Source organism: Rhinolophus hipposideros (assembly GCF_964194185.1).
Source record: "Rhinolophus hipposideros genome assembly, chromosome: 2".
Classification (NCBI taxonomy): Eukaryota; Metazoa; Chordata; class Mammalia; order Chiroptera; family Rhinolophidae; genus Rhinolophus; species Rhinolophus hipposideros.
Window position 1 is genome coordinate 14,994,506 of NC_138048.1, and position 72,089 is coordinate 15,066,594.

The window sequence follows — 72,089 nt, forward strand, 5'->3', positions numbered from 1 at the left end:
AGACAAAGAGGTGACTTAAGCAGATTATGGATTATGGGGACGGGGTGGGGGGGAGTGGACACCGAAAACTAGGAGAATGAAGGCTACAGATAAGAAAGTGGTGGACCTAAGAAATGGAGATATAGCCAAGGTTGGTAGCACTGGGGGAAAAACACTATCTCCATTTCCACTATCTCAAATTCATCTCAAGTTCCATGAGATGAACTTCAGGAAATGGAAAACTAGTGACCATGTTGTTCAAGGTACATCCCTGGCTACAATTATAATCAAGTGCATCCAAATCTTTTTCATGAGATTTGCCTGATGGAGAAGCAATATCTTAAGTTGTTAAATTAAAGATCAAGCCAAATCTGCAAGAAATTACCTAATGGGAATCTCACAAAAAGCAATATCATCAGAGTTAAGAGACAGAAATAGGATAGGAGCTGGTTTGGGGATTCATCCAATGGTAAGGGAACTTGTGATATAAGGTTATTACCTTAGGAAAAAAATGAATATGAATAGGAAGTAGATAGTGGACTGAGGATGTAAACCCAAAGGATAGTTATGCTTCCTTGATTTTTAGAATAAAAGAGGCTTAGCATATTTATATAGGTTAAAGGCAAGAAAACAGTAGAGAAAGAGAGATTGAGTATATAAGAAAAACTAGAGATAACAAATTGAGAAAGATTCTGGAAAAAGTGAGAGTCAAGGGAAGGAAGAGGACAGGTAAATAAATTGTCTTAGAATAGAAATAAAAAAAGAACTCATTCTATTAATGATTCTTTGAATCATTCTATGATACTGGAGAAAAAAGGCTATTAGGAAATTTGGGTGTGTGATGGGCATGAATTTAATTGAGGGCATGGCTATGTCAGTTTTCTCTGTGGGCTGAGAAGTAAGGTCATCAGCTAATGGAAGGGTAAGTGGGAGTCAAGAGAGGTGGAAATATTGGAGATAATTGCTGAGAGAAACAGGATAGGAAGACGGCAAAAAACAAGTAAAATAATGACAAGTAGTGTTAAAGTTTTAATGAATATTATTGGGTAAAATAATTCCATAATTTATATGTATATACTAATCTTGTACTATTAGACATTAGGTAATATTTTGGTAGAATAGTTGGTAAGACAATAATTTATTTAACACAAATAGACTACATTGACATGATGTAAATATCTGTTGGGCTCTATACCAAAAATGCCTCCTTACTACCTGGAATTCCTTCGTTAACAATTCACTTATTTAACTATGAAAAGCTCTTTCAATTATAAGAATGTTCTAAAATTCCCCTAAAACCTTGAGCATTATTTTCTGAGGAAAAAGATCTGAAATAATAAGAAACTATTATCTACAATAGAAAGCCACTCCCTAGGGACAGAGAGTAGCTGGCCTTTGAGATAGGACTTGGAAGGATGAACCCTGAAAATGGACAATTCATACTGTATTTTGATTGGGGTTACTTTGGTTTCATAATTTTTTATTTCTGTAAAAGCCTGACTACCTCAAGAACTTTTTGATAAAGAGTTAACACCCTGGGAAATTTTTTCCATGCAAGGTCAGAATTATTTTTCCCGGAGTTCAATCTATAATCTATCTTTGTTGAATTCATGGATATATCTGTCCTTGGATTTCTTCTATCATGTAAAGCTAAGTGTCTTCCATCCATGTGTGTGCGTGCGCGTGTTCTCAGTGAAGCTACAATGCAGGGAACATTGATTTTGTTGTGTGAAAGGGTACTATGCCCTCAACAGAAATGATAACTTGCCATTTATTATAAAATCTGACCTCTGTGGTACAGCTATGATACTGCTGCTGAATCAATGTGAAATCGTGGGGAAGAATAAACAAATAAAAAATCTCCACTATTTAAAACCAAACTTGATGAAGGTCACTCTGTCTTGTAATTCTGTCCTGTGCCATTTTCAGTAATGAATGGAGGAATGAAGAAAGAAAAGACCAACATTTTAATTTATTCTCTGAGAAACAATGACTCTGAAGCAGACTTTTTAGTTTAGCAGAGTAAGATAGTGAGTCTATGTCCATAGACAGTGGGAGAATTAAGACCTTTGCAAAATTAAAAGTGGTAAGATTCCAGGGAGGAGCCTTGAGAGATTTAAAGATATGGCCAAGTACTTGGGCTGAATCGAAGCAAAGGTAAGCCTACCACATCTGTGTTTGTACAGAGCACAGAAGTAAGAACAGCCTGGAAGATAAGATGAAGGTAAAATAGGGAGAATTAGAAGTTGAAATCAGAAATCAGAAGGGGTTTTGTGACTGTTAACCTCCAGAAATTACATATATTTGGGAATGGCCTTCCCACCATTACTCAAGTGTCATAAGACAAGATAAATTCAAGTGATGTGTAGGTCACCACTCTAAGTTACAAGCTTCATGAAGATTTACATCACTTTAGAAAATTTTCTCTCAGTTGGGATATCAGGGCCTTATTGATATATTATAAAATATTATGCTATTTTCTGGTTTGTTTGCACCCCCTTTAGTTTTTGGAGCCACTTGTGAAAAAGACAAGTGAATATGTGACTCATCTCCACTTAATGAATCTAGCTTCTCAGCTCAACTTCAACTCACATGCTCTGTATCCTGGGTCTCACTGCAATGGCTAGTGAGCAAACTGAAGAATTTTCTGGAATATTTACTATAAATAAAAATATTTAACTACTGTGTCTAAAGTAGACTTCCATAAATGTTACCTACTAATGGACAGTGTGATGCCTTATTAGAAATACATGAAATAAATGACTCCCAAAATAGTTCATACTATACCATGTCTTTTTTTCAATGATCATGACATTGTTTAGCAGGTATTCCAAAAGTAAATATTAAATTTGAATGTCAACAGATTTGCTATTGGCATTTGTACTTCCTAGCGAGTAAAATAATAAATTTTTTAGGTAACTCAAAAAAACATGTACAAAATCATAAACATTTATTAAAAGTAAATTGTTTAATGGTCAGAAGAGAAAGATTTTTATATTATCTAATCAACGTTATGAAATAAAACATGATAGATGAGCTGTCTTACTGTTTTCCTTAACAGTTTTCTACATCCTTACCCCCATATTATGATTCTTTTAAAACTAATAAAATATACCTGTATATACACCTAGTGCTAAAAAGAACCTCAGTCAAGTTGGAAAACATAAGCTTGGTGGTTGTGACATTAAAAAACTAAGTAAAATAAATTAGTAAAACCAAATAATAATTTGCTGTGTTTTCTTGATCTAGTGTATCTGAGGGTTGTAACCTCAGATTACCTCACAGATAAATTAGGGAACAACTGCCATCTCCTGTTTTACAAAGTTGTGAGTTTAAAATGAAAATGCCACTCAGGATCTCTCAATGAATAGCCCTACTCCCCATGACTTAGTTATGCATTTGAGAAAATGCATCAACTCTTTAAGGTCATAGTTGTCTTTATTTAATGTATCCAACATCAATGCAGCAAGTGGGACCCTGGGGTTTCCTCATTTCTCTGTAGCACATGCATTGATATCAGAGTATATGCAATGCAGTCAAAGTAAAACTATCACATAAATATTTATTTAGGACAATGTGATTCATTTTTGAAGGAGGTAAAAAGGGAGTCTTATGCTGATAAAGGGGGGAAAAGCATTAAAGTCAACTAAGTCAATATTTGAAGAGGGAGGGTGACTACCAACTGCCAATTTGCTAATCAGCTCTCATCAATGTCCAAGATGACTGCCTTTCATTGAGAATGCATTTCAGTCTCTGTTTATTAAATTTCAGATGGTTTACTAAAACTGCCAACAAGAGGACTAATTGATGCCAATTATAGGGTCTTTCTCAGAGGAATTGGAATGAGTCCATACGTTCATTTCACACACATGACTCATCTGTCCTCAATTTAATAATGATGATTAGCCACCTTGATGCCATTAGAAATAAAAATACAATGCCTGATTTGTCTTATTTAATGTCTGATCTGAAGTTAAATTAAGATGTCTTATTGCTGGTACCAATATAACAGATTTCCCAGAATTTGGATTTAATTTTCAGTTTTCCCAATATCACAACTTTGTAGGAATGTAAAATTCAATTTTATAGGAAACAGAAATTTTTAGAAAATACAAAAATAACACAAGCTGTGCTATTATAGAGTACATGTCTGAATTGTCAATGCAAGAAGCACAATTTCAATCAAATTCTGAAAAGCAGTTGCTATTTATGATGCTGCTTTTTAAATGTAAATAATTGATCATATCCCCAGAAGTAAATGTGCTGCTTCCCCAAGCCATATTGAAATAGTCACTCCTATTTAAAAGCTACTTTACATCTTTACATCATCATAACATTTTTATTCTTATAGGTAAAAAATGGAATTCTTAGATTGCAAAAGAATGACTCTCCTTCATATAGTCTTAATTTTAAAATATGGTAAGATTATGCCTTAAAATGTAGTAGGAGAACAGAGGATAAAATTGACCATTTATTGTATTCTGCTATATGTCAGGTGTTGCCCTAAGTATTTTATATACATTGTCTAATTTAATCCTCAGAGCAACTTTATATTGTAGATATGAGAATCCTTTCTCACGGATGAGGAAATGAAAACTATTTCTCTGGTGACACCATTATGCAAGGGAGCAAAAAAAATGAAAGGAGGCCTAGAAGGGATGATTTGTAACAACTACAGAGTTTAAATGGTGAATAGTCATTGGTTTGAACGTAGAGCACAGGTTTTTATATGAGTTCAAGTAATTATATACATGCTTAAGAAAATGTAGTAAGTAAATTGGGCTTTTTCTTTTTTACTTAAAATATTTGGTTCTATATATAACATACAATTTTGATATAAAAAATGGTGGAATTTCTCAGCTAACTAAAATCATATTTTTAAAATCCATTATTTCATCATCACCCAAATGCCTTTTTGAGAACACAATATATACAACCAAAGACTGGTAAAAAAAAGATTCAGAGACCAAATACCAAACATTTGAAAAAAGAGATGCTTTGTCTCGCTATGGACTAATAATTATATGAGGTCTGACAATGAAGTTCGCGAACTCATCCTAGAAAAAGTGATACATACCTCATTGCTGAATATCACTACAGCCACCTTTGAAGTACTCCCCTTGGGAAGCTATGCACCAACACCAGTGCCTAGTCCACCATTCAAAGTAATTTTGGAACTCTTTTTCTAGAAAGGCTGTCAAAGCTGTCATCATATTACATTTGATGTCCTGATGTCATCAATATGTCTTCCTTTCAATATTTCCTTTACCTTTGGGTAAAGAAAGAAGCCAGATCAGGTTAAAAGGGAGGGTGTTCTAATACAGTGATTTGTTTACTGGCTAAAAAACTCCCTCACAGACAGTGCCCTGTGAGTTGGTGCCTTGTCATGATGGTGCAAGAGTCATGAATTGTTGGGGAGAAGTTCAGGATGTTTTTATCTAACTTTTTCACGCAGCCTTTTCAGCACTTCCAAATAGTAAACTTGGTTAACTGTTTGTCCAATTGGTACAAATTCATAATGAATAATTCTTCTGATATCAAAAAAGGTTAGCAACATCATTTTGACACTTGATTTGGACTGATAGAAATTTTTTTGTTTGTGTAGAATTAGCTGACTTTCATTGTGCACTTTGATGCTTTGTTTGAGGATTGTATTGGTACACCTATGTTTCATCACCAGTGATAACATGGCCCAAACATTGCCTTGCCTCTCCAAAACGTCTTGGCAAACTTCAACTCTCCTTTGCTTTTTGTTCATCGGTGAGCTCCTTCGGGACCATTTTTGCACACACCTTTCTCATGCCAAGATTTGCAGTTAAGATTTTTCTAAGTGTTTCTCAATTGATGTTTATTTGGTCTGCTATGCTTCTCACAGTCAACTGATAATTTTGACACACAACTTAATGAATTTTTGCAATGTTTTCTTTAGTTCTGCTCATTACTGGCTGCCCTGACCTCTCTTCATCAGTAACATATTCTCTCCCCTCATAAAAACATTTACTCCATTTGTACACTTTCATTTTCTTAATGGCATTATCCCCATACAAGAAGAATAACATATCCCTGATTTCACTTGCCAAGTTTAACAAGAAATTTAATGTTCCTTTGTTGCTCTAATTGAAGCTCAGACATTCTCATGACTGCACAAAAATATGCAACAACAATAATGAACACCACTCAGCAAAACACCATCACCTATCAACACAAACACAGCTGTGAGACGTTGATATACCAGGGTTATGAAACCTTACTGTGCTGTTTGTACAGTGCTGCCAATGTAAGTGCCTGGTGGCAAGTTTGCAAATACAATTGTCAGACCTCATATTTTATATTACAAAATAATTTTTTTCTGATAATAATATCATATGAACTCTTTTGTCTAAAACTTCTGTATTAGTAAATTGAATCCATTATTTTAAGAGGGGCATTAAAGGATTAATGGCTAACAATTATTTTTAAAAATTCATTTCAAATGATCACTGCATACTAACACCCTAATAGATATTATCTTTCTTACATGTCTCTAAAAATAAGTTTTTCTTAAAAAAAAGTATTTACATTAAGTGTTGAGAAAATCCTTGTAGAGCACTATAGGCTTTTCTGTGAGGGTTTTAGGTAAATCTCAGTTTAAGAAGGCTGACAATTAAGTTTGCAAACTTGTTGCTAATGTTGCTAACTTTTTTGATATCAGAGGGATTATTAATTATGCATTTGTACCAACTGGACAAACAGTTAGTCAAGTTTACTAATTGGAAGTGCTGAAAAGACTGTGTGAAAAAAGTTAGATGAAAACAACCTGAACTTTTCCCCAATAATTCATGGCTCTTGCATCACGACAATGCACCAGCTCACACAGCACTGTCTGTGAGGGGGTTTTTAGCCAGTAAACAAATTACTGTATTGGAACACCCTCCCTACTCACCTGATCTGGCCCCCAATTACTTCTTTCTTTACCTGAAGAAAAAGGAAATATTGAAAGGAAGACATTTTGATGACATTCAGGACATCAAGGGTAATACAATGACATCACTGATGGCCATTCCAGAAAAAGAGTTCGAAAATTGCGTTGAAGGGTGGACTAGGCGCTGGTGTCAGTGCATAGCTTCCCAAGGGGAGTACTTCAAAGGTGACCATAGTGATATTCAGCAATGAGGTAAGTAGCATTTTTTTCTAGGATGAGTTTGTGAACCTAATTGTCAGACCTCATATACTTTTCTACATGCCTCATCTTTTAATAATAGCTCAAAAATGTCTTAATAATAAAACAGGTATGCCCATTGCATCTACTCAGTTCCTAAAAGAAAAATAATGAATAAGCAAAGTTAGCAAAAATAGCAAAAGTACCTAAGAAGAATAACTATTCACCTTTTCTAGTGCCAAAAGACTGCAAAATCAAATTGATGCTTTGATTTTTTAAGAGATGAACTATACTTTTGAAAACTTAAATCAACAATTGCTTTATTTGGGAACTCACTCACCAGCTACATCAGTTTATAAATTTAAATTTATAACAACAACAAAATCAAAAACAATACTCAGAAGTACACGTCTTCGATTTTAATTCTAATTTTACTTAATTCATTCCTGTAAACATGTCCCCGACTCTGCTCTTTGCTTGTTATTGGTAGGTTGTGGTTCCTTGTGACCATCTTTCTATTAACTTCCAACTTAATGGAAGACATTTCTTGGGTCTGCGAATCCTGACATAGTGGAGTGAATGAAAAGGGTGTAAAAATATAACTTTTACTTAACAAGAGTCTAATGAAATAACGATAAACTTTTCTTGTAATTTCAGAATAATTTTTTCATTAAGATCAAATATGAATATATTTGCAAAGAGATTTCAAGAGCTATGTTAATGAAGCCATGAAAAAATTTGATGTCTCCATAGGTAAGGAAAATAATGTGAATGGCGTAGAGGAGGAGGTTTTGTTGTTGTCATTGTTTAATGCTACCACACAACCGTGGGCAAATGAATCAAGTGAATAAATACACAAATAGTCGAATGAAGATACGGACCCTGAGAAAGAAGTACCTACCAAGAAAGACTGCTCGTGGCTAAATGGGCTCAACTTTACAAAATAGCCTAGCAGCAATGTGTACAAAGGGGCTTCTCACACAAACTGTACTTTAGGGAAACTCCTGCACTGAACTCCCCGCCTCTTCACTGAACTGCCTGCCTGCCTGCACTGTGTTCCTGCCATCTTAGCTAGCCCTTATAAAGGAGTTCCTGGAACCAACAGTACTGAGGCTTTCCCCAACCAATTAAAGCTGTGAAGCTATATGCACATCAGCATCTTCACTGACCAATCAGAGAGGGCCCATTCTGACCAATTAGAACAGTGATTTTTGGACCAATCAAACTATGAGGATTTGGATTACCATTTGCATGAGGACAGACCAATCAGGGACCAGGAGTGGGGACTTCTGTCTATGTAAATCAGCTTCCCTCTGGCTCAAGCACACTTTCCCTTTCCACCTTTCCCTTTTCACCAAAGGGTGAAGACTGTATTTCACTGGCTGGAGCTGAAACATTGAAATTGAACACTAAAGATGTTTTGTCAGACCAGAGCGGAGAAGAGATGGCAGAACAGAGCAGAGCTACGTCTGGCTAGAGAGGACCCTTACCCCAGGGCCACTTGGCCCAAGGGCCTCCTAATAGGGGTACTGCTTCATAATTGAGCTGTCACACTATTGAGCTCTTCCTCATCTGTGCTATATCACAACTGAGCTCTTTGCATTAAATAAAGTTTCTTCACCACACCCTAAATTTGGGATTCCTGTTGGTGTTGAACTGACACCGACAACCATCAGTTGACAAAGGTTTCACTTAGCATGGAAAAGCCTTTAATTACAGTAAAGGCTTTCTAAATATTAAATATCACAGCAGATCTGAATAAAATGATTTTCTCCTAAGCTTATTTTCAGAAAGACAATATGTATCAGACATTGTACATTGCATCCTGAAAGCTTTTCTTTTTTTAATGTTACAAAATGTCTGTAGAGAATGAAGCCGAACATATTGGAGGTCTCGCTTTTAGATGTGTAATTCATTCATACACTGGGAATTTGACATAAAGAAAGAGATTTCAGAGTTGTAGTAGAACATCATTTTGAATGTCAAAAAATCCTCAGAGGACTTAGTAACAAGAGCCACTCAGTACAAAATATTCCATGTACTATGATATACTGAGAGCTGTTCATTAATGAGAAGCAGAAAACAGTAAGAAATGAATATATGTAGGTGCTTAGAACATTTGCTGGAATTGCCTGCGGTATAAAGGGAAACTTTGATCCATATGTTATGGGAAAGAATAAGATGGTTGTCTAAAAGAGATTTCTATCAGAATTAACTTAAAATACCCACCGACTCTGGAATTGTTATCTTTTATCTAGGTGTTTCAACAGAATATTTTACTCTTAAACAATCTCAACATGAGACCAATATCTATGCCAATAAATATCTGAGGCCTGAAATAAACATCCCTAGCTGGCTAAATCAATAAACAACATTATTAGTTCAAATGAGGGAAGAAAATACAGTGATTTTAAGACATAATAGATAAATTTGAAAGCTATTAGTAATTTAAATATTATAAACAAGAATGAATTCAATGATTATTGAACACATTTATTACAAATTGGGCAGATTAACCCTAGGAAATACTTCTATTATTAATACTCAGCATATGTAAATCTTCTAATTTATAAATATATTTAATATATACATAAATATGTGGTATAAATGTAGTTTTCCTCAAAACATTTCTGTGAAACCTCACATTCTCTTCCCATAAAAGTATTATTAAAGTACACTTTATATACTTGGTACATTTTGTAATGCTTTATATAGAAGTAACTGTAACTCTGCTTTTCTTACAATTTAGAGAAGAAAATTCAAGACCAAAGGAGAATTTTTTGATTGAATGAAAATAAGGAACACTTATGTACGTAATGATGAAACTTTAGAACAAAAGCTCAGTTTTTAAGATACAATAAAATGTAAACTATAGGAAATTTTTACTAGCCTCTTTGCATCATTACAGTAATACACAAAATATATGTAATGCATTTGATGTTGATGCCTTATACACATGCATAATGGTTACTACAATTGTGTGTATCTATTATAAAATATAGAGGCCCTAAGCTGAGCACTGGAAATATACTTTAATCCTCACAACATAAAATATCTACATGAAGTTGAGGCCATTTTAGAGAAGTGGAAAGCAAGTTGCAAAAATGATGAAACAACTTGATGTCAGGTAATTAGAAAACACTGGAGCAGGGATTTTAACCAGTGCTCTGACACCAAACCCCCTATTTTTTCACACCATACTGGTTTTTGCAGTCTGGTGTGAATCAGGCGTTGTATTAAGCTCTAGGTATTATGCTAGGTGCTAGGAGCTAAGGAGCCAGCCTGCATGCCTGCAAAAAGTATACAATTAGCCATCAGACAAACTTGAATTTAAATTCAGGTTCTGCTACTTCATCCCCCACCCCCTATAAGACCATGGATTGGTTATATAACTTCTCAGGGTCTTGTTTCCTCCTCTATAAAATGTAAATGATAGTGTGATACCCTTCATAGCATGGCTATGAGGATTAATTGTTGGGAATTAGGTATTTGGCACAGTGCCAGGACATGGTATATGCACACAAAATGGTATATGTTTTTATTGGTACCTCATAGAATTGTTCTGAAGATTGAATGAGTTGGCTTCATCAAGTTTTTGGCATATCAAAAATACTAGCTTTAATCTTTTCTATTTTAGTAGAGAAAGACATAATACCTATTTATTGGGTCAAACAATTCTGACTTTCAACCACAGAGAAACCCACAGATGATTAAGAAGAAATTACAGACAGAGCTTTTTGAAAACATAATTATTATTGACCAAATCCAAACTGCTTATGAATCCGGACTGTGTTTTGTAGATTATAAGAAAATAAATGCAAGGAAATTATTACCTAGAAAAGGTCTTTCTACTCATGGAAGAAAAATAAAGTCTTGCTTTTCTTTTTCTTTTTTCATTTTATGTATGTCAAGACTACAAAGATGGGTTAACCTTATTTGGATGCAATAAACAATATTTATTGAATGGATGTATGTTCTCTTTTCAAGATATCTCTTTGTGTGTATGCATGCATGCACATGTGGTTCCAAATTAGGCTAATTAAAGACTACATATAAGAGAAATAAAAGATAAGGAAGAGAGAATAGAATAGGCAAAAGGAATATTTTGGCCTTGAGAATTTTTTCCTATCTTGACTTTAAAATCAATAAAGTAGTTTGGTTCTAGATGTTTATGGCCCCTGGAATAATGGGATGTCTCTGATAAAAATGTTAGAAGAACTAGGTCTGAATCACTGGAGACAAAACTCCTCGCTTCTGTGGGACCTTTTGTGTAAATAATAATAATGTCCAACATGTATTGAGCACTTACTATTAACCTTCTCACTGCGCTAATTGATTTCAAGTTTGTTCTCTAAAATGTGTCGAAATCCACAGAAAATAATTACAGTATTTATATTTTTAGTAAATACAGTTAAAGTGCTACATTTCATTATAATAAATGATCACTTTAAAGTACAAATATTTCTTATCGTTATTCATTTTTGAAAAACACAAAAATATTGAAAAATGTCCATCTGCTTTCCTTAGCTTCCTTTCTGGAACACTGAGCTGGTGGGGTAAAGTTGCATGCCGCAGTCAGCAGCATGGAAATACTTAGCATTCGACTACGTTAAGTCAGCCTCTTTATATCCATTACAACGTGTAATCCTCTGAAGAGAAGCACAGTTTGGATATGGATATCAATTAGATATGGATATAAATTGGATATCAATTGATATCCTTTTAGGATATCAATTTTAAACTGTTGTTTAAGAAACAAAAGACTCAGAAAAAAAAAACATTTGATCCTCTGCCTAACTGCCTATAGGAATTTAGGTAGAGGACCTGCTCCAGGAAGAAAGATAGTATTACAGATAACTATAGTTCAATATAAACAAGTACATCATATACAGAGGGGAACCTAGAAAGGCCCATTTGCTCAAAGTCTTAAATGTATATAAAAAAGGTGGCCCAGGAAACATTTATTTACCAAGCATTTGCTTTTTCAATCTCCATGTTAATTGCTTTCCTGCCCTTTGAAGTCCCAAACCACAATCTCTCTCCCCTTCTATTTGCTCCAGAATGGCATATAAACCTCAAATGCTCAATGCCTGTTTGGGTCTCAATTCTTCTGGCATCCCCAATGTGCATGCATAAAATAAACTTTGGACATTTTCTCCTATTTGTCTCATGTTAATTTGATTATTTACCCAGCTAGAAGAACTTAGAAGGTGGGAGGAAAGTTACATTTTCTGCACCGTCATACCTCCAAATAATGAAACGGGGACTGTTGTTATCCCATATTACAGATTAGGGACTATTGGCACTGGGAATTTTTTTTTTTTATTTGTCCTGAGTCCAATGCTAGTTTGTACTGGAGTCTGGATTAAAACCCAGATAATCTAGTACCAGGGTTGCACTCCAACCAATACGATGTGTAAAAATGAAAGAATGTAGTGGACTCAAGGACTGCCTTCCAGCACTAACGTTCTTTGAATTTATGTGGGTATGGAAAATCACTTAACATAAAGTTGACTATCTAAAAATATGGGAATTATTTTAATTTACAATGAAGATCTTCACAAGTAAAAATTCTGGTTCTCAGATGTTATAAGTGGGGATAGAGTCTAATTCTTAAGAACAATTCTCATAGGACTTTTGTTTGTTTTCCTTTCATGGAGTCACTTTCAGACTCTTCTCCTAGGGAATCATTTTCACTCTTCTAATAGAATTTCATAGGAAAAAGATTTCTCTTCCTGTAGAGCTTTCCTTATAGCTTTAATGTCCATATGACTTTATGTTTTAAATTTAAAGCATTTTATTACACATATTTTTTATTTGTTCATTGTTTCTTAGCATCTAGTAATATGTACAAGATTGTGGAAGAAACACAGTCCATAGTATTATGGTTTAATGTCATCTGAAAGACATTACACAAGGGGTATACCACACACACACACACACATACACACACACACACACTACTGGTAATAAATAATCCAGAATTTCAGATACCAAGTCTGTTGGCTGTGCATTGATAGATTCAGCCATATTCCTAGGGGATGGGGAGGGTGAGACTCTAATTTTCACTTTTATGTTTGGTTAATTCCTGTGAGTGAAACCTGTACTTAAAAAAAAAAAAAAAAGGAAAAGGGTAGCTTTTTCACTCTCTCTAGGTGTATGAAAACCTCTTGAAACCAATTAGGTGTCAGCAGAATGGTTAATTATCCTGGAGTCAGCACCTTTTGTGAAGCCTTTCAGGGTAAAAGGGAGGTGTGGCTTAGCGCACAGCAGGTTCAAACAGCTCTCTAATTGACAAATTTTATACTCAGCAGTTGGGTTGGCTAAAGAGGTTAAATCACATTTACTCTCCTTCCATAGAAGAAAATGGATGGACTATTATGTTTATCATTCATTCACTTATGAAGCAAACACCTATCGATTCTCTGGTTTGAGCTCCAGGGCCTGGAAATCCAGTAGTAAATAAGAGGGGCATTCTCTGCCTTGAAGCTTACACTCTCTTTTTATGAGAGAATACCATCATTTACCAATTTACAAATGATTCATTAAAAGGAACTAAGTGTAGACTAAGTCAGAAAACTCTAAATCTAAAGACTTTGAAAGCTGAAGCTGCTTTGTTTCCTAACTGTGAACACCAGGAAGGCAAAGTTGCTATACCTTCACTCAGACTAAAGAATTAACAAATTCCTTGTGAGGGAGTGTCACCTCACACCACAAATAAGACACCAGCTTTCCCCATGCGCACCCCGCACCCCGGACTCCAAGTTTCCCAATCCCCTTTGAGGGGGCCATCATCCCCACCTTCCTATCACCGTGATCCTGACATCTAATGTGGATTACACTGGATCGTACACTTTCCCATAGAATCGGTTAAGAAATATTCTTGGTTATACTTGAAGTACCATTCGTAGTTTTAATGTGTTGCATAGAAAAATCCTGAATCAGGAGCCAAAAGCTGAGTTCTAATTCCTGTTCTTGTACTTAACAACTAACATGGGCACGTCTTAAAAGTTTATAATTTCCATTTCCCTCAATGGTAACATGGGGATAACACTGTCTCTCATCCACTTAACAGTGTTAGTATAAGACACCCCCCACCAAAAAAAAAAGTATGTGAACTTACTTTAAAAATTAAACAATGATATATAAATATAGGGCATTTAAAATTCACTATGCTTTCATACTACAAACTGGGCATAATGATGCTTATAATCCTCTTAGTATCATTGTTCAGCTAAAGCAGCAGCTTTCAAAGTGTGGTCCAGGAAAACTTGGTGGTTTCCCATATGCTGTAGGGGGTTTGTGAGGGCAAAACTATTTTGATAATAATACTCTAAAACATTATTTGCCTTTTTTACTCTCATTCTCTCATGAGTGTACAGTGGAGTGTTTCCAGAAGCTAAGTGACACATGATATCACAACAGATTAAATGCAGACGTGGATATGACAATCCAGAATAGCTTCTTTTATTAAGCCAGATATTAAAGCTTTTCCAAAATATATATTTTTTAAATACCACTCTTCTCAGAAATTATCTTTTGATTTGGAAAATTACTGAAAAATGTCCTAAAATGTATTATTTATATTAATAAGTAATGAGTTTACCACTGTTTCTTTTGAATAAAGCAATAAGTATTTTTTCTTAATTTCTCAATTTAAATTTCTAATAGTGTTACTAGTGATAAATATATCCTATATATACTGGGGGTGCCCCAAAAATGTATGCACATGACTTGTAATCATCTTTTGTTATCGGTACATATTGACTATTACAATTTTAATACAGTTTTTTTTCCTTTTTTAAAATGTGTATACATTTTTTTACACCCTCTGTATACAAGATCTTAGGGTCCTCAATATTTTTTAAGAGTGTGAAGGGGTCATGAAGCAAAGAAGTTTGAAAACTGCCTCACTAAAATAATATATGGCAAGGAACTTGGTACCCGTGAAGCTTCACATACATAAAAACTGCTGAAATAAACACTGTGTTAGAATTTAAGACACTTGTGAAATGACCTATATAATTTACTAGCTCTTCCTGACTTTGTATTCCAAACAACCTACTTCAGTACAAAAGACTGTAATATAATCTGATTTTACATAAGGGTCAGCTGGCATATTTACACGTATTTAAAAACAAACAGGACACTGGTAAATAATGGCAGAACAGTACAAGTGAAATGCATGTGCCCACAACTAACCAATTACTACTGCATTATTTAGGATGTGAGGGTACCAGCTGTCTAGCACTTTCTCTCTAGGGGAAATGCTATATTGGGGGCAAGTAAATCCTTGTCAGACACTTAAAGAAATTAATGATTGAATAACGGGAGTATTCATTCCCTTCATCTCTTGCTCCAGGAGCTTGGGGACATTGGATCAGCAAATTGGGTACACATACCTTGAGTTCTGAATTCTAAATAAAGCAAAGTCCCAAAGAGAGAAAATTCACAGCAGTGGGTGGTGGCAGAGTTGCAAATCCAGCTGTGAGTTGGTAAATGTCTCCCCTGCAGCAGTGGTGCCAGCTGTGGTAGTAGCTTCAGTGCCAAAGACATGATCTTGGCTTTGATCTTACGATCCTAGTTGCCCTTGGTTTAAGTCCAAGTTCTGAGTCTGATGCTGTAGGTTTCCTGTGGATGATGCAAGTTACCTTATCTCATTCAACTTAACTTCTTTCCTCTTTATTTGGCCAGGACTCTGTGTGTGTGTGTGTGTGTGTGTGTGTGTGTGTGTGTGTGTGTGTGTATGTTGTATATGTGTTGATTCCCAAAACCAGAACCACACAAAGTCTGGCTGCTGAATTAGATAGATTTGGGCATTTGGGCATTTAATTCTAGTTCTGCTATATATAGGCTGTGTGAATAATTGTCTCTTTAGTCTTGATTTACTCATCTGTATATTGGGAATATTGTAATGAGGAGCAAAGGAGGTAATAGATGGGAAAACTTGACATAGTGTCTGTGGGCTTGCAATGGATTTGTGATACAGCCAGAGAGAAACCCACTTCAGAAATAACATGACTCTAAGATTCATACGAGTGAATGTGACAGCAGGACAGAGCTCTTACATTGTTTTAATATTTCTTTTGTTGAGACACATGTAGAGTTAAACAAAAAATAACCACTGGCTTTTCTGCTAGACTCCTGATTCCTTTAAACCACTTCTGTTGGCATATCAAATTATCATTTCTCCTTTCTAATTAAAACTCAGTCTAATATTTTTTTTTCCTCAAAATAGTACTGTTGGTATTTCGGTTAAGACAAACCTTTATGGTACAGGACTGTCCCAAGCATAGCAGGGATTTATCCTCACTAACCCTTGCCCACTAAATGAGAGTAACTCTCTAAACTCATGACAACCCTAAATGTCCCCAGGGGACAGTTCTGTCCCCAGTAGAGAACAATTGCAAGTCTTTATTGCTCCATAGTACACTAGCACAGTAATCTATTTAAAAATATTTTTAAATGATTAGGTAGGGTAAAGAGAACATACTTATTAAAATTGGTAATGTTCCCAGACTGAAAATTAGCATTTTGAGGAACCAAATACTGAAATTCAGAATGGTCTTACCAAATTAAAGAGGTTGAAAAATAATAAGAGACTTATTATGCTATGTACAAGTTTAAAGTCATTGAAGAAAAACACATTCATAGTATTGTAAGAGACTTTTAGATCACACAGCCCAGGTTTTCTCCGAATGTAATGTGCATCACAATTGCCTACGGGCTTAGTATAGATATGTAATTCTACATCAGAATGACTACATTGGAATCCCAGAGAGTGGATCAGGCATGAATATTTTTATACCACAACATATTGTTTGCAAATATAGAGTGCTTTAAGGTCAATATATTTTGTAGGTTTCACTCATTCAACACAATAAAAGAGTTCTATAACACAATTCATCAGCACCTACTATTGACTAGAACTCTACTATGCACTAAGGTTATGGAGATAAACAAGATACAGGTCTGAGCTCCAAAGGTTCACTAGTTGTGGAAGGAAGACTTTAAATAATTGATGTATAATAATGTGGTAAGATTTTCAAAAGCTAAAACAAAAAAGGGGGTGGGGAGTGGTAAATACAAAGCAAAGATAGGACTATTTCCTAGAGGATTGGATGAAGTTTGATAATATGAATTAACATGGCAAAGCATGGAGGGGTTTTGATCTTCATAAGAAAACAATTTTGTGGTACACACAAAGAACAATTGACTGAGCAATTATAAAAGAATGGCATCTGTATTGGTCAGGAGATTAGAGGTTAATATGAGGTCTGACAATTAGGGTCACCAACTTGCCACCGTGCGCTTACATTGTCAGCACTGTACAAACAGCTCAGTAAGGTTTCATAACCTTGGTATATCAGTGTCTCACAGCTGTGTTCATGTTGACGTGTGTCGGTGCCTTGCTGAATGGCGTTCATTATTGTTGTCGCATGTTTTTGTGTGTCGTTGCGAGAATGTCTGAGCTTGATTTAGAGCCGCAAACAAACACCAAATTTCTTGTTAAACTTGGCAAGAGTATCAGGATCATGTTAGTCCAAGTTTATAGGAATAATGCCATGAAGAAAATGGCAGTGTACAAATGGATTAAACATTTTTCTGGGGAGAGAATGCACCACTGATGAAGAGGTCAGGGCTGCCAGTAAAGAGCAGAACCAACTAAAACATTGCAAGAATTCATCAAATTGTGCATCAAAATCGTTGGATGACTGTGTGAAGCGTAGCAGACTGAGTGAACATTGATAGAGAAACACTTAGGAAAATCTTAACTGAAAATCTTAGCATGAGAAAGGTGTGTGCAAAAATAGTCCCAAAGGAGCTCACCGATGAACAAAAGCAAACGAGAGTCAAAATTTGCCAAGACCTTTTGCAGAGACAAAATGATGTTTTGGGCCATGTTATCATTGGTGATGAAGCGTGGGTGTACCAATACAACCCTGAAACAAAGCATCAAAGTACACAGGGAAGTCAGCCAATTCTCCACAAACAAAAAATTTCTGTCAGTCCAAATCAAGAGTCAAAATGATGTTAATAACCTTTTTTGATATCAGAGGGATTATTCATTATGAATTTGTACCAACTGGACAAACAGTGAACCAAGTTTACTATTTGGAAGAGCTGAAAAGGCTGCATGAAAAAGTTAGACAAAAACAACCTGAACTTTTCTCCATCAATTCATGGCTCTTGCATCACGACAATGCACCAGCTCACATGGGAGGGAGTTTTTAGCCAGTAAACAAATCACTGTATTGGAACACCCTCTCTACTCACCTGATCTGGCCCCCAATGGCTTCTTTCTTTACCTGAAGTTAAGGAAATATTGAAAAGAAGACATTTTGATGACATTCAGGACCTCAAGGGTAATAGGACAACAGCTCTGATGGTCATTCCAGAGAAAGAGTTTCACAATTGCTTTGAAAGGTGGACTAGGCACTGGCATTGGTGCATAGCTTCCCAAGGGGAGTACTTCGAAGGTGACCCTAGTGATATTCAGCAATGAGGTAGCACTTTTCTAGGATGTAGCATTGTTCTACGATGAGTTTGTGAACTTAATTGACAGGACTTGTACGTGTGTGCACGCGTGTGTCTGTGTTTGTGTGCATGTGTGTGAAAGCCAATGGTGTAGTTCAGTTTGAATCTGAAGGCCTTCTCAGGGAAACTGAGGTCCATGTCTCATTCTGAGGACAGGAGAGAACTGATGTTTCAGGTTAAGCAGTCAGGCACAAAGACCAAGTTCTTTCTTCCTCTGCCTTTTTGTTTTATTCAGGCTCTCAACAGATTGGATGTTATCTACCCACATTGGGAAAAGCTATATGCTTTCCTTAGGCTACTAATTCAAATGCTAATCTCCTCTGGAAACACACTTACAGACATGCCCAGAAATAATATATTGTTTATATATTAACAAAATATATTTTATATTTTGTTAAAGTATATAAATATATAAATATATATGTATATATTTTTGTTAATATATATAAAATATATTTATATATATTAACAAAATAAATAATTGTTTAACCAAATATCTGGGAACCTCATGATCTAGTCAAATTGACACGTAAAATCATCCATCACAGTGTATGTTACACCTTTTGTAGTTGCCCCACAATTCTTGGATGTTCTGTTATTTTTCAGTTTTTCTTTGTCTTTGCTTTTCTTTTTAGAATCTTCTCTTGACATGTCCTAAAGCTCAGAGATCTTTTCCTCAGTTACATCTAGTCTACTTACGAGTCCATCAAAGGCATTCTTTATTTCTGTCACAGTGCTTTCCTCTTTTTTATCTCTAGTATTTTTTTTTATTCCTTCTTGGAATTTCCATCTTATTACTTATTTTGCCCATCTATTCTTGTATGTTGCATACTTTATCCACTAGAACCCTTAATATATTAATTATAGTTGCTGTAAATTTCTGGTCTGATAATTCCAGCTTCCCTGCCATATCTGAGTCTGATTTTGATTCTTTCTCTCTGTATTCAAACTGTGATTTTTGCCTTTTATATGTCCTATAATTGTATTTCTTAATAGTCAGACATGATACCCTGGGTAAAAGGAACTGCTATAAGTAGGCTATTAGTAATGTGGGGAGAGCATATGTTTTGTAGTCCCATGATTATGCCTTAGTCCTTTAATCAGCCTGTTTATGTGCTTCTCAGGGTTTTCTATCCTTAGGTACAACAGGATGGCTTCAGTGTGCTGGGGCTGGGTATTTCCCATTGCTCAAGTAAATTAAGACCTGGTAAAACCTCAACAGTTTAGGCTCTGGTAAAATAGTCTCTCTTGAGTGCAGGCCTTGTTGAGAAGAACAGAATGCTCTGACATATTTCAAATCAGTTTTCCCTACCCCTCTCCCTGCCAAAACATGGGAACTTTTTGTCCAGTATTCACTCTGAGAACCTAGATTTAAAATTCATAAAATTGTGTAGACACCTGATGATTAAGTCTCCTTGGAGTTTTGATCGTTAGACTTGTCCACACTGCCCCTCTGTCGTTTCTCAAATATAGTTCAGATTTTCCTAACCTGGCACTGGTTCTCACAGAGGTTTCTGCTTTGGTAAGTTGAGCGAGATTCTCTGCATCTACCTGTCTACAGACTGGGAGATGATGGTTTACCCTGATATCCCCTCTCTGATGGACCCAAGAAGAGTTGATTTTTCAGTTCATTCAGCTTTTTACTTGTTAGAACAGAGCTTCTTACATGCAGGATTGGAAATTCCCCTGTGGTTTTTACTGTGGTTTTACTGTCAAACATTTCCACTTGTCTATAGTCCACACATTTCCTCCAAATTGACCCAGAATTGTCATTGCCATTTCTAGAACTGGCAAAACATTTTTGTTTTAAATCTATATATGTTATCTCCCTGGTTATATTAAATGTCATAGGAATACTCTTACTAATGGAAAATTGTTATATACATGGCATCATTTTTTCAGAGTTATAAATGTGAGGAAAAAAATCTGTGTACTTACAAATTATTTTTTCTTGTTCATAGGCACTAAATATTTTCCATCTTTTTAACTGCTATACCCATCTATACATAGACACCATGATAAAATTAATTCTACTCTCAAATATTTTTGAAAGCAACTTGTTAAGCAGATGAAAATTAAACTGTAAAATTAAAACTTCTAATACGAAGCTGGAGGTATATAGAATTTTATCCAAGTAATATAGAATATTTAACTTTTGTTAAGCACGTCAATGAGGGCAATTTCATAGTGACATAATATCTAATTTCAACAACTTTAACAAAGCAGCTTTGTTTCTTTCTTATTTTTGTCAATTATGTGTGTGTGTTTGTAGCTTAATTGTCCTATACAGAGAGAGATAACCTTAATATTTCCATTTTAAAATATTCAGACAATGCAATAACATATAAAGCTCTTTTATATCAACTTATTTATCCACCAGCTTGTTTTTATTATAGGTCTACTAGAAGATTTCCACCTTCAATCCTATTCTTTTTGCAGTTAATTAAAATATTCTTGCTATTGAAATGTACTGTATAGTCTCTATGAATTAGAGGATGTCAGATATTGTAGTTTGCTTAGAGTAGCTAGGATTAAAGTATATTTTTTTTTAATTCCCAATATTTCATACTTGCTGTGATTTAGAAAAATTGCTGATGCATCAATTAAGGCAAATTGTATAAAGGTTTCTATAATTTTGACTTAAAAGGACTTAAAGATAGAGCTTTGTATTTGATTGAACTGCAACTTAAAATATGGGGTTCAACTTTCATTTGCCTAATGTTCCCCAGTAATAAAGACGTGTCTATTGAAGACATCTGTTACAATTGGTAACCTCTAATTTCAATGGGAAATAATAGAGTTCATGTCTGTAAGATTAGAGGTTATGGACTAGGTCTTTACACTGGTTTGGCATCCTTGATACAATGTTCTGCCAGCCGACCTAATATATTCACAAAGGGCCCACCATCTTGGTTCTGCAGGCAAAAAAAAAAAAAAAAAAAGAAGAAGAAGAAGGAGAAAGAAAGAAGGAAGGAAAGAAGGAAGGAAGAAAAGAAGGAAGGAAGGAAGGAAGGAAGGAAGGAAGGAAGGAAGGAAGGAAGGAAGGAAGGAAGGAAGGAAGGAAGGAAAAAAAGAAGGAAAGAAGGAAGGGGGAAATAGAAAAAAAACTTTCTACCTTGTCACTTTGCTCATTGCCTTGTTAAAAACCTGTCATCACCTACTAGAGAATAACATTTTGTTTCTCCTTTTTTTTAAAGCACACAAAGAAACAAGAAACCAGTGAATAATTACACAGTAAAATGTACTCTCCCAACTGACTATGGAGGGGGTGTGGATGGGAGAGGAGTGGAGAGAAGGGTAGAGATGAAAATCACCACAGCTCTGCATATTTTCCTAGGCCCCCAGCAGAGCCCATGGCTTCTCACTGATGTTCAGGTTTTAGACATTTTTCTTTTGGTAGGGGGTGGGTGATGGGGATGAAGAAGGGACAAAACCTTTTTTCCTCTTTACTCTTGAACTGACAGCCTACAGACAGTAAAGAGAATGCATCTGAGAAAACAATTGTATCTGCCAACTTCAGCAATTGTAACAATGAAATCCCCCCATTTATTTATTTATTTAAGTCAAACTTCAGCTTTCCTTTTGAGTCCATGTCCTTAACAGCATTTATGACTCTCATGGGTATTTATTTTAGCTGAATATCTTACATCTGCTATGCCAAGAGCAATCCCTAGTAAAAATGATTCCTGTCACTTTATTCAGGCTTCCACAAAAAGCAACCAAGCCAGTAAATCACTAACTGGAACTACCAACTTCCTATGACATGCATGAATAATGCCTTAGCAGACTGCTCACTATAAAGTTTAGACTGGAGGTAAATACAACCTTGAAAGAGTATGTCTACACTAGCGGAGCCCAGAACTCTATCAAAATCAATTTCTCCCATTTGACATCTGAGTATTTTGAAATGTTCTAACAGGAAAAAAGTGGAATCAAATTTCTTTTCAGTTTGCTTTCAGCATAAAAGAAGACGTATGATAACCAAATTTACCAGGTTTTAAATATCATTGAAAGTCCAAAGTTTACATGAGGCCAACTTACTGGGGAGAAAAAAATATGAAGGCAAACACTTGGTGTTGAACACGCAAACCAATGAAAATTGAGCAAGTCATGTTTCACACAAATATGTTTTTTTCTTTAGTTGGGTAAAGTTGGAAACATTCCGGATCCAGTTCCATATCCGGATATAAAAAGGGAAGTAAGTTACATTGTCCATGCAGGTTACCTAGAGTAAGAGAGTAATAAGATTATGAAATTTTCAGTATGCATGGAAAGTTGCCTAGCTAACCAAGCACACTTTTATTGGATTTTCAAGTAAATTAAACTGTCTTCAAGTATTCCTAAACCCTCAAACTGCCTTACGTGTTTTGCTGAGTGTATTTCAAAATGGTTTATCAATAACAATAACTAGAGTTTTCATATTTTACTAATTAATATTTTTATCTTGGATGTATGGAAGATTTGACCTATTCTTATTGGCAATAACACAGAATTTTAAAATAAATAATAATAAAAAGCGAGGGCATTTTTTTTTCAGGCTCCTGTGGCTCTTTTGGTGATTTATAGATTAATCAATCATCAATGGGATTAAAGGCCATTTACACTAAACAAATTGCTTATGGCTGCAGCAAATTGTGTTTTGAGATTTAGTGATAGGGACTATAAATTGCCAGTCATGTTATTAGACATATAAATCAGAGAGTTACTCAAAATTGATTAGCTGACTCCAATTTTTCTGAACACATTGTTACTCTAGTTTATTATTTTTCTTTCCCAGGTCAGAACAGTTCAACTCTACAAATGAGTGAAAGGATGTGCAGTTCTATACTCAAAGCTAATACTCAAGGTTTTTTGTTTTTGTTTTTTTCATTTGTATAGATATTCTTTGAGATCGAGAAAAGTAGGTGTTTTTGTTTTCCTTCATGTGAATATTGTGGTGTTGTTGTTGCTTTTCTTTTTCAGTATCTGAGGATAATTATCCCAGATATGGAAACTATTATATATTAATAAAATAATTACAAAATATTTCTTGTTTTTAATGATGAAACCATGTTACAATAAACTCATAATTAATAGAACATTTTCTTCCTTCTTTGGAATTTTCTATGATCCTAAATGTATGCCTAATTTTAAAAATGGAGAAATGACAAAACATGGAAGGCATGTACTATGTGTATTTGTGTTGTTTTATGACCTTTATGATAATTAGCCAACATTAAAATGATAAGATAGCATTAATTTTAAAAAGTGTACCCAAATTATTTGCTTTCTAGATGAGTAATTGATTTAAGAGAATATTGTAGATGCCGATTTTGAGTTCGGAATTAACATGCTTATTTCTTTGACACTTACTTCTCTCTTCATATAGCAATCCAGACCATACAAAGTTACCAGAATATTCTTACACATGGCTTTCATTTTATTATTGCCCTGCTAGAAAGTTTCAGTGGCTCCTCAATTGTCTACAGTATGATTTTCAAGAATTTAATTTCCTTCAACTAGTCTCCACAAACTTTATTATCCAGTCAATTCCAAAAGTGTTTTATTATCTAAACACCCTCCTGCCTTACTATTGTTGTCACTACTCCTTGTAATGATGTTTCTGCACTTCATTTTACTATCGTATCCACCTTTCAGGGTCCAACTCAAAGACGATCTTCTCCAGAAATCATTCCCTATCTCCTTTGCAAATTAAATCAGCTCATGCCATTTATTTATTATTCTCTTAATGCATTTTACTATTGCACTTTACTTTTTAAAATGTAAATTGTACCTGGTGATAGCTTTTAATCCCTGCATAACAGAGATATGTACTTTATGGTATAGATAAGTGTCATGACCAGGTAACTTGTTAGTCATCTATAATATACAATTATTGAATGAATTAATTAACCTAAAAATAAACATACCTGTTAATTACAAATGAACTCAGAAGTTATCGCAAAATCTTTCATCCTCATCAGGTCGATAAATTTAAGACCTTGAAACTAAAATGGAGAGCTGATAAAAGGAAAGGAGTGTTTTTCTTTCCTCTTATCATCCCCTCATGAGTGACACTGGTAGGCAAGGTAGGTACATAAGTTAAGATGAGAACCTTTGGAGTTAGAGGAACCTGGGTTCAAATTTTAGATATTATCTACGAGCTGCTATAATGGAAAACACAAGTTGTTATTTGATGCACATAATAATTTGTAGCTTGAATTTTGCAAAAGATTATATAGAATCATTACTTGGTCTCTCAGTTCTCCAAATATATCAAGATCTCATACTCTCAAAGGAATGTACAATTTCTGAGCAAAGATATAGAACAGAATGTTAGCACCGTATTCACTCTGTATTTAATCATCATAAATGTCATGACTTGTGCTTAAATATGCAATCTAACGTTTAGAACAGAAATGCATATCCAAATAATTCTATCACAAATACAAATGTTAGAGAATGATTTCAACATCCAGGAAAACAGAGTGATTTTAGTTTGTTGTTTGTTTTGCTTTGTTTTTTGACACTAGTGTTAGCTATTACAAATAATTTAATTTACCTGACTTCTCCTCTTTGAATACACAGAAATATGGAAATAGAATATCCAACTTTACATATCCTTAAATATTTAAAAATAAATTCATATTTTACCTTTCTATCACTTGATTGCAGAGTAACATTTGATTTATCTTCAAGAGCTAGGATGTTGAAGGCAATAGGCCTTTGTTTTTCTTTTCTTTCTTTTCATCTTTTTAAAAAAACATGTTATGAGTAATTTCCTCTGAACAAAGTGTTTCTCAAAGTTCTGTTATAGCTAAGATGTCAGAAATGTTGGTAAATGGTCTGAGGGTTTCACTAAGCCACAAACCTTTCTGCAGGTTTTCTTTCATTACTTTAATATTTTTAATCTATATTAAGTTCCCCATGGGTGCACTATTTCATATAAACTATTTTTCCAATGACTAGAATAGCTTTTTGGTTCAAGGAAATAAAAAGTTGTTGTTATTCTTAGCTATCACACCAATATTTGCTTTGGTTATAACAGAATTGAGACCAATCCTTGCTGCACTATAACAAAGAAAATACCTCCAAAACTATATATTTTTAAAGATATCTATACATTTAAAGAGAGATGCACTCAGAGTAATCTCAGTAATTCCAACTATGATAAATTAGACTATTTCCTTCTGTCAAATATTTTCTTTTTTCTCCTTTTATTTTGAACCATTGCCTAAATAAGGGGTTGGAACTTTTTGTCCCTGTAAATATATCAAAGCTAGACATAGTCATTAGCACTGGGAGACCAAGGGTATGATATAAATATTGAAACTGTCCTTAGAGTTGAACAACCAAAGTTGATTGTGGACTCTGCCAGTTGCACAAGAGTAGGGCTAATCAAGATTCAGAATCTAAGTCATCTGCAACTATTACATGAAGGTAGTCACGTCGTAGATAACAAAGACAACCTTCCTTGGAAGACTCATCAAATTTGCCTTAGTGAACGTACAAGGTAAGAACATTTGCAGTTCCTACAACACAGTAAGCCATCATTAATTTTAGTCTATACCCAAAAATGTATGTCTCTCTTGATTGGGTGTGGCTTGGTTTAATGCTCGCTTTATCACTCTTTATTTTCTTCCTGAACCAACTGCCCACATCATTTACGACTTGATGTTAACATAGAATATAGAGAGTGTATAATTTATATTATCAACTCTGTAAAACAAGACAGGCAACAGATATTTAGTTCTTGGATTATCACATCAAACTGAGGTCAGCTCATTAATCTTCTATTTTCACCGCAAGATTCCAAGTCAACATATTTACACAATTTAGCAGTTACTCAAATGATTAATAGGTTTCTCTGGTGCTAACCTAATTGCTATGACACTAAAGACAAGAACATTACAAAAGATAAAGCATTGAGACCAGAATTACCTCCCTTCAAGGTAGCAATCAGCTCTTAATGGCAATTCTTGAACTCCTTTTACCAACAAACAAATTATTGCCTCCAAGTATGGCTTTTGCCTTGCTGTATTCAGCTGGAAGACAGCCTCATTACCAAATCCTATGCACACCTCACTGTTTTCTATTTGATCCACAATTTCTATTATCAAATTTATCAAGGAATAAAATTCTTTTTAAAAAATTCTAGTTGATATGTATATATTTTACTTCCATATAATAGTATATTTCCGAATTTATCATAATCTTGAACTCTTGTTTGATGTACAGCAAATGAATGTGGAGATGTCTTTAATGAATGAGTAGAGTGAATAAATGGCAATAATTTGAAAAATTAATTCATTAGTCCAATTTGTGCTGTAGAGTGGCAAAATCTGCCATCATCATCCCCAACCAAGATGCCATTTTGGCATAAAGCAGGACATTTTTTTTTTGTAAAAATGTTCCACCTCTCCTCTCTACCAGGAAAAACAAAAGTTAATCATTGAAGATAACTCTAGACTTTCACCAGCCTAATTATGGCAACAGAGGATCTATATAATAAACTTTACTAACCAGCCCTTATTTTCAATCCTATTTCTCCACATATTTGACTTCCCACAATTTGCTCCCTAGAAACTCAAAGTACTCTGCTTTGTCTTGTTACTTCTCTAAAAATATATTATTCTTTTGTTAAGATGCTATATAAGCTCAAATTCTGACTTCCGGTCAAGGTGGCAGAATAGGAAAACACTGTGTTCACTTCCTTTCACAACCACATCAGAATTACAACAAAACTACAGAAGAGCCATCATTGAGAACAGTCTCAAGTCTAGCTGAACAGAAGTTCCACATCCTAGAATATACAGAAGAAGCCATGTTGAGACTGGTAGGAGAGGAGGACATGTGTAACAGGCTGCATCCACACCCACATGTAACAGTTAAACATTGGGAGAGATATCTTGGCTGCAGAGTTCCTCTCTGAGGAGTCAGGAGACCCAGCCCCACACCAGGATCACCAGCCCAGAGTTCCAGTGCCAAGAAGAGAAGTCCTCATAAGTTCTGGCTGTGAAAATGAGCAGAGATTGCAGCTAAATGAGATGGAGTGTGTCTGGAGTCCCAGATATTGCTCTTAAAGGGCCTGCACACTGACTTACTCCCTGAAGGACTCACTCACTCTGAGCTCCAGCTCTGGGGCAAGAGCTCAAAAGGCCCCAGGGACATATGGGGAAGAACTGAATTGTCTGCCTTCAGGGCGAAGGCTAGAGAGCCAGCATTCTCCCAGACTACAGTGTTGGCAGAATCCAGCATTTCTTTATTGAGCCCCTTCACGCCTGGTGTGCAGGTATGGGTAGTGGCCATATGTGAGTCTCCATCAACCACACTCTGGTGATTCTCTGAGAACGCCCATTACCCAACTTGCAGGCCCAACCAAGCTACTTCCACTGGTTTTTCCATACAAATGGCCTGTCTTGTCTCACGCTGCAAACTTTTCTAAAGTCTCTTAAACGTTCACAAACCAAAAACAAGCAGCATTTGTCCTCAGCTTGCCCTGTACCTCTTGCTGAAGCCCCAACCCCAACACTAATAGCAGCAGGCTCAGTTTGCAGCTTAGCCTCTCCTGGCACCTCTAATTCCAGAACAAGAGTCCAGCACATATGCAGATCACTTTATAGCTTTTACTAAGTGTCCCCGGGCAGGTCACAGGCAACAGCGGAGCTTGGCCTGCTAAGAGTACCTCCCAAAAGATCCCAGAAGCAACACACCTGGTGGCCAGCTTCAGACCTCACCAGAGCACCACCCAACCACATAAACAAAAGATACACCAAAAGAGCAGACTCAGCAGGCACCACAGACCTGCTAAAGTGAATCCTGCCTCATGGGTTAGCTACTGCATAACAGCTCCTCCACTATAGTCACAGTCAGTCCTCACAATCAATCAACCTGAGGATCAGTTCAATCCCTCTCATTGACATGCTAACAGCAATTGAGGCTCAACTACAACAGGAGGGTACACCTGGAGCGTATGGCTCCTTGTGTAGAGCCATATCCACACAAGGGACACACCTGGAGCACCTAGCTCAGGTGATCAGAGACACTGTACTACTGGGTCCCATAAGACACCTACTGCATAAAGCCACCCTACCAAGACTGGGACACATAACAGCTCTATCTAATACATAAAAATAAAACACAAGGAGAAAGCCAAAATGAGGAGACAAAGAAAAATGTCTCCAGTGAATGAACAGAATAATACTCCAGAAAAAGAACAAAACATGCTGGAGAAATTTACCAGATGCAGAGTTCAAAACCCTAAGAATGCTCAATGATCTTAGTGAGAACTTCAACAAAGAGATAGAAAACATAAAAAAAGAACCAACCAAAAAAGAATACAACAACTGAAATGAAGAATACATTAGAGGCAATCAACAGTAAAATCAGTGATTTAGAAGATAAGGTAGCAGGATTTGTGGTCAAGACAGCAGAGTAGGTAAATGCTGTACTCACCTCTTCTCAGGACGTCAATCACAGCCAAACTACAAAATGATTATTATTGCCATCATTGAGAATCACCTGAAATCTAAGCTGAACCAAAACCCTACAATGACAGACATACAGAAGAAGGCACCAAGAGACTGGTAAGAAGGGCAGAAACATGGATGAGCTTGTCTCACACCCACTTGTGACCATTAAAAATTGGGAGGGATATCTCAGCTGTGGAGGTACCCGGTAGAGGAGCTAAGGGTCTCAGCCCCATACCAGGCTCCCCAACCCAGGGTTCCAGTGCCAGGGAGAGAAGTCCACATAACTTCTGGTTGTAAGAACCAGTGAAGATTGTGGCTGAGTGAGACAGAGGGCAGCTGGATTTCCAGGCACACCTCTTAAAAGGACTACTCATGGACTTATTCACTAATGGACTCACTCACTTTGAGCTCCATCTCTGGGGCGGAGGCTGTAGTTACCAGGGATATACAGGGAGGAATGGAATTGTCTGGCTCAGGGTGAGGGCTGGAGGGGCAGCTTTCTTCTGGGGGAGCTGGTAGAAGCCATTATTTCTTTGTTGAGTCATCCCCCCTCCTTGCAGATGCAGGCAGACACCATATCTGAGTCTCCATCGAACTGGTTATCACCTTAGTCTGCCTGCCCCAGTGATTCCCTGAGACCCCATCCCACTCAACATCCGGTCACACCCAAACCACTTCCAGTGGCTTTTCCTTGCAAACAACCTCTCAGAGCTCATGGTGCGGAGTTTCATAAAATCTCTCAAAGGTTCATAAAACCCAAACAAGCAGTGTCTGGCTTTGGTATGTCCTGCACACCTCTGGCTGAGCAGCCCTAAGCCCAGCACTAGCATCAGCCAGCCTTATTTCACACATTGGCCTCTCATAGAACCTCTAGGCCAAGTTCAGGTTGTGGCCATCTGCAGATTCCTTTGTGGCTCATACCAGGTGGCCCAAGACAGATCACCGGCTGTGGCTAAACCTGCTCTGTAGCATGTCCCTTCCCAGGAGGCCTCAGAGCGGACACACCTGGTGGTCAGTTTTGGACCAAGCAGGAGCATCAGCCAGTCACCTCCAAGGACCACACACCCAAAGGGAAGATTGGGATAGCACACCAGAGCTCTGTTAAAGAGAACCCTGCTCTGTAGTGTCAGCCCTTGCACCGCAGCTCCTCCACTGTAGTCATGGTCAGTCTCCACTACTAATCAGCCTGAGAGTCAATCCCTCTAATTGACCTGCAAACAGCAACTAAAGCTCAATTACTACAGGAGGGCACACACACCCCACTCAAGAGATACACCTCAAGCACCCAGCTCTGGTAACAATGGAGGCGGTGCAACTGGGAACCACAAGACACTTACTACATAAGGCTACCCTACGAAGACCAGAAGGCATAACAGCCCTACCTAATACATAGAAACAAACACAGGTGGGCACCAAAACGGGGAGACAAAGAAACATGTCCCAAATTAAAGAACAAAACAAAGCTCCAGAAAAAGAACTAAATAAAATGGAGACAAGAAATCTACCAGGTGCAGAATTCCAAACGCTTATTATTAAGTGATCTCAGGGAGAACTTCAACAAAAAGATAGGAAACATTAAAAATGGAGGTAGAAAACATAAAAAAGAACCATTCAGAAATAAAGAATACAAAAACAGAAATGAAGAATACATTAGAGGGAATCAACAGTAGATTAGATGGAGCAGAGGATCAAATCAGTGATTTAGATGATTATGTAGCAGAAAACACCCAATCAGAACAAAAAGAAAAAGGAATTAAAAAATAAATAAATAAGGAGATCTTAAAGGGCCTCTGAGACAATATCAAGCACACCAACATTCACATTGTAGGATCCAGAGGGAGAAAAAAGAAAGCGAGGAATTGAAAACCTATTTGAAGAAATAATGACTGAAAACTTTCCTAACCTGGTGAAGGAAATAGACAAACAAGTCTAATAATCACAGAGAGTCCCAAACTAGATGAACCCAAACAGACCCACACCAAGACACATAATTATGAAAATGCCAAAAGTTAAATAAAGATAAGGAGAATCTTAAAAGCTGTAGTTATTTACAAAGGAGCTCCCATAAGACTGTCAGCTTATTTCTCAACAGAAACTTTGCAAGCCAAAAGGGATAGGCATGCAATATTCAAAGTGATGAAAAGAAAGGACCTACAACCAAGATGACTCTACCCAGCAAAGATATCATTTAGAAGGTCAGATAATGAGCTTTCCAGACAAGAACAAATGAAAGGAGTTCATCACCACCAAACCAGTATTATAAGGAATGTTAGAGGTACTTGCTTAAAATGAAAAAATATATATGAATAATGAAATGTCAAGAACAACACATCTGTCAACAATTGCTTTAAATACAAATGGATTAAAGACATAGGGTGGATGAATGGATAACAGTACTTATACATATGCTGTCTACAACAGACTCAGTTCATATTGAAAGACAGAGACTGAAAGTAAAGTGATGGAAAAAGATATTTCATAAGAATGGAAAACAAAAAATTGGGGTAGCAATACTTACACCAAACAAAATAGACTTCAAAACAAAAGTTATAACAAGAGACAAAAAAGAACCCAGTAATTCTACTTCTGGGTATTTATACAAAAAAACCCAAACCACTAATGTGGAAAGACACATGCGTCCTATGTTCATTGCAGGATTATTTACAACAATGAATCTATAGAAGCAACCTAAGTGTCTATTGATAGATGAATGAATAAAGAACAAGTGATATATACACAGAGGGTGCCAAAAAAATGTATACGCATTTTAAGAAAGGAAAACTATTAAAACTGTAATACTCAATATACACTGATAACAAAAGATGAATACAAGTCACGTTTGACTTCTGCAATTACAAGAGGGGTTCAAAGTGGTTATCATCAGCGTCTAGACCCTTTTCAGTACGGCGAACAACTGCTTGAGCAATGTTGACCAAAGTGTCCACTTGTATACATTTTTGGTACGCCCAGTATACAATGAAATATCACTGGACCATAAAAAAAAAAAAAAAAGAAATCTTGCCATTTGCAACAACATGCATGGACCTAGAGGATATTATGCTAAGTGAAATAAGTCAGGCAGAGAATAACAAATACCTTATGATTTCACTTACATGTGGAATCTTAAAAACAAAATTAATGAACAATGAAAACAGAAACAAACTCGTAGATACAGAGAACATCTTGAAGACTGTCAGATGGGAAGGGAGTTATGGGGATTGGTGAAGAGCAAAGGGATTGAAATATGCAAATTATTAGTTACACAATAGTCATGGGGATGTTAACTATAATATAGGGAATAAAAGCAATACTGTAATAACGATGCATGGTATTATATGGGTACTAGATTTATTGGTGTGATCACTTTATAAGTTATATAAATGTCTAACCACTATGTTATATACCTGGAACTAGTATAATATGGCATGTCAACTGCAATTGAAAAGAAAATCAAGTTCTAACCACCCCTTTCAGTTATTATTAGTCATTAAGTACTGCCATGCGCATTTGAGATGCACATATTAATAAACTTTTGTTTAGTTTTTCTCTTGTTAATCTGTCTCTTATTAATCAAATTTATAGGGCCTCAGGCTATGAACCTAAGATGGATGGAGAAAAACCAGTGGTCTTTTTTCTCACCTAAAATGCCATCTACGTATTTCCAAAAAGAGTTATTTTCTATGAAAGTATCCAGAATATTGTTTCAGTTTTTATATTTGGCTTTCTCTGTTTAAATTACCTAATCATAAAATGTGTCTTGGATTACAAAATACCAAAAATACATGCTACAAACTGAATTGTCAAATATCTTAATTTTCTTAGTGTTTTCTTATTTCTCACATCAAATCAAAATATACTTTTGATCACTTAAATGAGCACGAGCTGATTATTTCCATAACAAGCTGCAGTCTCCTCCTTGCCTAGCTTTTCTTTATCAAAACCAAGTTCATGACTAGATGCCTGCATTTTATAGTTAAGTGCTTATACAACAGTGATTAGTGATAGAAAAATTCACTTCTAAACTGATAATATATGTACATTTTTGACACTGTTGGCTACATGTTCATTCCTATCACCTTAGTATAATCTGTAGTACCTGTAATTCACCCTAAAATAGATTTTGTCAGCTAAAAGAAAATATTTTCTCTCCTTTTGTACTTTGTGAGTCTAATACTTTATTAAGCTGTTTAAAAAAGACATTCTGGCCTTCTTTAGTTCTCTACTTGGTGGCATTGCTACCACTGAGTTTTTATTATGTAAATTATTGCAATCTGGTTAGTTCTTTCAGTCTTTTTTCTTAACAAAACGGGTCTGCAAGTGGTAATCAAAATGCTACAATTTACATATTAATGAAGTTTTTATAATGGCATTTCCTTTACACACAGGGTGAGCAAAAAGGAAACTTTTTATCTTTTCTTGAGAAACCAACCACTAAATCTTGATCTTATGAGGTATCTTTGAAACTTTCCAAAGATGATTGGAATGGCATTTATGTGTTTTCTTCAGCTACAGAATAAAAGCACAGGTATGAGCTTCCCACACGTGATGTTTACAAGCAGTCATTTTGTGTGTACATCCATGCACTTGTAATTACAGAAAATGCTACGATGTTTGGCACTGAGGATGCTGTGCACAATCAAGTCTTAATCATTTCCAGGAAAAAAAATAACGCATTTAACTGAAAATGAAGAGAGACAAGGAGTGTTCAAACGCTATGTCAAAAGTGTCCAGCTGTTTTTGTAGAATATAGGTGATTTCCCGGTGCTAGCAAAATCCAGAAGAAACATTATAACAACAAGAAATGTCTATAATTGATATGAATCCTAAGTATGAAGGTTCCCCAAAATAGAATAAGTGGATGAAATTAGTTACACCAATCTTCTTAAGAGTGAGGTACTCTGATTACAAGTCACTTAAAACTCTTTAGAATGTGTCACTAAAAACCATGCTGAAAATACAAATTAACTATATGTCACTAGAATGTGATCTCCCACAGATAATACGCTCAGAAGTAAAAAGACAGAGATTTCACTATTAAACATTATCTAGTCAATAACATTGTTTGGAAATCCAGGCAAGGAATCAATTTGGGTTATATATCCTTTAATTATCAAATGAGCATATTGGCACAATGTTTGTGTAGGAATTATTTTTTCAATCAATAGCACTCTGAAAGGCTGTCTATATACACTAAGGGAAAAAAAAAGAGAGACAGAAAAGTCACCCAAACATTTTGTGTGAATTCATGATTGTATTATAAAAAGTACTTTATATAAAAAAATTATTGTCACTAACCAATCTGAAAACGTCAGTGATTTTTAAAATCTTACTATTTTTTTTTCAGAAATTGATGTGAAAATTAGTAAATGTTTTGCTATTTCTACAGTAGCAATGTAATAGTTGGCTCGTTTACTCTTAAATGATTTCATGTCATAAAAAACAATATCCAGGATCAGTAAAATTTCTAGAATGTTAATGAATACTAAATTACTAATATTGGTAATTATCTAATACATCATGAAAATAGTTTCTAGAGCTGAAAAAATAAAAATATAATGATTAGGTATATAGGTCAATGTAACTTGACTTCAATATAATAAGTTAGATATTTACGTAGGATATGGCAGTTGATGAGAACAGACAACTCCTATTGTGGATTCACGAGAAGACACCCTGACAAGTGAAATAATAAGGCAGGTCTTAACTTCTTTTCACAGCAGGAATAGAGCACCCATTCAATTGGGTTAAATGATATCATGCCAAGAGCCATTAGTCCAATCATTGACTTGTGCCTGCAAGTGCTACCATTTAGACACATGGAACCACTTCCAGTCACATCTGGCCACTTGGGCATATGAGTTGGCACAAGCCTGCTGTGGAAACAATGAATTCTCCTGCCCTAACTATTTACCCCAAATTCTTTAATATCATGGGATATTTCTTGAGATAAAAGAGAACCCTTAAACTATGAAACTCAGCTATGTATTTACGGCCCACATAAAGTGTTTTTTTGTTTGTTTTTTTTTTTTTTTCCCTTTTCTTTTCTTCTTCACTTGAGTGGTTTGGTTTCTGAGCAGGTTCAATCTTGCTTCAGGGCTTTGAACGGTTGATTGCTCATGTTCAGGCATTGATTTCCAGTTGCACCAATTCATTGAAATTGTACTTAATTTCATAGAACCTCCATCACTTCCTGGAAGACCAGTTTTCGTGGAAGTGGACAAATGACTTCCTTACGGGGGATCTGACCTCTTCTAATCACAGGTATACGTAGGCCTTCCAATTGACAGAGAGTAATTATTCTAATCTTTTGCTGGTTGTCCCATAGCTCTCACAATTGTTTCAGTCTCCAAAGGGGAAAAATATTTAGCTTAATTTTGTTTGCTATTGTTTTTTCACATCCCAATGAGACAGGTTAGTTATTATGTTTCTAGGTAGACAAGGAGGTCCCTGGTGGAATAAACAAAAAAGCAACCATATCCTGAAACTCCAGGTTCTGGAATGTCTCCTTCACTCCAGGACTAAGTTATGAGACTGCGCCTTGAGGTTAATAAATCATTTCAAATCCCTTTTGGCCAGACAAAGGAGCAGATCTGATACATAGGAATGGGTTATTTCTTTAATCCCTTCAGGATGGGCAAACAGGACAAACCTGATAGATGAATTCTATTAGAAGGCTCCAGCCCCCTTTCCCAAACAGGCAAGGGAAGGTATAAAAATAAGAATTTTTGCCTCAGTCGCTGGGCTTCCCAGTTTCGGGTACCCCCTCTCACTCCGGAGCTGCAACCTCTTCCCCTGTCTCTAATAAACTATCTTCCTTTACAACTCTTTGCCTCTCCCTAATCCGTGTGTCCATTCTTCTGCTTCACGAGACACAATCCCGGCCCACACCCAGACACTGCCGGCAAATCCAACATCATCTACATCACCAATGCTAAACATAACAAAATTAATATACTTGTACTATTTAAGACATATTAAACTGTGAACAACAAAGAAGTGAATTATATAAAATTGTTAGTCATCTTATTATTATAGTGTATCATGATGCAGAATTCAAACCACACAAACTTACACACACACACACACACACACACACAGAAACACACACATACACACACCAATAAGTCAGCAATAACCAACACTATACAGACAAAATTGTTTCCTAATTCTTTCTTTGCAGTCATCAAATTCTGAACCACTCCATTTGCTGACTTGGTTCTTTTATGAAATCTCACTGTGCCTAGTCAGTTTATCTAAACGGTATGTGCTGTGATTTTCTCCAGTACTATTTGATTAGGATGTATGACAGCTGTAACTTGTCACCTTAATATATTTTCCCTCAAGGGGTTTGTTTTGAATTATTTGTCGTTAACTTAATTTGAAACAGCATAAACAAGCTTTACCTTCATCTCCCCAGCCCAGGAAGAAAGTGTGGGAGATCAGAAGAATGTTTTACAAATGGACTTTTTTCGCTTCCCAAACTAATGATGGATAGCAGACTGTGCCACCCCAAAATATACCTCTTTGGTATAGGATTAATTTGAGCTTGTTACCGTGTTTTCCCAAAAAGAAGACCTAGCCAGACCATCAGCTCTAATGCATCTTTTGGAGCAAAAGTTAATATAAAACCCGGTCTTACATAAGACCGGGTCTTATGTTATAGTAAAATAAGACCGGGTCTCCAAAATATGCATTAGAACCATTTGTCGGTCTACATCTTATTTTTGGGGAACCAGGGTAGAACAAAAATTCAACCAAGTAAATCCAAAGATCTGATTGGATTTATTGAATCATTCATGAATCAGGTATCATTGCATCTGGAAAATAGCGAGGTGTTTTGAGAACATGTACAAAATGGAAGGTTTTTACAGGCAATAATTGGGCTGGACAAGAAAGTTATTAGCAAAAGATAGGTTCAGATAGGGTTACCTTTCTTCGGGGAAAGGGGTGGCAGAGGTCTTATCAAACAGACTATCTCATTAGTGTTGATCAAGACATTTCAGATTTATTGGGTTAGAATTCTACTCCCAGAAGAGGCTGAAATTGCAATTAGGATAGGTATTAAGTCTTGTTGAGGTATAACAAAAGTGACTCCATTTTAGGCTTTTATTTCTTTTTAACAAGCTGAATTTTTTTTGGGGGGGGGCGTGGAGGAGGAAGGCTGCAGATATAGGAGGATCTCTGAAAACAGAATAGAAATTTCCCTTCCGTTTTTAAGGGAAATTTACACTTATAAAGATCTCTTCCTGTAAGCTCATCTCCCCCTCTGTCCCAAGAAAAGAAGGATGACTCTAAATCATTAGAAACTCTAATCAATGGAGAAGGTACCCATTTAAATCTTCATAACAAATCTTACTCTTATTTACTGTGTTTTTTTTCTGCAACCTCTCAGAACTGCACCCACCACCAAATTTATCTTTAGCTGAAGATGGTATTGAAGGGTAGGGGTGAAATTGTTGTTCCTCTTCTACACACACCTGGCACTTAACAGACTTCTGCCAGACTGATGCTTTTACAGTTACATTTCAGGTATAAGAAGAAAAAAAGAAAAAGAAAGAAAGAAACATTTGGTTCAACTAGGCTTTTGCTGGAAAGAAACAACTTTGAAAACATGTTAAGAATGTATCAGGCCAAACCAATTGGATAAAAGAGCTAAAAAATGCCAGCAAGCAATATTTTTAGGTCACATTTCCTACACTTAATATAAAATGTTTTTAAAACATTTGACACAGAGGTTTGATAAAATTCCTAATAGTATTGGAAAAATAAATCTTTCACTTTTAAAGGGCTCCCAAGAACATAATAAACATATTTTAATCAGAAAACAATATAGATACTTCTCCACAACTGAGAATGAATAAGAACAGTATAATACAATAATAATACTACCAGAAAATAGTGGTGAATCGGACTCATTCTAACAACTTCTATTGGGGAGGAAATTTTTTTTTTTTCTCTATTCTCCTAATTTTAGTGGCTGGGAGAACTGTGAATTAAACTGACAAAAACAGATTGACAGTAAGGGGGGGAAGAGGTTTTTAATTATGTATATATCCACTGGAGTACACAAAGACATGAGACTCAAGGAGGCAGCCAAAATGTGGGAGTTTACATGTCATTTCAAAGGCGGAAAAAGTGTAAAGAAGAGGCTACACAAAGGAAAAGGGATTTGGGGTTTAGTATTCAGATTCAAAGTGATATCTCCTCCATTGATAAGAGCTAATAACCCTCCTCTTCTTGCTGGGGAAAAAGAAATAGCTCTATAAGTGGGAAGTTCCGGTAAGTGTAAATTTCACATACAAGAGGGAAAATTACGTTGTTTTTAGAGCTTTCCCTGTGTCTGCTATTTCTCTCTTGCCTTCACCTCAAAATAATCCTTATGTCAAAGTAGCATATTTTGGGGTGGCATATTCTGGTTCCCTTCATTTCTAAGCTCTTTCATTTTTTCTTTTTTTAATTCCTGTTTTCTTCCTGTAGAAGAGGGAAATTATATATATATATATATATATATATATATATATATATATATATATATACACATATATATACATATATACATATATATACGTGTATATACGTATATATATGTATATACGTATATATATTTCCTCCGCCTTTCTACTTTATCTGATTTCGGCCCTCTAAGTTAAACTGACAAAAGGCAGATTAACAGGAGAAAAGTATACAAATTCATTTAATACAATTTTTAAATGACACAGCATACTTTATAAGAAAATGAAGACCTGAATAAATGATTAAACCTGAATGCTTTCATACTTGGTTTGATAAAGAGTGGAAAGTTGTGGGAAAATGTGATAGGACAAAGCACATGAGTTAAGGGTAATCAACTAGGGGAAATTACGAGGTGTGATCAAACAATACGGTGAATGCTGCTGAGTGCCATCCAACAGAAAGGCAGGGATTTTCAATACGGGAAGTGGCACGTCGAACCTTTATAACAGTGTGTGACAACTTGTTTGGTGCAATCAGTCAGGTGTGAGATACGGTTTAAAGAAGGTATGTGTTAAAGTGTGCCATAAATCATCCTCCATCATGACAGGGCTCTATATCACACATCACTTCTAGTACACGGCGATTTCTGTCAAATAAAAATATTACCATGTGTCCTCATCCATCATTCAATGGATGTGGCACTATGCGACGTCTGATTCTTCCACAAAGTCAAAATGACCGTGAAAGGTAAACGTTTTGAATCAATTCAGGACATCGAGGCAGCCACGACAGCACAACTAAAGACACTCACGAAAGAGGACTTCCAGAACTGCTTCAGAAAGTGGTACGAATGATGGGATAAGTGTGTTTGAAGCAAGGGGGAGCATTTTGAGGGGGATTAATGGCAATACGTCTTTTACTGCAATATATATTTTTTTATTATTATTTAAACATTCACCGTATTGTTTTATCATGCCTCATTACAAGACTCCTTCATTTGGTTTTCTCTCAGTGTCCTTCTGGCTTTGAAGATAAGGATGTTCCATTCTTCTGTGTCTGGGGAGAACATCTCTCATATGAGAATCTTATGACCTACTTCAAGGGAGACAGGGGAGGTTATAGACACTCTTTCACCTCCTACCTCTCAAATTCCTTCAGCTTAAAATATTCAATATGCCAAGGTACTGTATTTTAGGATAGCATGTCCTGAACCACATAATTTCACTTTTATCTTTTTTTCTTTCTTTTTGTTGTTTACTTTCTCTTAAAAGTTCTTTCTATAATATTAAGGTTCTGAAATTTTCTATTCCCTCTCACTTTTCTCTACAGGTTCCCTGTGCCCTATGTAATGAAGCTATAGACTGTTGTTAAAGAGGCCTTGGATTATTCCAGCGTTTTGCTGTTACTTTTCCTATAGCCTTTCTTCATAGGTGGGGAGTTCCCAAGCCCCTGTGTTTCATAATAAAAGCAAAGCTTTATTTCAATTGTCTTGAAAGTATCAATTGTAAAAACTTCTCACATTTAGACACTTTGGCACAGAATATTGCAAGTGGGTCATACGTAGACATTACTTCTTAAAGAAAAACATTTAACATTTTTAGTAGTAAACTAAAATGTAAGAATATTAACACTTTTAACCAATATAAGTAATGTTTATTTCTTCTAAATTTAAAAATATCAATCATTTATATTTATTGTATAAACTATTTAATAACATATTATTTTCCACACTTCTCTTGTCAGTGGAAAGGGATTTTCACACATATATATAGCTTGTTGCCCTACCTGTCCATCTGTTCTCAACTTATAGTTGTTAAATTTTTCTTGACTAAGGCTCACAGTGGTTGATTTTCGCAGGCATAGCACAAGTCCGTGCAGAATCTCTATTGCATGGGCTCTTTCTGTTATTCACAAGAGCATTCTGGAATGGAAGAGAATGAAAAAGATATCACAGAGACAAATTTAAAATGTTTGTTTTAATAAACAAAAGAGGAATAAGTCACTTATAGATTTTAGAGCTTATTCTAAAAGCTTAGATGATTCATGCCACTACTCTTAACAACACACCAGTATGGATGACATGATGAGATACACTGAGTCCCACTGCTCTACCAGACTGATTACATAACAATCTCCAGGCTGAGAACCTGACCGAGTATTTTGAGAAATGAAGGTCAACATCTTTGTCACTGCTCTCTCATTTTTACTTCCTCACCCATTATTCATCAGCAGTCTGCCTTCTACTTCCATCATTCTACCAAATCTCTTGTTTAAGGTCGTACTTGAAATTGCCAAACACAACAGGCATTCTACATATTAAATACAAAGTATATATCACTTTTTGTATTCTCACCTACCTGTCCTCATGCCTTTAGCTACCATCTGAGTGTCCATAATTCCAAAATATGTAGCTCTAACTCAATTCCCTCGCTGGGCAGTAAACCAAATATTCATACATTCACATGAATGTTTATTGACTAGTTACTATTTGCCAGACCTTAATTTCCCATAAGCTTCTCAGACTCCAACTTAATTCATCAATTGGGTTTCCCTTTCCTCTTTTCCCCACTCACCATCCAAAAGCTCAAAACAAAACATCACCGTAAACAAACAAACAGAAAAAATTGACTGCACAGCATAGTCCATCTTCCAAAACAGAAATCTAAGGGTAATTTTTTCTTAAATGTTTTATTTTTCTTACTACCAGATCCAATTGGTTATTAAATCAGATCTATTGTAATTTGTTAGTGTCCCTCTAATCTATTTCCTTGCCTTATTTCCACTGCCACAAAAAATAAAAAAATAAAAAAAACAGAAATAAAATGAAAAATCCAGGTGTTTATCCTGTTTTTCTTGGATTTTCCCAAATATTTTCTAACTAATTTTCTAAGGCTAAAGTCTCTTATCCTTTCTAAGACAGTCACTGCATTGAACTCTTTATAATAATAGTTTGATAATATTACTCTCCCATTGCCTGAGGTAGCACTTCCTAGAGCCCTTGGTAGGATAATTTACTTTGTGAAACAGTAATATGTTTTCTATCAAAAAAAAGTCTTTAATAATATTTTCCTTCTGACATGTAAAGTATATGTGTTAGGAAACTACTATTATCATGCTACGATTGATTTTTGGAAATGGCTTTTCAGAGTAGAAAAAATTAGGTAATCAGAGTAGAAAAAAATAGGAAACTAAATTAGGTAATTTAATTTCAGTCTAATTCCAAAGGTCAGATCATTTTATATAGGAAGTCTGTACTAATGGCAGAGGCAGCAATGTCTTATTAATTGTCATATATCATATTGCTTTTTTGGATATAGCTGCTTATATTATGCATTTTAATATTTTAAAAATATTTTTGATATTTAGATTTTATTGTATATAGAAACATATTCCTCAAAAATTGATTATTGCTCAGAATAATTAGTTCCAAAGACCATTTTTCTTTCCATCTTCTGTAATACAAACATGCATATTATCCCATATGTTGGTTTTTCCTCAATATGTTATGATTTTTAAAATATTTCCATTAAAAATTAGTTTTGCCATATTGGCTAACCATATGGCATACAAAGTCATTTTCTTCTTTCTTTGATTGCCTTCCTGAACAGTCAGACTTCTCACACTTTCCAGTTGCAATATCCCGTTCTCTATACTTTTCTTTTTTTGTATGACGTTCTCTCCAGTTGGTACCATTGTGTAGCCGGATCCTTAGAGTCTAGTTTGGTGCACATTTGGAGAGGCAAAGATATAAATTTCAGTCTGAAAGCCAAAAGGCTCAAGAACTAAGAAGAGCTGGTAATTTAGTTTCAGTCTAATTCCAAAGGTCAGAAAAGACCAATCTTCTATCTCCTGCAGTGAGGCTGAAATTCCCTCGTACTCAGTCTTTTTGTTTTATTTAGATCTTAGTTGATTAGATGAGGGTCACCCAAATTAGGGAGTGCGATCTGCTGTACTCAGTCTACTGATTAAAATGTTAATCCCATCCAAAAACACCCTAGCAGACACACTTAGAATAACCTCTGTCCAAATAACATTTCTGCCAAATCCCATGACCTAGTCAAGTTGGCACATAGAATTAACCATCACACTCATCTTCAGAGAAGGAGTGGAGATGAGATAAAGGAAAAATAACAAAAAAAAAATTAATAAATTGCACTTTTAAATTTTATGAATTGACTTGTAATTCAGCTACTTGAAATTTTACCCAAGGTGAATTGGTTTAATTTTTGAGAAATATCTATCAGCACTTTTGCTTCTTTTAAAATATTAACTTTATTATCTCGTTGGTTTTACTTTAAATATCTAAATTTGGACTAGATTTGGGGAAAACAGCTCTACTCTATTATGTGTTTGGTTATTGCTTGAGTTGCTATGAATATTTCCAAATATGTATTTTTCTCACATGCTACAAAACAAGAGAAACTCAAAAATGGCCACAAGTATCGAGGGTTATGTTTGTAGCACACAGTGGATGGAATGTGCCTGGTAAAATTCCAGATGTCATTCCTAAACCAAACGCTTAAACACAAACTGTGTTATGTTAATGCATCTCACAGAAGTCCAGCTCTCTGCAAGGCACAAGTTGTGGGTGTGCGTGTCCTTCTTTATTGGCTGAATATCCCTCTGAGCTTCATGGGGGCAGAGGCCATGTCTCTTTTGCTCATTATCATATATCAAGACCCTGGCATAGTCCCTGGCATGTAATAGGAACTCGATAAATATTTGTTGAATGACCGAATGGATAAAGATAAAGTATGCATTGTCTAGGTGTCCTGAATCCTATTTCTCCCCAAGAGCAAAACTTGTAAGCCAGTTACAGTACATCTAACCCTAATTCATTTTAGTAATTTGATTCAGAAGTTAGGCTGGCTTGCCCTTTGCTGTCTAGGTCCCAAAGCAACTTAAAATCTATTAAGTTTTGTGCATAAAGTACTTTAATACAAAAGAACAAGAGTAGAGCTGTCAAACAAAAGAGATATGCAAAAGGAGGGAGGTAACAGATTCTGACAACGTCTGCAAAATTTTGCTATGACTATTTAACACTGTCCTAGGACTGTCTTGTTTTATAATCTGATTGAAGTGTAATGCTAACATCACATATATTCACTTTCCTGTTTCTGGGAGCAAACAAATTTGCAACAGCATAAAGTGACTGGCAATGAAATTCTTCTTATTTCCTAATGATTTTTTTTATTTTTAATTGTACATGTAAACCGACATATACTGAACATTTCAAAATCAGCTTACTTTATAGATTCTTATCAGATGAATTAACTGACATAAAAATTATAAAATTAGAATTATCTGGATTTTATAAAAAGAGAAAAGGCAGCATGGACCAAACATAGAACTAGAATTTAGGCAATCTGTATTAAAAACCCTTTTCAGTTGGATGATCTTGATCAGTTTCTTATAGTTTCTGAAGTTTTCTATTTTAAAATGGGATTATGAAAGCACACTGTAAATTTAAAAGTGTATGTGAATGTAATAATTATTGGTCACGTGAACTGATTATCATACATAGTTTTTAATTTAAACTAATTGCTACATATAGTTTTAATTTTAAAATATCAATTTTCCAAGTAAAGAGGTAGATTTGGATAAAAGCTCAGAGACCAATATATTAAAAACATATCTTACATGTTTCATGTTAATAAAAAGTCTAGTTTGAATAAGGTAATGAACACCACCACCCCTGGAAAGGTGTAGTATTTTGTGGAGTTCTTCTCATCTTTACCACGAATGCAGATAATGATAGCACTACCAGTGTAATAAACTAGAGTACAAAGTGAGCTCAACAGCATATACACGTAGAACAGTGCAGAGATGATGTAATGTACTGTTGTTGTAATATGTCACTCCTTCCTCTGCATTTGCATAGAGCATTGCAGAGCTCTATGAATAAATGCTCTTAGAATATACCATATTTTTTCCCATTTTTATGACAATTATAAGATTATTATTATAATATTTTACTATGTATCAGTAGCTGAAGTTAGATGTCTTGGCCTATGCAGAAAAAAAAAAAGTTATATCTTTGGAGATAATCAGAAAATAAAGTGATTATCACTATCCAAATTTCAATCAAGGAGCATTATGGCCCTAGTGCATTATATCTCCAGTGTACAAAATAACAACAGTTGTTCTATAATGCCCACACATAATTAGTTACTTCTCTTCTGATATGCTGAGCAAGGTGACTTAGCTTCCAGGGTCACCTTCCATTCAAAAACCATCTTGGCTACATGTTTGCTAAAGCTATTAACTCACAGCAAACAAAGGCTGTGCTTTTGTGTAAATGTATAAAGCCTTGAAAAAGCTTTCAGTTTGGGACAGACACAATTGAGTTATTTGTATAGGTATAAACATCCATCAAAGACCACCCATCTCTCTCCATAGCACAATGCCAACCAGTTTAATGGTTGTTAAATCTGAGTAACAAGAATGTTATTAGCAGCTCTTGTGATTGTACTTCCTTTATTGTTTGCCAAAATGTGCTCAGAATTAAATGGGATGATAATTCAGATATGAGGTTCTGATACACAGAATGTAAGTGAGGCACTTTTAATAGAAGAAAGTGTATAAACCTTTGGCAAAGGATAAAGAGGATTTTTTTTTCCCCTCTTATTTTGCACACTGCTCTACACAGTCATTGACCTTTAATTCTGATTTGGAAATGGCAGCCATTAATATGGAATCTTTTCCTTTTCTGCAATCAAAGCAACAAATCCACCTATATCCTTTTTCTGCTTTTCTTTCCTCACTATAGTTACAGCAGAGGAAGTGTCCTTTTCTCTGTAAAAGGCAAGAATTCCCACCAAAGCTCTGGATCTCATCTCCCTTATCTGTCACAAAATTAGCCATTCTTAAGTATCCTATCTAACGTATAGCTCATTATAAGCATCAAAGCACTTATCAAAGTTGGCATTATTTTGCCAACATGTCTATCTGTTTTCCCCATGTAGAATTAAGCTTTATGAGTGCAGGGACTCTGTTTAGTAAATATTATATCCTCTGGCACATAAAGCCTGACTGACACATTATAACTGCTCTGCTTTATTGGAAAATAAATGATTAAATGAAATGGTTACTGTATTTGAAGATACTACAGATTGACTTACCAACAAATTCTAGGGTTGTTACCATGATTAAATAAGTTGATAGGCACAACATTTTTAAAAAGTGTTTTATCAACATTAGCTGTCGTTGGCTGGTGTTAATACTATTTGCAAGAAATAATGAGCTACACTGTAAGAAACTGGATGTGAGGCATCAATTGGAGAATTAGTTTGGAAACAATAAAAGTTAAGATCTATTCTTGTCTCACTATATGACTTTGAAATGTCCTTGCACATAAATGGCTTGGACTAAAGGATATCTTAGTTTCTTTCAAGCCATAAAATTCAGCAGTTTTGATGTCTGAGTCATTACAAAAGAGATAATATCATTGTGGCTCATTTAATGGCAAAGCTTCCAAGAGGATCTGTGATGTGAAATAGTCTTTTTTAAACAACAAAAATTAGTTAGAACTTTCCATATCTAAGACCTAACATATAATGCACAGATGGATGGGACCCTCTTCCCACTTTCTTAGATGAGCCTCCCATTTCAATAAATAATCAGAACACAATGTGATCAGTGCTAGCCTAGAAGAGATATAGGTAGGAGTTGCTAAGAAATCTAGCAAAGAAAGAAATTAAATTGCCCTGAAAGGTCTGGGAAGTCTTTATTTATAAACCCGAAAAAGGGAGTAGGTTTTCTACACAAGTGGAGTGATTTTTATTCAGAGGACATAGAATAGATACACAAAACTATGTAAGTCCTTGAAATGTTTGAGAAGTGACAGTAGACTAGAGCAAATACTGTTTGAGAAAAGTAAAGAAAGACACGATGATTAGAAAATTAGAAAAGAAGGTGAGCCTGGGAAGGGTCAGAGTTATTTGAATTAGTCAAGGATCTGCTATGGGAAGGAAAATACAAACCAAACAGAACAACAAAGACAAAATATTTTAGCAATTATAAACACAATAAGAGTTTAGAAAATTGAATGGAATGGGCTCTAGGTTGTTTCCAGGAATGACCCCCCCAAACCATATTAATACAGGTTGAATTTAGGGATCAGAAAGCCATTGTTGGGGTCACCGTAATGGCCTCTCAACACTCATGAAACTGTGATCTCTCTCTAAAAAACCTAATTGTCTTCACTTCCATGTGTGACAGCAGAAAACACACCAAGGCAACAGAAAAATGAGTAATTAATAACTGTTTTATTCATTTGCTCACCTGCCACTTACTCTTCAGTCCAATGTACCTTCCGAGCATTACCATATCACCTTTCCAAATCCCATGCAAGTATTTTTAACTGGTTGAATCTACTTTGCATACAGAACCATAGTCCCAAGAAACCCTGAGCACCAGTTTTTAATTCTCCAATCTGTATAGTGCAGGAGTTACAGTAGAAGATTGGCATAAATGGGGGTTCAATCCAGCCTATCAAGTGCAAAAATAAATATGAAGTTTGAACTTTATCTTGTAGGATGTGGGAGGCAACAAAGAGTTTAAACCAAAGGAGTTTCCAGGACACATTTGAGAAAAGAGATTCCAGAAGAGATTTGAGAAAAGAATAGAGGTAAATTGGTGGTCTGTTTGCACAGGTCAGGAAGTGAGAATACTGGACTCTAGTTAAGGAAGTAAAAGATCATGAAATATATAGAGTAATCCACAAATTTGGGAAGGTGTTAAAAAATAGGTAAAATATATGGGATTTTTTGCAGATGATAAGAAAGGTATTATCTGTTCTTGAGTGAAAAAGAAGCAAGATGTTAAGAGTGCGTTAGGAAAACTTCTACTAAGTTAGTACATGCTTTAAAGAAGGAGAGACTTGGAATTGGTCAGACTAAACCATATCTGCCAGGTCTGGGAATGTCAGGGAAAGGTCGGATTGTATGGGTTTGTATATGTGTGTGGCGGGGGAGAATGTGATGGCTTGAAGAAATATCAAATACCATCTTTTGTCCCATTCAATACAAATGTAGAATGTTAACTATGCTCTGTATTTAATAAATAGATACTCAATATCACTTTCTACAGATCAGGAAAATTAGGCACAATATCACTTTCTACAGATCAGGAAAATTAGGCACGGAGAATTTAAGTAACTTGCCCAAGGCCACACAGCTGATAAGTGGTAGAACTAACTCAATAAAGATGAATAAGGTGTTTTCCATAGTAGTATATTTCCTGTTTCAAATACATTTCACACGTAGAAATACAGAAACATGATATTTGTTGTGATAAATTCTAATAGGATATATTTATCCTTGCATTTGACATGCAAAAAATTGTTTTTCTTGTATTCAGGCCAAAACAACAGTGATGGATGCTCTAACATAAGATTTAAAAGCTCTCTAGATTTGCTACTCCTTTTAAATCTTAGTCTGAGGTTCCCTATAGATTCTTTCTACATCTGTAAAAGTTAAGTTTTTCAGGAGCCAACGTCTGAATCTCCTTGCTGCCTGAAGTCCGCCCCACTTCCACCCCATCAGTTGATTTCCTTCCATTACAACTTCTGACTGACTAATGAATACGAGGTGAAGGCCATTCTGAGTGTAGATTTTGCTCTAAAAATATAAAGTAGGCCCAAACATATGAAGCTTCTATAAAGACTATAAAACTGAACCAAACAAACAAAAGATGAGAATTGCAAGGATCAAGGACTATAGATTTGAATACAGTACCAATCGGAATGTCATTTCATTATCGAACCATCAGTTTTGAAGTTCTACTTGGACCATTCCAAGGTCCAGGAGCTGTGTGCTTGTCAATTAAAAGGCAATGAAATAAAAAAGTGGGTGTCAAAGAGACCTAATAGTCTATCCAAAGTAGCAAAATTAAGTCAGAGTTTGGATTCCAAACTAATAAACTGGTTGGATTTGAATTTCATCTCTGCCACTTATTAGGACTTGATGTTGGACAAATTATTTGACTGCTCAGTGCCTTGGTTCCCTTGTCAGGAAGATGGTAACAATAGCATATCCGTAACAGGGTTAAAGTAAGGATGAAATGAGTCAATATATATAAATAGAATTTGAAAACTAGCACATGATTCTGCTGCACAGTTTTAGTTATTCACTGATCTCAATCCACCTTAAGAACCTCCCACATCTTTAGCCTCTATTCACAGAAAAATCTGATGGAAAGAGTGATCACTAATGATTGTCTCTATTGTCTTTCCTCCCTTTTGTTTGGCTTGTTTTCCATGACCACCACTAGAACCTCCTTTTTCAAGATCACTAATGACCTCCATGTTGGCAAATCCAAAAGCTTTCTATGGTCCTTGTACAACTTCACATCTCTGTTAACGTTTAACACTTTTCCTCATTACCATCTCATTAAAACATTTTGTTTTCTTGGCTTCGAAGGGGTCACATTTCCCTGGGTTTCATCTTGCTCAGTGACACTTCCATCTCAGTCACTTCTCACTCTTTCTTCCTAACAAATAAATACACGAGTGCTATAAACTCAGTCTTAGGTTTCTCTCTGTACAATCTCATCCAAGGTAATCTCATCCAACTTTATGACTAAATAGCATCTGTATGTGTTTACTCTGTATAGTCACGTGCTACATCATCTCATTGCAGTCAGAGACCTCATATATGATAGTGGCCCGATAAGATTATAATGGAACTGAAACATTCCTGTCACCTAGTGACAGTGTAACCATTGTAACATCATAACACAATGTATTACTCATATGTTTCTGGTGATACTGGAATAAACAAACCCATTGCACAGCAAGTTGTATAAAAGTATATAACCCATACAGTTATATACAGTACCTAATACTTGATAATGATAATAAATGACACATTACTGGTTTATGTATATACTATACTATATTTTTTATTGGTATTTTAGAGTGTACGCTTTCTACTTATAAAAAAAAAGTTTGTCATAAAACGGTATGTTGTGTTATGCCCGAAGCAGCTTCATACATCTCAAGTTTACCATGTCTCCTGATTGTATCATTTTCTCTTGTGCTTAATTTAATCTCATGTTGTTTTGTACAGTAACATGCTGTGTAGGTTTGTAACCCAGGAACAATAGGTTATACTGCATAGCCTAGGTGTGTAGTGGGCTACACTTGTACAATCTAGATTTATGGAAGTATACTCTAAGATGTTCCCACAAGAACAAAAGCACCAACGACAAATTTCTCAGAACGTATTCCCATCAAGTGGCACATGACTATATTTATAATTCCAGTTCTGACTGTATCTCAGTTTTCTCCACTGGCTTCCATACACATGCTAGAATCATCTATATGCCTAGTTGATATATACACTTACAAATGTAATAGAAATCACAAACAAAATCTCCAAAACAAAATACACCCAAAATGCCATTTCTGACCTGCGCCCAAAGAGGAGAGTGACTTTATCTTCCTATGAAGACATCAGTATAGGCTTTGTTTGCAATTCCTTTAGGGTAAAATATCATAAGAAAATGTGACATGTATTTACATAGTTATTGTGTTTCAAGTCTCTAAGAGTAAGAACCCATATCTTACTAACTTCACATGCATTCTGCATCCATTATAGTCCATGACACTCGATGGATATTCTGTAAGTGATAAAGTGAATGAAAGAATACTATGTTACAGAAGATATATACTGATGTCTCTTATCCTTAGCCTCCACAAGTGACAGAAGAAACCATGAAAAGCATTGCTGACCCGTTCTTTCATTTGTTATATTTTAAAACCTCATTTCCACAGGGAGCTAGGTTTTTCCCACTAATGTACTAGAAATATTGGTCATGTTTCTGTAACAGCTCTTACTCTATTCACTAAGAGACAGAAAGTTCCTTGCGTACAACAGCAGTGTCCACCATTGAGAAAGTGTAATAATCAGTGTCGCGTCCTGCGCAACAAGAGTTTTGGGAAGCAAGGAGGGCGGCACAAGGTTAAGAAAGACAGTAGCCACGAATAGAGTGCAAGCAGGGCCAAGGGACTGCAGCCTCAAGGACTGAGCCTCCTGTCGGGGAAAGGCACGGCTTTTATTAGTTAGTTGTGGAAGTAAAAGAAGTAAAGCTAGTCAATCTCAAGATCTGTGAATCCCATACATTACAATAGGAAACTGATTTAAACCAATCACCCTTCCCTGAGGCAGCTGAACACTGTAAGTCTCAGGATGTACATACTTCCCCAAGGGACAAAACCTTTATGCATATGAATAGATGGAGAGCACATCATTGAATCATTTCCCCTGCAGGTTGTGGGAAGGAATACAGCCACAGAGGCAGAGGCTCTCCTTAGCCCAGGGAAGGTGAGGGGCTGTGCCCATCTCTATCGACCCAGTGAGTTCCCCAAATGGTCCCCACATGGCTTTGTTTGGCTTAAGTTGCTCCCCCCACCCCTCCATGGGGAGTCGTACCTGTCTTTGATTAGCCAGCCATCTTTCTGGGGCCAAACAGGGAGACATAAGGTATAAGCACAAAGGTGAAACAAAGTCCCTGAAAGGATCCGTCCCACAGACTCTTCTTTCTTTAGAGGTAGGTACAAGGGGACAGAGGGGCAGGCTTCTGCGTGACAACAGATCTGGGTACAGGTTAAGCCTGAGATCTGAAAATAAAACTCAACATTGTGGAACACAATTGGCAGTTCCTAAAAAACTAAGCATAGAATACATAGAATACAACTCAGCAATTCCACTCCTAAGTATATACCCCAAAATAACACAAAAGAATTCAAAATAGGTATTCAAACAAATACTTGGGCAGGAATACTCATAGCAGTAATATTAATAGCAAAACCATGCAGACAACTCAAATGCCCGTCAATAGATAAATGAATAAACAAAATGTGGCACACACACACACACACACACACACACACACACAAATATTTAGTCACAAAAACAAATGAATTAGTGATACATGCCACAATGTGCATGAATCTCAAAAACATGATTCTTGGTGAAAAAGTCAGACACGAAGGTCGTGTAGTGTATGATTCAGCTTATATGAAATATGTAGAATAGGCAAGCAAATTGCTGATAAGCAGAAAGCAGATTGGTTGTTGGCAGGTGATTGTGGAAGAGAGGGCTAGGGAGTATATGTAATGCATATATATATATATATATTTATAGTTACATATATGTAGCATATATAGTGTACATAAATACATATATATATGCTTAATGGATATGGAATTTTCTTTTGGGGTGATGGAAACGTTTTGGAACTAGTGGCTGTACAACAGTGTGAGTATACTAAATGCCACTGAATTGACACTTTAAATAGTTGATTTTATTTTATGTAACTTTCATCTCAAAAAAAATATGTATATGGCTCAAGAATCTCTGTCACTTAATACTCCTGAGATAGACAGGGGGTTCAGGGCAGGTGAGTAACTCAGATCCATGAGGTGTTCTGGGGCTATTCCCGATATGCCACGTCTCCCTGGCATTCGTGATATTCTCTAGTTTGCCTAGTTCAAGTTGGCTGATCAGCATCACTTCTCTGTCCTAGCCTTCTGAAATGGGAAAATGAGCGCAGTGAAGGCAAACCCTTCACGTCCTGTTGAAAGGACATAATAAGGCAGTTTTATGCAAACATCACTGTTGCTTACTTCTCAGTGACTGAAACTTGGTCATATGGCCATAACTAACTTCAAGGGAGACCAGCTAGTTATATAATGCACATACATATATAATGCATATATATACTTATAGTTACATATATATATAGTATATATAGTGTACATAAATACATATATATGCATATGTATATAGTTATATAATGTATATATAATAATTCATGTTAGGAATCCATGTACCCTTTTAAAATTCAGGAGATTTTTAATTACCAAAGGAAGTAGAGAATAAATAGCATGGATAACAGAAAACAATCAACAATTTCTGCTGCAGATGGTGATTGATACTTTGCTGAAAAGTAAAACCTGATGTTCTCTGTTCAAAAAATATTAATTAGGTAATCAAAAGTCACATTCGCCTCAAATTTTATTTAGAAAGACATATTTATAGTTTACGATTTTTTGTCAAGGCCATGACACATACTAAAACTGCTTCACACCAGTCTCTTATTATAACAGTGGAAAAGTCCCTATTTCTTTCACAAAGAGAAAGGTCAAAGTTCCATCTGTTGGTTGAAATAATAGATATAATGTGTTTTATAGATACTTTATGAGTGTAGAATACATCAGAATATCATGGCCAGAAATAATATTTTAATATTAAAATGTGACTACATGAAGAATATTTGCTGTTTCTGATCAGTGACTCTAGAAAACCATCCAGAACCACCTCATCTCCAGATTCAGCTCGACAAGAGCAAAACAAAACAGAGAGGAGTCACTAGAGCCTTTAATGCCCAGACTTGATTTACAAGGTACAAATGCTCTGGATTTAGAACCAACTCCTTTTTCTTACTTCAACTTAAATTACTGATATTTGTTCACTCCAGGCTTATGGTTTTTCATTCTTACACTTGAAGTTGAAAAATGTATAAATATAATAGAAGCAATAATAACCTAGACATCCAGTGTTAGGAGTCAAACACAAGCTTGGATTTAGCCTTGAATTGGGGCCTTTGATTGACATTTCCATTGCTAGAGTTAACCCAAGTCATTTCAAGATCCAACTAAATTTCATTTTATCTTATCTGCAGGTTATCATTCTTGCAAGAATCATCTCATCCTAGCAGGATCTTGATTTAAGGCTTTAAAACTCAGCATAGCTCAAAGAGATTTTGCAAGGCCACAAGACCATAGGTTTGTTTGGTAATACAAAACTCAAAGATGGAATGCCAGTCAGTACAATATCTCAGCAGTGGTTAGACATGTCACATACTGCATTCTCATTCAAAAAAGGGTGAATTTGAAAGCTGTCTGGTTCAGTTTTATCTTATGGCTTGATTTCAATATTGCCTCTAGGTATACGCTTTTGACAAAATTCTGTTTCTCCTCAATTGACTCGCCTCAGGATTGGCTTGTCAGGAAAGTCATTAGTTTTGGTGAACACTCTAAAGTTCCATTTTCTTTATCACACTTTTCCCCAGTCCGATAAGGTTTTCTCCTGTGGAAAGTAGTTTTTAGTCTGATAAATCATGTATTACATATGAGCATCTAAAGGTACACAACTTAGTCATCACTCATTCAGAAAGCTCAGTGGAATGTAGAATTGAGAATATTCATGTAGAAGTGATAACCTGTGCTAAAGTTACAGACAATCTAATTTCTTGCGTGTATGTGGCTCTGTCACTTACCAAGTTTTGCAATAATTTTATATGATGCACTTGTGCAAAATGATGTTCTGTTTTAATTTCAGGATGAATGATATTGTCTTTTAAGCTACCTATAATTTACATTCATAGTAAAGATTTTAAAATGTTTCATGAAAATTATGTCAATATTTCATATAACACAAAGGAAAACGAATTATATACACATACATATATTGATTAAAAAGTTAATAATTCATCAGACTTTTCTTGCTGTTTATCATAGGCAACATAATATGGTGAATAGAGCATCCATTTGGAGTCAGCTGGAGCTTGACTCCAATTCAGATTTAGCATTTACAAGCAGCGTGATTTTCAAGTTGGTTCCATAAGCTCTCTGGGCTATAGTTTTTTCATCTAATAATTGGAGATAATACTTACTTCATAAGATTATTGTGAAGATTAAATAAATTACCACATTTGTAAATCACTGGACACTGAATGGGTATTCATAAATGGGGATATTTTATATTTTTGATAAAGTTTGGTAATTGTGAAGAGTGTAGAATAGTGCCATCCAATAATGGTATGTTTTAATCAGTGGAGGGATGGGCAATAAGTTACAGGCTACTAATATTTTAAAAAGCTCTAAAGTTGATAAATATTGTTCTTTTTTATTTGTACAAATTTAAAATTATAATCTACAATTATAATAATTTTATTTACTCTCATTTCAAAATGCTTGTATGAGTAACAAGAGAAAGTTGGTGGGCAGAGAATGGTACCTGGGCATGTGTTGTGCCCGAGAAAAGCAACTGTAAATTGACTCCTGGCTAATGAGAACTGGGTGGAGGAATAAGCCCATGAAGAAAGAAGGCAAGTACAGGAGGGAAATTCTTTTCCACTGAGATGAGAAAGAAAGAGGTAAGAATGGACATGTATGCTGATAAGCAAATATCACAAGATTATCAAATTCAGTACGCTCTTACACGTATCTAAAAACGTCACAATTTTTGGCATGTGTACCCTCAAGGTAAAGACCAGGTCTAGTTTATTGTTTCATACCTTGGACTCAACATATTGATAAAGCTTCTGGAGTCATGAGATGAATTGAGCCTCAAGGACTTTTGTCTAGATCTAACAGCTAAGCAGGTACCTATACCTACACATCTATATTTTAGGTGCAGAGAGTCTTCAATATTTGTGGGGGTAAAATTGTGTTTATTATTTGCAAAGGAGACTTTATGCATTGACTTACAATGTTGGACAATTACATTCGTGAACATGTGACAACGATGTTGCTAACCGTTTTTGATATCAGAGGGATTATTCACCATGAATTTGTACCAACTGGACAAACAGTTAACCAAGTTTACTAATTGGAAGTGATGAAAAGGCTGGATGAAAAAGTTATACAAAAACAACCTGAACTTTTCCCCAACAACTCATGGCTCTTGCATCGTAACAATGCGGCAGCTCACACGGCACTGTGTGTGAGAGAGTTTTTAGCCAGTAAACAAATCACTGTATTGGAACACCCTCCCTACTCAACTCATCTGGCCCCCAAGACTTATTTATTTACCCAAAGATAAAGGAAATATTGAAAGGAAGACATTTTGATGACATTCAGGACATGAAGGGTAATACGATGACAGCTCTGATGGCCATTTCAGATAAAGAGTTCCAAAATTGCTTTGAAGGGTGGACTAGGCAACTGACATCAGGGGGAGTACTTCGAAGGTGACCATAGTGATATTCAGCAATGAGGTATGTATCACTATTTCTAGGATGAGTTCACAGACTTAATTGTCAGACCTCGTAAATTACTCATTTTATCCTCAAAACATTAGTTGGTGGAAGGAACAAAGAGACACAAAGAAAGAAGTAATCCAATGGAAGCACTTTTATCTCTTCCTATAACCTACTATTAGCCCTAGGCCTTTTGAGCAAAATTATAGTATATACAGGTAGAAGTGCTCTTCTCAAACAGGACGTAGTCTGGGATATTTACCAATAGTCAGACATTCAAAAAGACAAAGAACATAGAGGAAAGAGATCCCCAAAGAGAATACAAGCGAATATTCCAAACAAGTTGAATCTAAATAGAGCAGTTGTTCTCATCCAGCGAAATTTTTTTCCTTCCCTACCCTCCAACTTCCCACCCTGCCCCAGGACCTATGACAACGCCTGGAAACACGTTTGTCACAAATAGGGTTGGGGTTGCTACTGGTACCTAGTAGGTGGATGTCAGGGCTGTTGATAAATCCTACAATACTTAGGGTTACCCCCACCACAAACAGCTATCCAGCTCAAAAGGTCAACAGTTCTGCGCTTGAGAGAACATGAAATAGAATATAACACTTGGATATAATGTTTTTTTTTTTATTTTTAGCCTCAGGTACAGAAAACTCCCACCCCAGGCACCAATATGTAGACCCAAATCCATGATTTGCTTCTCTATGTGTGTGAGAGCATGTATGCACATGTGTGCATTTGTGTGTGTGTATGTCTGTGTTGTAATAAACAGGCACGTGGAGATGGCATAAAGAGGAGAAAGAGGGTTATGGGCCCCACTACACCCACTCTAAGAGCTGGAAGCTGAAGTGTGCCATTAGACAACAAGATGTCACAATTATTAATGCACAGAGCATGTGTCTGAGATCATTTGTTCTATCCCATGCTATATTTTTGCTCTTATTATTGTTCCATGACTACAAACTACCTATTTTGTAATGTGTCTAGAGAGCTCACAAGTGTATATTTGACTATAAGGGCAATTATCTATTATCGATTATCTATTGCTTCTCTCACCTTTGTGAAATTCTCTTCTCTTGCCATTCATAGTGCTTTCTTTCCTCACTTTCCTGCTATCTCTCTGAACATTTCTTCTCAGTCTTCTTTATTTGCACTCCTTTTATCTGTTTTACTCCATCTGATTATATTATCTTCATGAGAATGTTTTTGTTAGTTGGCACGGTGTTTTTTATGACTCCTTTGGCCTAAATATCTCTCTCCCCATCCTCACCCTAAGCACACACAGGTACATGCACACTTTTCTAAAAACTACATTTTCACATTGCTATACATGGAATAGACATTTTCCAGAACACAATTCTACCCTGTTGCCTAAAAATGTTTCAGACAAGGGATAACTGAGACTAGGCCAATCAGAATCTTTTCTGGAATTTTTAGAAATAGAACTGAGCATAGAAGTTATCCAGAATCATGATACTCACATTGATCAACAAAATGGAGGACTTTGGGGGGACAGTAGAGACAAATGAGAGAGAGAGAGAGAGAGAGAGAGAGAGAGAGAGAGAGAGAGAGAGAGAGAGAGAGAGAGAGAGAGAATAGATAAGCATAAAGGAATAGCAGAGGAATACCTAGTAGAGATAGATAGCCCTTGATGGTGTGTGAGTCACTGTCTCCACTTATCAATTATTCCTCTGGTCCAGGCTTATTCCCATCCCTGAATCTCTTAAGGAAATCCCCCCAAAATCCCCTTTTGCATAATTTAATCTGACTCTGATTTATGTGTTGTTTAACAGTCACTTTAAAGTGGTTTGCATTCCTTCTTTATACTTACCTTTCTCCTAAATTATCTATTCCACTCTGTTACTTTAAGTTATCTTGAGGAAGCATATTTCAAGCCAACTGCCTATCTAAACAGCTTCATGTCATATTCATATCATCATATTCCACCTGCTTCCTCAAAGTTCATCTCCCTGCTATATTTCTATCTTTGGACAATCCAATTTGCCCATTCTCCTAAGCCAGAAACAGGGGCATGTTCAATAAGTCTTTTCCTTTTCTTCTTCTTTTTTTCTAAATATAAAAAATACTTAATAAAATACTTTTTAAATCAAAAATATTGTTTTAAAAATTCATGTTGAAGTCTAAATGAAGACAAGGTCAGTAGTGTACCATGTGGAGCCAACCTTTTCCTGTGAGCCCTGCATTATCTCCTCTCCATCATTATGTTCACTTACATCTTTAGACCATTATCAGGGTTTAACTGGGCTATTAAGATAGCCTCCTAACTCATCTCCCTACCTAGCCTAAAGTCTTTTTTTTTAAATTAAATTTATTGAGGCAGCAATGGTCAGCAAAATTATATAGGTTTCAAGTGTACATTTCTGTAATACATCATCTATATTTCACATTGTGTGTTCACCACCTGGAGTCAGTTCTCCCTCGGTCACCATATGTTTGACCCCTTTTATCCTCTTCTACAATCCCCCTCCCTCCCTTACCTTTAGCCTAAAACTTTTTAATTTTTCCTTAACCAAGGCAACAAAGTCATCTTTTTAATGCAAATCTGATTATGTTCTTTCCCTGCTTAAATCCTTTATGCCATTCTCCATTTCCATATGTTCCTGAGCATGCTGTAGAAAACTTTTTGTGATCAGGCAAAGCTTTTTTGCCTAAGTCTCCTGCCTGGTCTCCTACTACTTCAGCCATCTCCTGCGATCAGCAACACTGAACTTGACTCTTCTATAATACTGAGCTGGCTTTGGTTCTTTAAGTGCATCCACACAGTTCACTCATTGCTGTTTTTGACATGCTATGTCTTTTGCTTGGATTGGTCTTTGTGTTTTACCATCAATCTACTTATTAAGTACTTTTATCCTTCAAATCCAGCCCAGATTTACTTAATCCAGGAAAATATCTTAATCCAGGAAAATAGATATTATTGCTCTTCAACCCTCTGTTTCAAATCATTTTTCTCTTCTTTCAGCATTATACACTTTCTGTCTGTATTATCTCAACCACTTCTTATATCTTCAGTTATTGATGATTCCCAAAGTGGGGATATGATCCCTCAGTCTGAACATCATATATATATGTGTATATATATATATATATATATATATATATATATATATACATATATATATATGTATATATATATATACGTATATATATATATATGTATATATATATATTCTATTACAACTTACATATAAAACAAACAGCTCAAGTTAAAAAATGAAATTCTATCCTCCCTTGCATTGCTTCTTATCTAAGATCTTCTCTGAGAAAATGTGAGAAAATGGCCCCACCATTTATAAAAGAAAGAAACCTGGAAAACATGCTGGGCCTTTCTTTCTCCCTCCTGTTCCATATCACCCTCCAACGTGCAGGACTATGAAGGCACCCAGCCATCACATTGGTATTGCCAGTGTTTACATTTTTCCCAATGCCATGGTCACCGATGCTGCTGCCAACGTCATTCCTGGCATTTACATATCTGTGATCACAGCCAATGTCATGCCCCAACAGTGCTTCTAACACCATCAGAACCAATGCTGCCAATGCTTTACGTCCCACAGTAATTACAGAGCAATAGCTCTTCTAAGCGCCACTTTTTAGTTTATGTGTCAGTCCTCTAGCCCAAGGATTTGTGTGTAAGACAATGAGGTCTAGGCTATATAAGAATCTCAGGGACACAAACCATGCTCAGAATCACTCCTCTCTTCGGTGTTCAATATTTGTCAACAGTCCTTCATCCACTCTTACCCTTCTTGACCCTCTTTTCCCCTAGGATGCATTTTTATTTTTCTAGGAGGGGTTTTGATTTTCTATGTAAACATACCCCTGGTTGTTCTTCCACAGTCCTCCGAATTATGCCCTAACACGTGTGAATCAGACAGTAAATCCACCCTGAGCTCATGCAGGCACCACAGCACACAGCTGAAGGGCTCAGTCCCACAAGACTGCCCCACTTCATATAGTAATTGCAAGTCCCAGGTTTCAACCTGTACTTCTGACCAAGTGGCTATAAATTGGGGGTTCCCACAAACCCCTCCTCAGATTTGATTATTTACTATAACGACTGACAGAACTCAAGGAAACATTTTACTTATGTTTACTGATTTATTATGAAAGGATATAACTCAGAAATGGTCATGTGAATGAGAAACATGGGACAAGGTATGAGGTAGGCATGTGTGGAACTCCTATGTCCTCTCTGGTAACGTCACCCTCCCAACCCCTCCCCACCTTCCTAACCTGGAAGTTTACCAAGTCTTATTGTTCAAAAGTATTTATAGCGTGTAATCTCCATCCCCACCTTCCCCTTCTTAGGGGTCAGTGGCTGGAGCTGGAAGTTCCAGTCCTCTAATTGCTTGTTGTTTCTTGTGACCAGCCCCATCCTGAGGCAATGTAGGACATCCATCCTATGTCACCTTACTTGCATAAACTCAGGTATGATCAAAAGGGTTCCTTATGAATAATAGAAGATACTCCTTTTACTCAGGAAATTCCAAGGGTTTTAGGAGCTCTGTGCCAGGAACTGGGGACAAAGTCCAAATATATTTCTTGTTAGACCATAACCGTCATGTTCCTTTAATGGGCGTTTTAGAAAATAACTTGAAATTATATCAAATTATATGATAATTAAAGCTATGTGATGTGACAAATAAAGATAAACTATAAAAGAACCCTAGAACCAGATAAAATCTAATTAAAGTGAGAAGATACAGTCATTTGAGGCAAAAATGCCATAGATATTAAAAAAACAATCTCTCTTCTGTTTTCTTCTTTTTTAAAAGGATGTGTATTACAGATATTATATCATCCAGATCTCCCCGTGAAGCACAGATACATTAAATTCACTGACAACACGTGGGTATAACACCATTTCATTAGTGCTATTTACTTGAGGTAATGTGGTCCTAACTCCATCGTGATTACCTGGAGTGCTTGTTAAACGTGGAGATTCCCAGGGGCACTGGGCCCAGGAATCTTGGTTTCACTAGTATCCCAGGTAATCTGATGCACACAGAGTTCAAAAGCTACTGATTGAGGGGGATTAATAATAATAAACTGTATACTGGATGCACTGGTATGAATCTAATTAAATTACACTGCAAAACATATTTAAATTTGCACTGAATAAAACACAAAAACGAAACCGAGAGTCAAGAAGAATTGTGCCTGGTGATATTGTTGCCCTGGTATCTGCTTCTCTCCAATACATGCCTATTCCTTTCCTTTAATCAAGATTTTATGTTATGTACCAGTTATGACTTTTAATAACTTTAATAACTTTCTAGAGATGTTAGTCAAATGTTGAAATCAACTCTGGGTTATAATTGTGGGGCGGGGGGGTCAGAATGAGCCACCCTGAGATGTGCCTCAATGGTAAGCAGATTGCGTAGAGCTAGAGGCATTTTAACTTCAGGATCTCCCTTTAACTACCGGGAAGAATTTGAATTAGGGGACTTGCCCATAAGAGAGTATCAGAGATAACTTCTTTTGACCTATCTATAGCGTAGGGCAAACTTCTATTTACTAATTATCTGTTCTTCTTACCATGCTGCAATGACACTTTGAAGGCCCCAAGGTGCATTACCTCATCCCTAGCTCAGGGTGTCTCATACACCTACCTCAGTCCCCCTTTTCTATCTCTGAACCTCTCGTGCATGTGAGGTCTCTGACCTGCTTATGTATGTGGGGTTTCCATACATATGTATGTATTAAATTTGGTTATTTTCTCATGCTAATCTGTCTCATGTCCATTCAATTATTAGACGAGCCAGAAAAACCTGGAGGGTGAAGGAAAGTTTGTTCCTCCCTCACAACTGCATTATGCAATCCAGATGAGATAAATGCAATTTATATTTAAGTGCATAATAGGCACAAGATAGTAAAAAGAAGTATTTTGTTAATAACTACCATCTTTTTTCTCTTAGAACATTATTTTGTGTAAAATGTAGACTAGTGCTTTTCTTTTTCTATGTAAGAAAACTATTTCACACAACCTTAACCACCCTTCATTTTGTGCAGTATTTCTCCCTTTTCATTGAAGCGTCCTTTGTCCTAGTTTCAGCTTTTATACTTTAAAAAGCTTTTCAAAATTATTTTTATCTCCTTCCTCATTGGGATAGAGAATACATACCTGACTCATACTTAGAAAGTATGTAGATTACACATCCAAAAAAAGAACCAGATCAGCAAAACAACTTTTTTCCTCCTTTGTTGGATACCAGTGTAGGTTCTAATGAGCTCAGTCTCCTGGGGAGCATTTTAATGGTTTTTCCAGACTTCCCCTGATGACCATGTTTATGCTAAGTTTTGATAAAGTATACAGGACCTGTGTAGTAATTAGCATTCAAATAAACCACTGATTTCCCTTTTATTGTGTGGGTTGTCTATTTCCAGGCTCAGAAATGGAATCCAATGAGTTAGAGCTTGTAATAATCAAGACATATTAACAATTCAAATCCTAAATTAAACGTACAAAATAGAGTGTTCAAAAGAGAATCATCATCCATGTCACAAGCTTGTTAAACCAACAAAAGGGAACAAAATAATGAAGAGGGCAAACTTTCATGGTTAATAACTTATCAACAAATTAAGCACCAAAATAATAAAATGCTACATATAATGTCAAAATGATATTAGATGATGGAGTGGGTTGATTTTTAGGCTTAAAACTTTTCAGTGTCTTTAACCACCGTTTGCATTGTTTTCAATATTGTCATTGATAAATTCAAGTGAGAAAAATGAGATAGAAATTCAGCATACTTGATAGACACTTTGGGGTATTTTAGAAAATCACCTAATAAGCTTAATGAGGAGCTGGCAACAATTCCAGACCAATCTTGAGAATCACAATTATTTTACAATCTCCTTAGAGCCTGCTTTAGCATCTGAAAACATTTAAAATTTGGTATGACAACACTTTAAGACATAGATCCCTGCAAAATCTCATGAAATCCATGTATCTTCTTGGTGGAATCCTTAGTGAGATGCATATTTATTCATACCAAAAAAAAATACTGTTTTTCATCATTAAGTTTAAAAGGCGGAAGAAATAAAAGTGGAATGACTTTGCATTTCAAGTCTTCAATAAATAACAGTCATGTCATTCACATACATATTGTTGGTCTACTTATGATTTTCCTTTATTTCTGAGTCTATGTCTACGTTGGTTAAAAATTAATAAAGCAATAGCAACAAAGAACTTGAATAAAAACACAAATAAAGAAAATTGGTTTTACTAAAAATATCTCTCTCAACATTTACAAAATAATAAAAGGATAATACCATGCTGAGCAATAACCTACCATATTTGTCAAAGATCAAAATAGTCATTATTATTCATATCCACAAATGAATGGGCAAGACGAAGAAATTAAATTCACAATATTTTATTTAAAAGACATATTTTTACTACATTTATGCTCTACTTGAACAGCATGAATATATTTTTAGCACAATTAACCAAATACCCTGGAGCCTACTTTCCTATGGCTTTAGGCTGGTTAATGTGAAACTTAATTTATGCTAATCTTCTCAAGGTTAGTAAAGTGTAAAATACACTGTACATTGGATTTACCGAACTTACAGTAGTATTGAATGGGTGTAAAAATTTAGAAAACAATGTCTTAGAATTTTCTAATGAAAAATGAAGAAGGGACATAAAGCCTCTGTTACCAGGATTGAAACTAGGCTAAAATTATAAAGGAGATGGAGTGTCCAGGGTAGGTCAATAGAGATTGCAAATAAGATGGAGCTCTTAAAATGACAGTAAGAATTGCAGGATGGCACTATTTAAAGTCACAGTTGCAAATTGTTTCTTTTTAAACTGGAAATCAGGAGATTTGGAGAAGTCACCTGAGTGTTGTCCTTAACAAAAAGTTACGTTCTATTCTCAGAACACTCTCATCTCTAATAGTGTTTAATAATGTAGTTGTCTAGGATCAGAAAAGCCAAAATTTGTATTTCTCCTCTTTATAGGAACTAACTGTCCTGAGTGTCTCCAAGCTAGAAAAATATGAACCTTACATTTAGGAAACTCTGAAACCATTTACGTGGCCAGTCAAGTTACATACCTGATCCATTCATCTAAAAAGCACTAGTGGCACATACAAACAGTTTTAAATGCACAGTAGGTGGTAAGGAAAATGGGTGTGGTATACAATTTGTATTCTAAATGTGCAAGGCTATTACACTGAAAGAAAATTCTACAAAACACTTAATGGATTAAACTTGAAAAGGAGTAATGATGTGAAAAAATATATAGGGGAAGAAGCAAATTGCATGCAATAAGGCAGAAAATAAAATTCAGTGAGATTTAGGTTTATACAAACAGAGACATCTCAAATAAGCTGCTCAGTTTATATTCTTTTCTGGTAATCATAACAGAGCTATAGAATACACTAAGGGTGGGCTAACTTTAACCTTAAATTAAAATGCATTAAATTAAAAGGCATGTGTGTGCATATATGTCTATCTATACCATTCAGCTACATGATACTGAAAGCCATATTTTAACCATTTAAAAGAAATGCAAAGCAAATAAAATTTAAAAATTAATTCCAAAAAGGCACGGTAGCCCTATTACTCTATAATGAGCTCAATATAGTTGGGTAAAATATTCAAAATTGTCTGAAATTTAGTGTTTTTCAAATAGAAGGTGCTATGAAATACAATATTTCACATAGAAAAAGTTGAAAAAAAATCAATGTATTGTGAAAGCAAATTTAGTCTTTTATGTGACTATGAATACACATTTGTGGAAAAAAATAAATATGTCATTCTTCCTGTCTGAAGACAATGGCTTGAAACCACTCTTAATATGGTGGGTACTTTGAATTGTTCATTATGGAAGCTAGTCAAGCTGGAAATAGGAAGATAGAAGGGAATTGCCTTAGATAGTCATAGTTAGAATGGCTTTACTTATAAGGGAAGAACGTAGAGAGGGGAGAAAGGGAAATTCTCATGTTAATATTTTTTTAAAAAACAAATTTTATTTCCTGATTTTAAAAAAGCTTCATATTTCAGATAGATGCAAAAAAATTCTCCATAATTTGTAGCACTACAGTCTAACTTGTCAGACAAGATGTTGAGTAACATACCACTGGTATCTTTTAAACTAGCCTAGAAAACACACCCAAAAATGTAAGTTAGAGAACTTTCTAGATCAATCAAATGGATGGAATAATTCTGCTTATCAGAATTAGAGAAATAATGTGTTGTCACGCAGCAGTCTAGCCGACTGTCCCCTCATACCTTTCCCTAAGGAGAGTCTGTGAGACTGTGCCTTCTTGGGACTTTGCTTCATCTTTATGTTTACACTTCATGTCCCTCTGTCCAGTCCCCAAAAGATGGTTTGCCAGCCAAAGGACGGATAAGATTTCTCACGTGAGGAACAACCTGAGACAGGCAGAACCATGTGGGGACCCCCAATGAACTACTATGGAAAATATGGGAAGAAGCATTGCCTCCTCCTTCCCCCTGCTTAAAGGAAGCCACTGCTGACACTGGCTTTCCCTCTCACCTGATTGTGAGAGAAGTTAGGAGAGAGATAATATCAGCTCCGCCTGTTTAGCTCAACAACAAAGTTCTATCATGAGAGACTTATCCCCAGGAGGGTACACAACTTAAATAAGTCATCATAGGACTTTCTGCTCCGGCTGTTTGCAGGCAGGGATAATTGGATTAAATCTCCTTTGTGATATCATGGATGAGTTTCACAGACCTTAGGTAAGATAATTTTCACTCCCTTATATAATCAATAAAAGCCACCAGTCGGCCTGATTTTGCGCTCCAGTCTTTCATGACTGTGAGACCCTTGGTCCTCTGAGTTTCAACTGTATTAAGTCTCTGTTTCTTTCTTTCTTAAAACTTAACCTAAAGCCGCCCCTTCTCGTTCCCTCACTGCCCGTGTTTCGCTGGACGCGACAATAATGTACTGTCTCAAGATGATCAACAGTTAGCTATGGCTGTACTTTTATTGTCATCCTAATTATTCACATGTGTTACGAAATGGTTGACATTTATATGTAACTGTAGAAATCATGTAATTGTCTAGCTTAATAAGTGAATTAAATTTTTATATCACTAACTACATAGGATTTTTGTGATCCATCTCTGCAAAACTAAGTAATATATATTTATTACATCTTCTCAGGGATGACTCCAAGTTAAAAAAATAGTTATAACTACTTTTTATCAACTCAAATTCTATTTATTCTTCAAAGATTAGCATTGGGTTTGATTTTCTTCATGAGACATTTCCATATATTTTAGCCAACATTGATTTTCCTATTTCTGATAATCTAGACTACCTTGATTTAAAATTTTTAATTCTTAAGAGTATACTAAGTCAGTGTTTAATGCAGCACTATTGTACTGACTGATAAGTATTAAATGCAGAAAGAAAGAAAAAAGATAAATACTCATCAATAGGAAAACATTGGAATAGATTTTGTACATTGATGTTATGGAATTTAATGGAGACACAAACAAACAAAAAGAAGAGTCAAAGCTCTGCTAGTTGAATTGGAAGGATCTCTACTAGAGTTGAATGGGGTTGGGGAGGGGGAGGGGGAGGCAGAAAATCATTACTGTATCATTACTTTTTAAAATAATAATAAAACCCAAATTGGGTGTTTATGATTATATGAGCATGGGAGAAATGCAATATCAATAACAGTTAACATGATATATGTTAATGTGGGTTATGTGTGAGAATCATGAGGTGGGAAAAGAAGGGAGGAAGAGGAATGAGAAAGGGAGTGACAAAGTAAGAAAATAGTTTTCAAAGAATATGCTAACAAAAGCAGAATTGACACATTATTAAGTTGATATATTTATATCAAATTATATATGTAAATACACAGATGTATAAAATGTCTGAATGAGAAAAAAGTCTCATGGAAGGCAAATGATCAATATATGGGATTTAAAAGAAAAGAAAAAAAGAATACTATCAGAGGCAAAGAAGATCAGGGAAGCAAAGACATTCAGACTTTGCTATTGTTTATTACCTTTCAACAACAATCCAGTTTCACATTTGAGTTGTAGTCCTAGCTTTAATTTTCTTTACTATCAGTATTTTCCAAGTTGTATTCTAAACATGGTGTGTCCATCTCCTCTTACCTAGCTTTCTACAAACTCCTTTCCAAGTTTAGAATTCCACCAGATCTGCATCCACTAAGGCACTCATCCTACTAGATTACCCTGATCCTACCCACAGGGAAAATTCCACGGTGTTCCCTTGTGTTACCTCTTCTCTCAGTCCACTTATTCTCAATCACATTTCATAATTGTTCTTCCTCTTCCCTCCTTACCTAGAGTTGTGTAGGATCACAAGAGAATGTCTACTAAACAAAAGAAAAGAAAATGATAACTATGTGAGGTGATGGATATGTTAATTAGCTTGCTTGTGGTGACCATTTCACAGTGTATCCATACATGAAAACATCAAGGTGTACAACTTAAATTTACACAATTCTTATTCATCAATTCTACCTCAAAAATGCTGAAGAATAAAGAAAAAGAAAACATCCAGAGGCAATAGCTTCAAAAGAGAAGAGATATATATAAAAGGAAACTGAAAATCAAACAAAACAATAAGAACAACAAAAAACACACTTTAAATTACAAGAGCAGAAAAAAAAATTCAGGAAAGTTGCTCTCACCTCTTTGCTTAGGGAGAAGAAAGTTGAAGGTCTTTTTTACTAAGAGGCTCAACAGGAAGCTAAAAACCAACTTGGAAAAAAAAATGCGTACAGAGTACTTTCACTGGCATCTTTGTTTGGAAAAAAAGCTTTGAAAAAATAAATTTTTCATGTATCAGTGGAGGCTAAAGAGATAGTTCTAACTCACTTTGGAATGGAAATTAATAAAAACTAAACAAAAAAAAAAAATAAAGCAAACTTTATGAGCACAATAGTAATTGTTAGTGAGATAGTGAGATTGAGGCAAGGAGGAATCAAACTCTTTAACTTCATTTTATGCTTAGAATGGCATTACTGTCATATTGTCTGTACTTTAAGGCATTATTGTAATTTAGCATTTAACTTATGTAAACAGAAAAATTTTAAGTAAGCAGTGTAGTGTTCCCCTTTGATATGGGATGAAAATGTCGATATAGTATGACTCTATTATATATTTTATTGTCCAATCAATCTTCTTAAATTGGGAACTTGGCTTTATTTTATTTTTAGCCCCAAATATTCCTCCTACCATCTGCTTTTTCTAGACTTTCCTCATTTCCCAACTTAACATGTATTGCATTATTTATTTATTTACTTATTTATTTATCTATTTACTTATTACAGCTTCAGATATTGCAGAATGAAAGCTGGAGATTTCATAGGAAGTTAAGGAGTTTGTTTTGAAATCACTCCTTTGGTAGAGCAGAAGTGAAAATTTGGAGTTAAAGTGAAACAAACGATGAAGCAGTTTTCACATTGAAAACTTCTGTTCCAAACTGCATTATATTATTCACCAACATATGTGCATATTTCTTTGGAGAAAGAACCAAGTTAAAGCGTTTTTAAAAATTTTTTTTATTTTTTAATTTTTTTTTTCAGTAGCAGGAATTCTGGTGCAGAACTGGGTATAGACAGACATGACTGATTCATGGCCAACTATGGAGGCAAAGGGTCTAAGAATAGCATCCTATCTCCATATGAGGTGTTTGATGACTTCATGATATTCCTCAGGTGTTTACATTCTCTCTGTTATATAGCTTTCCAAGAAGATACCCTGATCTTCTAACTTCTCCTAACTCCCATCGTGCAATGAATTCACACCATATTCTGAATCTTTTCCTTACTTTCTAAAGTTAACAACTGCTAATCCAACCAAGTAAGTCATATTATTTAATGAGGACCAAAAGCCACAAAATCATTTTCTTTTTCTTTTTTTTTTTTTTTTGTGGGAGGAGCAAAACCAAATGCAGTTCTTTATCACAAGTAAATATAAGCGATACAGACCAGCCACGTGACCCTCTTCTTTTCTCTGGTCACCCACACCTTATGGCAAAGTGCTTTAACTCCATACATGATCTGGGTTGAGCCTGTCTGACCGGCTTCAGTGGGGTGGAATATTCATTCTTTCTACTCAACCCCTGCCCGTTGTAAGGGTGTTGGAAAGTATTGAAGATAGTGAGTGTATAGAAAACAATACAGATGGAACAGACACCGTACATCCAAGCCACAAACAGATTTTGAAGAAGCAGTATGTGTAAGTATTAAGTCTTTCATATGAAAGAAATCCTCTTTATGTGTCAGAATTCTACACTAAAATCTGATAGGAAGAAAGAATGATTCTGAAGGTTGTCTCTGTGTGTGTGTGTGTGTGTGTATGTGTGTGTCTGACTCTCTTCAATCTTCCACTCAAAGCATTTATGGAACATAGAGTTTGTCCATTCAGTTTATGTGATTCAAGTCAATATATCTCCCTAATTCAGTATTTCAAGTCGAGATGCCATAAATGGTTTGTGCTATTATTATTATTATTATTATTATTATTGTCTAATAAGTGACATTAACACAGTTGGGGCATAGTTGTGTGAAGATATGAGCACTATTTTTTGAAAGAAAAGCTCTATTGTTTCTTTGAAGAAGATGAATGCATTATGAACTTGAGTTAAATATTCTTTCATTATTCATTCTCAATATAATTTGAAATCATCATTTTTTTCCCCTTTTCTTGAGTTTACTTGGGAATAGGAGCTTGATTAATTCATTTTGATTTTTGAGATTTTCTTCTCAAAGCAGTTCAGTGACAAAGAATAGGCATACTTCTTTTTCTGTTTCAACTTTGAGAATTTTTGGCCATTAAAACTATTTTTATTTGAAGTTTGGAAGTATTGCACATATAGATTTCCTTTTGAAATGTGGGTTTGAATGAAGTGAGGGTCATATAACCCATATGTAGCATTATTTTATGCTCTCTCTTCTGTTTCAAGACTTCCAAAGAATTAATTAAAAGTTGATAGAATTGCCCCTAAAACCAATTATCCCTTTGGTCTGAAATGCTGACTACACATTATTGAGTTTTCAAACAAATTAAAAAAAAAATTTCAATCAGGCAGCAGCATTATTTTAATTTATAAACATTAATGCAAGAAAATATCTGATTTGTTTAAACGATTACTCGACACTGTATTATCAGTATTATCTCTTTCTGTCTGTTTAGCAGTCTACCAGAATACATCACCAATCTATAATAACAGTGCACAATCATGCATAATTTCTCCGATATCGAATAGAGTGTTCCAGCTGAGGTAGTTCTGAAATTTAGAGACAGCATTTCACCAGATTTGTACTGTGTTTCAATTTCTCAGTTGATGAACTTCTCTAACCTGTTTGTCTTTTCAATCTGGCAGTGCGGAGGACTGATGGCTTCAGGGACATTTGGTCTTTCACCTTTAAATCTGTTTTCTTGTCATTGTATCAGGACTGTCCCATTTTCCATATACACATTTAATTTTTCTTTCTCTACATATATGCACCCGCACACACACGCATACACACAGACCATATGAGATGAATAAAAGTTACAGACAGTGATTAAAATTATTTGAATTGTAAGGACTTTTTTCATGCTATCATAAAAAAACAAAAAGCAAAACAAAACAAGAAAACAATAGCTAGCATTTTGGTGTTCTTATCATGGCACATCATGTTGCTAAGAGCCTAACTATAATCCTTTCATTTAAAGATGAGGAGTTAAAGCTCAGAGATGTTGATTAACTTAACTCTACCAGGGAGAGTAAATTTTCAAGCCAGAATTTGAATCTAGAAAGTCTGCCATGCTTCAGTAATTTAACAAACACACTCTGTGCCCAATACAGAGCTGGAGGAAAAGATATAAAAATAATGACATGGTCTCCTTAATAAGACAAGTGTCCATCGGATACCCTACAAAATCTTTACATTATTGATTATATTCCCCAAACTGTCTTTCTTATCCCCGTGTCACTGCAGTGTACACCTGAAGCTAAAGCTGAATAATAAATACCATGTTTCCCCAAACATTAAGACCAGGTCTTATATTAATTTTTGCTCCAAAAGATGCATAAGGGCTTATGTTCAGGGGATGTCATCCTGAAAAATCATCCTAGGGCTTATTTTCTGGTTAGGTCTTATTTTCGGGGAAACATGGTAATGAATGTCAACTATAATTTTATATATATATAGTCCCAGGATGTGGAGTACAGCATAGGGAATGGAGTCAGTAGCACTGTAACAGCTGTATACGATGTCAGAGAGTTAGCAGATTGGGGGAGGGAGGTTATCACTTTGTGAGGGGTATAATGTCTAACTATTACATTGTTTTGTATACTTGAAACTAATACTAAAAAATCATACTGATAATCACGACGTGATACACTGTCTTTAAGACCTCCACATTCCAAGAAAAAGGGGAGGTCACCAAACTTAATTTTTATAATAAATTGAAAATATGTTGGCTCAATAAAGATTGCTAAGTTAATGAATGATTGAAGTAAGAAATGAGCTCTGTACAGGCAGTTCTCATTTTAGGAACAGATTAAATTCTTAACATTCATAATAACTCTGTTATTCAAACTTCAAATTCATTTTCACACAGAGGCTTTATCTACAAGGTTTGAAGTATGGCTTCAGGGTTGGGGAGACAGTTCTCAACTTCTGACTTCAACATTGGCTTCAACAATATGAGATTGTTCTCCAATAATGTTAATATCTCCGTTAACATCTTAACAATTGATATTTTAAGAAATATTACATCTTTACTCTGTGACCTTATATTACAACCCCCTGAATACTGTCACATACATAACCCAGGTGATGTGCTCATTCTTATTTGAGAATGAAAGTAATAGGCCAAGGGTAGTCAAAGCAGCAAGATAACAACCTGATGTAAACTCGATGAAAAAGTCTATTGTTTATATAATACTATGTATTAGCATATATAATTGTTTGGACATTATTTATCAGGAAGTCTTGTTTTCCTTTTTAGTTTGCTTTTGTTGTAGTTAATTGGGAGGGTGTTGGAAAAATTTTGTACTACTTCCATAAACCTTTCTGATAATATTAGGTTGGTACAAAAGTTATGGCAGTTTAAAAGGTTAAAAATAATTGCAAAAACCCCAATTACTTTTGTACCAACCTAATAAATTGAGAAAGCAAGAATAAAAATGTCCCAATGTATCACTAAATTTGCACAGTTCCTCATCTATACAAAGCATCCATAATTCCAATAAATCTCCAAAATTTGGGGAACAGAATCGTTGAATTTTCACAAATACATTTTTGTCTCCTAAAAAGTGGGGAAAAAATATTGCCAAGCTTTCTAGTTTGTCACATCTTAAAATTTCTCTACGTGTGTCTCCATTTTTAAACATTGTGGGATCTTCTGAATTATTTAGTTGTTTCCAGGATGTTTAGCATTTTCCTCTGTGAACCACCTGAGAATTGCATCAATGTGCTATTTCTGCACACTAATGAAAGTGTCAAAGATCAGGCTTAAAATTGTTAAATAAAACTGAGCCAATCAGT